Source organism: Eretmochelys imbricata, chromosome 3 (assembly GCF_965152235.1).
Source record: "Eretmochelys imbricata isolate rEreImb1 chromosome 3, rEreImb1.hap1, whole genome shotgun sequence".
NCBI classification, from domain to species: Eukaryota; Metazoa; Chordata; order Testudines; family Cheloniidae; genus Eretmochelys; species Eretmochelys imbricata.
Genome location: NC_135574.1, coordinates 148691455 through 148761370, shown reverse-complemented (window position 1 = coordinate 148761370; position 69916 = coordinate 148691455). Strand labels below are relative to the sequence as shown.

At 54.1% G+C, this 69916-nt stretch overlaps 2 protein-coding genes across 5 annotated transcripts in view; both read right to left on the bottom strand.

Annotated features, from left to right (window-relative positions):
* The window catches only part of HSP90AB1 (heat shock protein 90 alpha family class B member 1), a 9358-nt gene extending 7131 nt beyond the window's left edge, over positions 1–2227 (bottom strand). Inside the window, exons 1-4 of the mRNA XM_077813589.1 lie at positions 2114–2227; positions 1529–1675; positions 526–732; positions 1–159 (exon numbers count right to left, since the gene is read on the bottom strand). The exon at positions 1–159 is cut by the window's left edge and continues 1 nt beyond it. Coding sequence (XP_077669715.1) covers positions 1–159; positions 526–732; positions 1529–1675 — 513 coding nt within the window. The 5' untranslated portion in view covers positions 2114–2227. The remainder of the gene's footprint in view (positions 160–525; positions 733–1528; positions 1676–2113) is intronic.
* Positions 2228–10323: 8096 nt separating this feature from the next.
* Positions 10324–44740, bottom strand: SLC29A1 (solute carrier family 29 member 1 (Augustine blood group)). Of its 4 annotated transcripts, XM_077813584.1 has the most exons (14): positions 29807–30111; positions 28721–28800; positions 23414–23498; positions 20764–20845; positions 20445–20635; positions 20033–20172; positions 19549–19683; positions 19003–19100; positions 18624–18720; positions 18247–18338; positions 17992–18100; positions 17446–17531; positions 13408–13607; positions 10324–11542 (listed from the first exon to the last, which is right to left on the bottom strand). In XM_077813584.1, exons 3-14 carry the CDS (start codon positions 23440–23442, stop codon positions 11431–11433), a joined length of 1371 nt encoding a protein of 456 aa, XP_077669710.1. In that variant the 5' UTR covers positions 23443–23498; positions 28721–28800; positions 29807–30111; the 3' UTR covers positions 10324–11430. The 4 variants fall into 4 exon arrangements, with proteins under 4 accessions (XP_077669710.1, XP_077669713.1, XP_077669711.1 ...); XM_077813587.1 differs by lacking the exons at positions 28721–28800; positions 29807–30111 and adding an exon at positions 44648–44740; XM_077813585.1 differs by lacking the exon at positions 28721–28800 and having other exon boundaries at positions 29807–30112.
* Positions 44741–69916: the final 25176 nt, after the last annotated feature.

The window sequence follows — 69916 nt, the reverse complement described above, 5'->3', positions numbered from 1 at the left end:
ATGATCGGCTTTGACAGTGAAGGAGCCCCCAGCTGATGACTCCCAGGCATACTGCTCGTCATCATTGTGCTTGGAAATGACCACGACCTTCTCAGCCACCAGGTAGGCAGAGTAGAAGCCCACGCCAAACTGCCCAATCATGGAGATATCAGCACCCGCCTGCAAGGGGAAAGAGAATGGGTGAGAAAAGCAAGACACCAGAGACAGGTAATGTCTGAGACGCAACCAGGTGTGTCCCAATAGCAGGGAGCTGGGCCAACACACAGAGATAAAGCCACAAATACAGACAGGGATAGGGCAGGGCACAGTCACCTCCTCTCTGTGCAGGAGGGACCGGGGAACACATGAACAAGCCAAAAGCACTGCTGGCTGCTCCCTGGGAGGACACAGGCCCAGAAAGGGGTCATCTCTTAGCCAAGTACTGAGTGTTGAAGTTGCAAGGCTCTGCAGAGGACATGAGCCCGGTAGCTGGCCAGGCTCACAAGGGGTCCAAGCGCTCTAGAGCCCAGGCTGAAGGCCACTCACCTGCAGGGCTTCCATGAAGGCTTTGGTACCAGATTTGGCAATAGTGCCCAAGTTGTTGATGAGGTCGGCCTTTGTCATGCCGATACCTGTGTCCACCAAGGTAAGGGTGCGGTCCCGGGGGTTAGGGATGATGTCAATTTTTAGCTCCTTGCCACTGTCCAGCTTTGAGGGATCTGTCAGGCTCTCATAACGGATCTTGTCCAGGGCCTAGGGGAGGACAGAGACCGTTAGCAAGGCCCACCCACCATTCACCGGCTCCATGGATCCTGTACTCTCCCTGCTCTGGGCAGGAAGGCCCATGGACTCTCGAGATAGCATCACCAAGACACAGATCTGCCACAAAAGCTCTGGCTTCACTCAAACCCCTCCAGAGGGCAAAACAAGAGGCCCTTCTTAAGAGAGGCACCACGGCTACCCCATCAGAGCAGCATGCAGGACAAAGAGACAGGCTCATTCATCCACCACATGCACAGGAAGAGAGAATGCCTGGAAACAAACAGGAGACACCAAATGCCAACTCCATGCCAGCTCCTTGAAGAGCAGCAGAAATGAAACTAGGAGATAGGGGCCACTGCCGGCAGGGCTGCACCACCGAGTTCCGCTCGTGCCAGGACCTACGGGCATACTGAATTACTACTCCAGCGAGACCGGGGGGGTGGGAGGGAGAAGAGGGAGATTATTTAGGGCTCTCCAACCCTTTCCTAAGGGCAGGTGACCACCAGCCCATCTGGCATTAACCAGCCCCCTCGTTGGCCATCTTAGGACAAAGGCAGGGAAACAGACCCCCCCCCCAGGGATGGGTCCTCTAGGGCAGGGCCGAGGCACCTTACAAGGCCCTTCCATCACTAGCCAGGCTCCTTTAAGGGCCTCAGCAGATCAGAGAAAATCAATGGTTGCCCTAGTAACAGGGGCGGGCAGTGCCCGCTGTACCCAGCGGCAGCACTGCAGAGCCCCGCACTCCCGCTGGGGGCGGGCGGCCCCCCTCCCCGCCCCGCAAGCTCACATCGGAGGCGTTGGAGATGATCTCCCGCAGGAAGATCTCCTTGTTGGAGTAGAAGGTGTTGATGATCAGGGACATGAGCTGGGCGATCTCTGCCTGGAAGGCGAAAGTCTCCACTTCCTCCTCCCCATGCTGCACTCCTTCAGGCATCTGCAAAACAAGCCCCGGGCTCAGAGCACCTGCCTGGCGCCCCCCACCCCGCCCGCGCCCGCCTCCGCCTCCCGCGGGCCTGCTCCCCGCCGCGGGACGGGCACCCGCCGGGGCGGCACGGGAGAGGCGGGGCCGCCGCCCGCTGGGCGACCAGGGCCCCGCTCCCCACCCCAGGCCGGCGGGGCCGGGCCGCGTCCAAGGCCCAGCGGGGCCTCCAGCCCTAGAGGCGGGGGCCGGGCGCTCCCGCAGTCGAACCCGCCGGGCCCCCACCCCGAGGCGCCCCGCTCAACATGGCAGCGCCCAGCGGAGCCACGTGCGCCCCCCGCTCCCGCCCCGGCGCCCCCCGCCCGGAGCGCGGCGCCCCCCGCCCGGCCCGGGGCCGAGCCCCGCCGGCCCGCTCGCCCGCCCGCGCCGGGCCAGGCCCCCGGCCGCCCTTACCGCGATGGGTGGCGGGAGATCGGGCAGAAGCGGGCTCGGACCCTAGTGCGGGGACTGCGGCGCGGCCGGGAGAGAGAGAAACCGGGGCCGCCTCCGCCCGCCCTATATAGGGGCTGAGCCCGGCCCGGCCCCCGTCTCCCTCCGCCTTAAAAGGGCCGGGCTGGCTCGGCAAGACTGGGGATTATTACGGATTCTGGTATTTTGTCTCCGTGCAGCAGCCCTTTTCCAGCCAGACACATATGCCCCGGTTCCCCCTCTCACCCCAATACTCGGGAAGCTCCTTATATCCCCTACTCTGTCACCCCAGTACTTGTAAGTCTGCCTGGTCGTCCAACTCCTGACACCCCAATTCCCCACTCACCCCACTATCCAGGAATTCCTGTGCCCTATCCCCCTGATGCCTCAAATCTCTCAAGGGATTCTTCCTGGCACCCCGCCTCCCCTCTGTTCTTGGGGGCCAATTCCCTTGTAACTCAAAACCCTAGGAACCCCTTAACACATCAGCAACTCCACTCCAAGTACCATCCTCTGTGTTTCCCTGGCTTCCACCATCTCTTCTCATACCGCTGCATCCCCTCTTCTGCTTCTGCCCATGGTCCCAACCTCCCTGATCTGTAATTTTCAAGAAGACTAGAAAAAAGTTGACTGCCAACATTTAAGAAGGTTAAACTGAATGACGGGCATGTAGACAAGGCCTCAGTCCCACATGACATTTTGATTAAAAAAATGTAGCATTGTCACCCCAGTACTTGTCAAAAACCAAAGTGACCCATATTAAATGGATTAAAAAATGATTAACTAACGGATTGCAAAGAGTAATTGTAAATGGAGAAGGATGTTTACAAATTGGAAAGCGTTCAGCAGAAAGCAACAAGAACGACTCAAGGTCTTGAAAGCATGCCTGAAAGTGAGAGAACTTGCTCATGGTCTACATTCAAGTACCTACATGGGGAAGAGATTCCTGATAGTAGCTGCCTCTTGAATCTCGCAGGAAAAGTCATAACAAGATCCAGTGGTTGGAGCTGAAGCTCAATGAAGTCAAATTCAGACTAGCAATGAGGTGCAAATTTTGAACAGTGAGGGTAATTAACCATTGGGAGGAAAAAACTTACCTAGGAATGTGGAGGATTCTCCATCCCCTGCAGTTTTTACAGGCAGACTGTCTGTCTGTCTGTCTGTCTGTCTAGAAGGTATATTCTAGCTCAACCAGAAGTGAGGGACTTGCTGGAGGAATCAGTAGGTGAGGTTCTAATGCCTGTGTTACAAAGGAGGTCAGAGGAGATGACCACAGTGGTCCTTTCTGGCCTTAAAATCTATGAAGCTTTGGAGGCACCTACTGAGCTTGCTCCATGGACTCCCACCTGGCACCTGTGAAATCCTGGAGCACTTGTCCCAAAAGAGCTTGGATGGACCCCACTAGAAGAATGTCCCATGTTCTCTCCCTCCCCTGCCCTTTGCAGCTCTCAGGACGAGTTTCACTACATGATGAGTTCCATGGGGTAGAGAAAGGCACAGAGTTACACCACGGATCAAATTGCCCCATCATGTTTTGGGGTGGGAGCTGGCACACTCCCTGCTTGTGTTGAGGGGTAGTACATAGGCCTCTGCACAGTTTTTGCCTTGCGGTAATCGTATTGGCTTAGAAACCAACAGAGTTAAATCAGTGCAACCCTGCTAGTGTGGACACAGGTATAACAGTAGAAGCAGCATAAAAAGCCTTCTTGGGGTGCAAATGCCCTTGGCTGCTTCACTGAAGGGCCTTATGGTCAGGTGTGCAAGCTCACAGTTATGTGTGGAAAGCAGGTGGGTATTATCTTCTTGCTCCCCTGGTGAGAAGCAGTTCAATTATCCAGCAGGAGCTGGCGCAAGGTGGGGGGCAGATTTCAAATGGGGGAAGCCCTGGGAAATGCCTATTGCTCTCAGCACCTCAGTTCCTAGATGCTGCCTTGGGGACCGTCTACGCATAGGCTTTTGCACCGATATAAGTAACTACATCAATGTAGCTACATCAGGGCAAATCTCTCATGTAAATGCATTTAAACCACTGTAATTCATGCTCAAACTGGGGCCTGGTCTACACTAAAACGTTAGGTTGCCCCAGGTATGTTGCTTAGGAGGGTGAAAAATCCATCCCCCTGAGCGACTTAGTTAAGCCGACCTAACCCCCAGTGTAGACAGGGCCAGAATTCTTCCATCACCCTAGCTACCGCCTCTTGGGGATGTGGGTTTTCTATACCGATGGGAGAACCCCGCTGTAGCGTTTCAAGGATAGCTGAGCCCTGGTTCACTATAATCTGGTAATTTACCATGTCAAACAAAACTGGTTTAAATGCATCTACATTAGGGGTTTCTATTGTAGTGACTAAATCATTTTTAGTTGACCTGTGAGCTGATCTACTCTCTATTTTCACACCAATTTAACTAAATCAGCAGAAAGATCTTTATATCAGTAAATCGTTTATATTGGAATAAATAGTAATCTTCACAACAGTATTCATTTTTATAATGGTTTAATACTAGAGGGTTACAGCAATGATTATTAAACTAGTTACGTGACCCCCGAGCATGCCCAAATAAATGTGTTAGTCTCTTTGGTGCCACAAGGACTCCTCGTTGTTTTTACTGACACAGACTAACGCGGCGACCACTCTGAAACCTGACAGCAATTTAACTACACTGGATTTTCTTCTGGAGGTGTCAGCTCAGATAGATGTTCACGTGGTAGCTTTGACCCGTCTAATGCTCTAACAATAGAAACACAGTCTCGGCGGCACAGAGGGTGGGACAGGGTAGCTGCCCCAAGTAGAATCCTGTCCAGGACTCTTGGTACTTAACTCAGGGGGCTAACCCACCCCACTGCCCATGCCATGACAGCAGTTCTGTTTTTAGCCTGTTAGCTTCATCAAAGCTAGCGCACGTACGGCCCCCTGAGCTGGAAATTACACCCCCAGTTCAAAGTGTAGACGTACCCCTAGTTAAATTGGTATAGAAATGGAGTTTCAGTGGAGCCCTGGGACAAGTTTGCTAACATAGGCAAGCCCCTAGATTCACTCAGTAGGAGCGGATTACAGAAAGACCAACAGTTGAGGGTTAGTTTGTAAAACAGGAGCACCTGTCAAAGCCTCAGAAATCCCACAAGCATCTGCAGTTAGCTTGTGTGTTAATTTTATTTTAAACATACTTTTGGTTCTGGAGCCAGTGTTTGGACTTGACAGGATTAACTTTTTCTCGTTGGTGAACAATGATTTTCTGATGCTCTCTGTTTAATTCAACAGTTTGTAGAATAGCCTCTGCTATTCCGGCCCTGGGCTCCCCCCAGCTCTGCCAGTGCCCCTCATCCCTGACCTGCAGCCCCCCGCTCCCTGCTATCCCAGCCTGGGCCTCCCTACTCCCAATTCTGCCGATACCCCTCACTCCTGACTCTCAGCTGCCATGATGTTCCAGTTCTGGTCCTCCTAAAACAAGATTACTAGTTAAATTCAAAATCATGTGGGCCAAGGGAAAAGCAGGTATAAAACCACCACCAGGCTAGAATGGGAGCATTTTACACTCATTCTGAGAGTGCCGGAGTGTAAATGAGGAGGGTGATGGAGAGTTAGGCCCTTCGTTAGCATGATAAAGTATTTAGGGGCTGCTGAGGGGTAAACAAAGCACAGAAGCCTGAGGTGTTGGTCAGGGGTAAATACACCCACCAGGATGGGGCTGTACAATATGCTTGGCCTAAATACACCGTTGGGGCTAGGTGCTCGGAGCTGGATGCCCCCCGGGCCATTTGTCATTCCTGTCCCATGCCGGTGGCAAGATGCTTTGCAGCACAGCGCCACCTCTGCTACGTCCTGGCCTTCCTGCTGACTTCCGGGCGGGGACAGAGGCTCCCTGGGACTCCCAGCCTCCGCCCCTACTGCAGCCCGCAGTGTGGGGCCCACAAGGGTTTCCGACTTAATTCAAGAGGAAATGAGCAGGCGCAGGCGGTGAAGGATCTGCCCAGCCCGGGGCCTCCCCCTGGCGCTGCTCCCCAGAGGCGCGCGCGCGCCCGCGGGGGGGGCCGCCTGGAGGCGGCAGCCGGGGCCGAGGTCCCCGATCCGGATAGGGGCCGCCCAGCCTCCTCGGGCGGGGCCAGCTTCCCCATAAACGCCCTTCTGGCGGCTGCCGCGCCCCGGCCGGGGAGGGAGGCCGCAGCCGGCTGAGCAGGACACGGGGAAGCCGGTCCCCGCGCGAGCCCCTGGGGGCGCCTCGACCCCCCCCCCCCCGCCGCCCAGCGAGCTGCGGCGCACGTGGAAGCCGGGGGGAGGGGGCGCGCGCGGCGTGCTGCAGGCTGGGATTTGCACAGTCACCCCGGGGCGTGACACCCGGCGGGGGGGGGGAGCAGCCGCTCCGCGTGCCAGAGTGGAGGAGAGGGCGGGACTATTTCCTGAGCTGCTGTGAGAGGCGGCGGAGGGACACGGGTGGCTCGGCCGGGCTGTGCTGTAACTTTCTTCCAGTAGTTTCCATGCTAGGCCTCCCCCTCCCCCTGCAGCCCCCCCCCCGCCCCCTCTCCCTGGGGAATCCGCGGTGGCCGCAGCAGCCCAGTGCCTGCCACTGCAGCACCACAAGGGGGAGCCCTGGCGCAGGGGGAGCTTAGCGGGGGAGGGTCCCCCCCGGGCCCCCCCCTTGCTGCCCACTCCCCTTCCCAGTTACCCCCAAGCCTCCAAAGCTGCCCTGCAGCCAGATGTCCACAGGGGAGGGAGCTGTGGCTACCCTCTTGGCACCTATTGAGCCCCCCAACCTCCTGTGAGCTCGGGGGAGGGGATGGCTGCACAGAGGGGGGTGCTCAAGATGGGGTGGGGGAAAGGCCCCCCAGATTTACCCCACATCCTAGATAGGCTGACACTTTACAGACTCAGAATGAGATCAGCTCCCTGCTGCAGGGAGCCTGGCAGGCCCACATCTCAGAACGGAGAACAGTATGGTCTAGTGATTAGAGCCAAGGGACAGGACTCCTGGCTCTGCTGTGTGACCTGGGGGCACCTTCTCCCCACCCCTGGACCTCAGAGTCCCCATCTGTAAAATGCTCCTCTTTGTAAAGCACTGAAAGGCCTGGGCTGCACAGTTTGTGCACTGATTTAATTACCTCCATCTTGGTGCAACCCCCTGGAGTGGTCTTAAATTGGTTTAAGAGTGGAGCTGCCCTGATTTAATGACCTTGGTTTATCGGTGAAAAAAGAGAAATTGCTAGATAAGGACAAACGATTGGAATAGAACCCAGGAGTCCTGACTCCCAGGCACCCCTGCCCTAACCACTAGGCATCACTCAGTTTATCCAGGCATCACTTTATTTCCACACTTACCTGTCTCTTTCCCTCCCTTGTTTGCAAACATTCATGTTAAGCTCCTGTTTCCAAAACAAACAAAAGAAAGGAGGGGAAGAAGAGGAGGGTGATGTCTGTCAGCTACGTGAGCCAGTAACTGCTGTCCTCCTTGGTGAACCAGTTTGGGCCTCAAAATGGGGTGGGAGGGGTTGTCTCTGGGTCATAACTTCCTCCCCCCGGGCTGGCAGTGCAGGGATCTCCCTCAGACACAGGAGCTACCTGCCCTTTGGTAACACCTGAATAGTTTGTCATGTCAATTAAGTCTCAGTGGATGGAATTGCCTGCAGTTCTGGACCCCTCCCCATGGCACCACCTAGTGCCCAATCTCCAGTATGACAGGTATTTGCATTGCTGTGTTGCCAGCAGGGACCCAGCATATATGGACCAGTGGAAACAACCAGCGGCCCTGCAACAGGGAGGGACTGCAAACCCGGCGCCCAGGTAGTTGCCCTGGGGATCTCTGGGCCTCTCAACCCCTCTTCACAGTGTGAATTGAGTAAAGGGGTCTCCACTGTGACTGGAGCACATTCCTTCCTGGTGGGGCCTGGCCTCTGAGGATGGGGCAGGTGTAATCATAATCAACCCAGGCAGGGATTGATGCTGTGACCCAGTTTGGGTCCCATCCACACTGGCTGGGCCACATCAGGCGGGGAGCCACTTCAGTCACAATTCAGCCTTTACTTTAACAAACTTATTGCCCCCATGACTGGGCAGGGATTGCTCTGTGGCACCCCTCAAACACCTCGCTCAGCAGTGGGGACAGGACTTGGAGCCTTCTGCTCCATAAGGTCCAGCAACAAGGAGAATCTCTGTTGCCACCAGTATTGGACCTGTGACCCTTGGGAGCAATTCCAACACCATCCTATCTGGGGCAGCTCAGGGAAAGTTGGGACCAAGACTTCTAGGGAGGGAAGGAAGTGCTTCCCATTAGGGATGAGGGCACCCTGCAGATCTGTGATGAACTGCAGAGCCTCACCCCTGGATTGAGGCAAATGTCCCCTTTGCAGTGATGATAGTTTTTCCAGAAACCCAAAGGAGAGCTGAGAACAGGGCTTAGTTGGGGAGACCCCGTGCACCATACTTCCAGTCTCTCCCAATGGCCTTCTCCTGCTTTTCCTGCATGTTTTCGGTCTGCAGCTGGGCAGGTGCTGCTCTGGAGAGACCCTGCTTCCCGAACAGGCAACAGGTAGCAGGGTACTGGAGCGCCAGTCAGCTACATTTGGACCAAACCCTTTGGAATCAGACAGCAAATACCTATGAGGAGGCCAGAGTCCCCCACTGTTGGGGGGTCTCCCCAGCTGCCCCCCTCTATGAGCATGTCTAGGGGGAGCCCTAGGCTGGAAGTGACCTCTTTAGTCTGGGATGGACACCCCCTGGGGCCTAGGGAAGGAGCATGTGTCCTCTGGCCTCCTCCTCCTCACAGAGAGTGGAAATGATCTGAACCCTGCTGAGATGCCAGAACAACACTGCCATCTCCACCCCTGGGCACATCCTGCCCCGTGGGAGGTTCCTCTGCCAGCTCAGCTGTCCCATCTCCAGACTGAATGCATAGTTACAGTGTTGGTAACCCTGGGACAGGTGGGTGGGGAGAGGTAGGAATGAGATGCCAAAGCTGGAAGGGAAACACGGGAACGTCTGGTCCCTGAGGTTGGCTGTCTGGTGTGTGTCCCCCCAGTCCTGGCTCCTCTCACACACAGGGCCCTTGTTTTCTGGCCTTAGGGAGACAGCAGCTCTTCTAGGGCTCAGGGCCATGGGAAGAATGACTGGACAACGTGGCTGTTGTTACAAACCTGGCCAATGAGTTAATGATTCTGCTTGACTTTCCGGAGGCCATAAGCATGAGCTCTGTGCTGAGCCAGATGCACACTGGGGTATGCAGCTCGGGATGTGCCCCAGCCAGTTTGAATTTAGCGTGGCTAACAAGAGCCCGTAGCTGCAGCAGCATGGATTTCAGCACAGCCTGCCCAAGATCCTGGGATATATTCCCATTCAGAGCCTGCACCCGTGTGGCTGTGTCTTCTCTGCTATGTTTGGCTGTCCTAGCTCACATAAGTATGCCTCTGCGAGCTGCAATCACACCTTCAATGACTGTGTACACGTACTCCAGGGGAGAATCAAAGAGCAAACCCTGGGGATTTTGCACAGCTAGGTTTGGTGCCAGGGATGCAACTATCCTGGACATGGGACAGGTGGTAGATGGCGGGCATCAGTGGACTATGCTGGGGTGAAGCTGGCAGGTGTATGGGCAGGTAGTCCTGGTGTTCAGAGGAACCAGCGCTGTCCCTAGGAGCAGGAGACTGTTTCTGGGGAAACTGCTTCCAAGAGAGGCACAGGGGCTGGGACACTCTGACAGGACAGAATGCTACAGTTCACTATTGTGGTCACTAGGGGGCACAACAGCTCAGCCAATGCACCTGCCAGGGCAAGTTTTGCAGAATGGATTTGATTCTCAGAATAGCTCAGCACCCGCAGCCCCACCCCCCACCACCTCTCAGAGCATGAGACCCCAGCACCCCCAGCCTGCTGGTGCCAGCCCAGACCTCTGCTCCCACAGCCTGCCCGTACTGCCCTGGACCCCCAGCCTGCTCCTAGCACTCAAAGCACTGGCCATGTCTCCATGCGCTGGGGTTATGGTTGGGACCCCCTGCCCCCTCACTGTCCGTGGAGCCCCCCCCTGAAATGGGAAGCCAGAGTGGGAGTGAGCTGAGCAGGGGCTGAGGAGAGAGACACCAAGATGTCTCCACACCGGTCCCTTCAGCCCTGGGGGCCTGGCTCTGCTGGGGCCGACGCGGGTAGCTGAGGCCTGCATGGTGCTCGTGCTCCCCTCCCCCAGTGGCGGCGTGGGAGTCAGTGGCAGACATATGAGGAGACATGTTCACTCTTTGTATAGAAAAAGGCAACTGTACAGCTACATTTACAGAGACAAACGGGCCGGGCCCCCACTCGCGCCAAGGGGCACCCAGCCCGGCAAGGCCTCACGGAGCATGGGGTGGCTCGTGGCAGTGCTGTCCTGCACTGGTCTTCTCACTCTCTGTGCCCCGCCCCCAGCCAGCATCCCTGCTCCACTCCGCCAGTGCCTCCTGCTGGGGAAGATCAAAGTCTGGGGCAGTGCAAGCAGCTGGGGTCAGTGTCACCTGGAGGGAGGGCAGGAGCAGGGGAAAGGCCAGGGCAGGAGGAGAGGAAGGCAGTGCAGTAATTAAGGCATCTGACTGGCACTCAAGACACCTGGGCTCTATCTGCAGCCCTGCCCCAGTTCCCCATCTGGAGTATGGGGTCATGACCCTTCCCTAGCTCCCAGGGGGGAGGGGGAGGAATAAAGCCATGAATGTCTGAGAGGCTCAGCAGCCATAGAGATGGGGGGGCACACACGTATATAGGGCGGAGCGGGAGGGAGTGCAGTCTGCAGGACTCCCTTTCACTCAGCCAGGCATGGGGCGTTTCCCTTGCTAGGGGAGGGGGAGAGACACTGGACAAGGGTGAACGCTCCAGGGACCCCTTGAGAGGAGGGCGGGATGGGGAAAGCCAGTCACAAGCAGCCCCCAAGGGGGGCAGTGCCCCAGGCACTCTCTTTTCTTTTGAGCTAAGGACCCCAGACTTGGCGGGTGTGATATGAATTTGAGGCAGGATCCTGGCATCTGTGTGTGGGGAGGAAGTCACCCGACACGGGGCAGGGGGAGATCTGTGTGTGCAAGGGATCCAGGGGTCACACACAGTATGGTGGGCACACAGGTCCTAGAGCCATCACACAAGCTGGGGGTAGGGCAAAGTGGTCCAGCAATGGGAGCCCCAAGCCATCCTCAGGGCAGGTGGAGGTTGCTCCCCAGGTCAGAGGGCATAAGGTCTGTTAAAGCAGTGAGAGTTCATAGCAGTACACAGGAGACGTTCCCCACGGCACCGTAGCCTCTATGTGCTGGCTGGGGGATGAGAAGCTGAACCAAGCATGGCCTCAGTGTCCATGCTGCCGCCCCGCTAGATCACCGTCCGGAAGAGGAAGGAGAACACGGCTCCCAGCGCCAGGCCCAGTGAGAGGAAAAAGGCCATGATGGCTCCAGCTGTCTCGGCTTCATGGGCGAGCACCTTTCTGGAGGAGGAGAGAAGCGTCAACCCAGCAGCACTGTGCACCAGCCCCAACCCTTGGTGACTCCTGTCCTAAGCCCTCCTGTAGGAATCAGTGCCCTGCAGCTCCCCAACATCTCCCACTCCATTCTCAGGGCTGAAGGGAAAGGGAACGAGAACCTGGAATGAACTAGGAGTTGTCTTTGGGGAATAATCCTGCACCACCCCAAACAGAAGGGTTGGGAGGGACCTAAAGGGGCTTCTCAATGCACACTTCAGCAGAACATGTGGGAACTAGAGCAGGGGGGCTGCCCCCACCCTCGCTCGCAGCCGGCGCCCTTGCTCCTGCCCCGCCCCTCCTGCTCTTCCAGCTCTGGTCTCCCCATCTGTGTGGCACAGAGCAGTTAAAATATTTCTGCTGGACACCCCACCCCTTGTGGCAGAGTCGGGCTGAGAACCCAGGTCTCCTGACTCCCAGATCTGTGCTTCAACCCCTGCTTGTGGGTCAGAGCAAGGGACTGGGGGGATCCTGGGGCACACACAAGGTCTTCTCCCTGCCCTGTGGCCAGGGCCGCTTTAGAGACCAATTGTTCTACCGCCAGAAAGAAGCCTCAAGTGCCTGACAGAGAACAGTTTAGTCCAGTTTCCAAGGGCCCCCAGGATTGTGGTACTGACACTGTAGGGAAGGAGGGGACAGGATGGCATGTGAGGGGGAGCAGCCTGCAAAGGGCCCCCCATGTTGGAGGGCAGGAGGTTCCCTTCACGCCACTGCGAATGCACTTGGTGAGCAAGTTCATTGAACTGCCCGGCTGTTATGCACTGGAAAAACACTGGCGGAGTGTGTGTAGGCCCGACACGCCCGTCGGTGGTGCTCTCGTGCTGCCTCTGCTGACTGTGCTGGAACATGGCAGGCAGAGCACAAGTCTGCACTAAGGGTGGTGCCCAAACCAGAAACCTGCTCTTTTCAGGCTGTGGGAGGAATGCAGGGGCTGGGGCGGGGTGTCACGCACAGCCACACGGGACTGAAGCTGAGCCAGGGGTCGAGCTGGCACTGTATGTGGAGCAGGGGGTGGGGTTAGGAACCAGGCCGGCCAGCAGCAGGGAGAAGCGCTGGCATGGCTGCCACTTGATAATCACTCACGCTGGTGACGGGGAGAGGGAAAGGGGGGCCGGAAGGGCACCTGCTTCTGGAAGGGAAGGGGGCCGAGGAGGCAGTCGCAGCAAAGGGCAGGGAGGGTGCTGACTGTTTCCCGGCGGGGCTTCTCTGCAGCAGTAACCCCATCCCCACGTCCCCCTGGGAGGAGCGCCCAGCTCTGAGTTATGGGCTCGTAAAAAGACCACGGCTGCTAAGTGTCAGGCACAGCGCCATCCTGCAGCTCCCGGTGCCAGCATACCCCTCGCCTTGACAGACTGCAGGGCCCGGTCGACCCCAGCTCCCTGCGCTGGGGCCGAGGCTGTGTCCCTGGCCGAACGCTCTGCAGGGCCAGTCGCCTTTGGCTGCCTAGCTCTGGGGGCAGGTCCCCCCCCCAGCTATCGGCCCTGGCCCCTGTCGCTTTCACTCCTCTCTTAGGAGGCACAAGTCTGAGCTCAGCTCCTGGCTGGGGAGGAAGGAGAAGACTCGTGGCTGAAGCACAGGACTGGGAGCCAGGACACCTGGGTGGCCCGGGGCAAATCCTCCCCCCACCACCCGTTTCTCCCTCTGTAACATGGGGAGAGTGATCCTAACCCACTGCACCAAGGCAACTGGAAAAGCACCCGTTAGATAGGGGAACCCCCAGGCTGGGTCCCTGGGGCAAAATTGCCGTCAGCCAGTGCCCAGTGCAGCAGCATGGGCTGGTGTGTGGTAAGAGGTTGCTTGGCTCCCCTCCCCCAGCCACAGGTCACACTCACTTGGGCCCGAAGCACATGCAGAGGCTGGCCAGGTAGCCGTTGGAGATGGAGAAGAGGATGATGAAGCTGATGTACCAGGCGTCGTGGTGGAAGAAAACGGGCATGTGGCTGCGGGGCTGCACGTTGCATAGCATGAAGAGGGGGATGAAGACCATACGGGCAGCCACCATGATGGGCAGGAGCCGGCTGTCTTTCCCAGGCTGGGAGAGAGAGACACAGATCTATGAGTGGGTAGTGTGCCACAGGACACTGGGGAACTGGGCAGGTGAGGGGCATCTCCCCATGGCACCCTGCAGGGCACTAAGGTGCATCTGACGGCAAGAGGTGAGGGTAGAGGGGGATCCATACAGGTAAGGCATAGGAAGGAGGCTGCTGAAGGAGCTTCCCATTGTCCCACTCAACTCTAGGCCCCCCCTTCTAACCGAGGCAGCTCAGTGCTGTGCCTACCCACCTGAAGGGGGTGCTGCTGAGGGACGCAGGCTCCCTCTCTCTGCCCTGCAGTGCCCTTTGCACATCCTGCGCCCCCATCTGATGCGAATGTGGCTGGGGAGGACTGGACTTACTGAGCTCCTGCACTGCAGCTGCTGGCTTAGGCCCCAGGGAGAATAGCGGGGTCAGCAGGCAGGTCCCTGGGACGCAGTCCCTGGCTCCTGCAACCCCTTCAGGTCCATTCCCTGGGACTGGGCTGGGGCTTTTCCAGCCCGCTGACTCGTGCTGCTGGAGCGCTGGGTGGCAGCAGGAGCCAGAATGCTGAGCCAGGGTTCTGCAGAGCCAGTAACGAACGGATGGAAAACAACAGGCTGATGGCAGCTGTGAAAGCCCTGCACACACGCAGTCCCCCGCCCTCTCCCGAGGGGACGGCCGTTCATGGGAAATGCCCGTATTCCTGGCCGGCTTTCACCAGCTCCCTGAGCTCCCCTGCCCCACGCTCTCTGACCCTTGGCCCTGGCTTGGCAAGTTTCTGGTCAGTCTCCCTTCTCCTGCCTGCTGTGTCTGCAGGTGTGAGCCCTCCCCAGGGAGCACTTTGGTTCCGGCTGGAACCTGCCCTGTTCGGTCCCTTCCCTTCGGCAGGTCCAGCTTTGCTTAGAGCCGAGTGCGCAGAGTGGAAGCCCCCATCTTGGTCTTTCTCCACCTGGGTGTGAAAACGTGCCCCCTGGACCCGACGCCACTGGGACATCCCAGCCTCTCCTCTCAGTTCCACCTGGGCCTCTCCAGAGCGGTTGCAATGGGGCCACCATGAATGGATGCTACCGTCCTGGAGCCAGGATTGGCTGCCTACATCTGACATGAGCCTTTGTTGTCCCCTCAGCTTGAGACCCTGCAGGGCACATTGTGCTCACGACTGCCCCACCGCTGTGCCAGCCAAGCCCAAAGAGTTTGCTGCGGGATAGGGGCGGGCCAGTCCCAGTGTTTGTGGGTACAGCCAAAACCAGCATCCTGTTGACTGAGTGGCCCCGCCCCGGGAAAGGAGGGCCTCCGGCAGATCAGCCAGGCCAAACCACAGGCAGTCACATCCCCATTTCCATAAAGCTGTTTTGGAACCATCTCCAGCTGGGTCCTCCTGCCAGCAGGGATGTGGCCTGGCGAGGCAGCTCAGGGCCAAGGGCGAGGGCAGCCAGACAACGTGACCCCACTGCTGGGAGGGAGTTTTGGAGAGGCAGCTCCTGGCAGCAGGGGGTCCTAGCTCGGCCAGGCCGGCTGCCTCAGACCGGACAGGCTCCCCGTTGTCTCATGCTGTCAAGAGTTTATTCAAACAAACATCCTGAACAGTAATGGGGGAAGTGTTGTATGGGGCGCGGAAGAGGTAGGAAGAGCCAGAGACACCCCAGCCCCCTCCCCACCCACAGCAGCAGGCGCAAGGGATAGTAACTGCAGAGCAAAACTCTGGACCCACAACCTGACCCACTCTAGGCCACCTGGAATGTGAGAGAGAAAGAGTCCCCCAGCAGCCCTGTTAACTGTACAGGGCCCATGACACATACTCATGCAGATCGGTTTCCAAAACACCTCCCATTCCCTGGACATGGTAGCACCCTGAACGCTAGCTACAGGGGGCGGTGTTTAGCCTCGCTCCTGCATTCTCAGTTCCCTGCTGCTGGCCGTGCCTGGAGGATGGCAGGTGGCAATTCCAGGGCAGAGTGGGTACAGGGCTCAGACCAGCCGACACAGTCTCGGAGGCCCACACGAAAGGCCTCCGAGCCCTGTTATTGGGACAGGACCAGACCCCACAGCAAACACCATAGAACTCCAGAGCGTCAATGGCACCATATGGGGCAGGCCTGAGGGGGCAAGAGAAAGAGACAGAGGGGGGCCAGGGAAGGGGCAGCATTGGGCACTGCTGCCATGGAGGGGACTGTAGCCCATTTGGTGCCCTTTGTGAGCCCAGCCCTAGACTGCCTGCGAGCAGTGCAGCCCCCTGCTGCTCCTCCTCCGCCCTGACCAGCTGTTTGTGTAGCTGCAGCCTGGGTTTGTTTACAAGGAGGCTGCAATTGAGAAGATGATTGCCTCCAAGCCACACTGCCGGGAAAACAGCACCATGGGAATGTCTAACCGGAACTTCACAGGATCCCGCCCCCACGCCCATTCGCCACATCCCCTCTTGGACCTCCCCAACACCAGCTCCCTTCCAGGACCTCCAGCCTACCCATCTCTCTGACTTCACTTGGGCCCACGCCCTCCTTCCCAGCCGGAGTTTTCTCAGCGCCATCCTGTCCCCAGCGGTGAGCTGCTCTTCCCTCAGCCCTAGCTCCCAGACTCATAGACTTTAAGGCCAGAAAGGACCATTGTGATCATCCAGTCTGACCTCCTGCACGTCGCCAACCACAGAACCTCACCCACCCACTCCTGTGACAGACCCCTAACTGCTGGCTGAGTTACTGACATCCTCATTTAAAGATTTCAAGTTAAAGAGAACCCACCATTGACTCTAGATCAAACCCACAAGTGACCCAGGCCCCATGCTGCAGAGAAAGGAGAAACCCCGCTATGGTCTCTGTCAATCTGACCTGGGGGAAAATTCCTTCCCGACCCCAAATGATGATGATTTAGTTAGACCCTGAGCATGCAGGTGGGACCCACCAGCCAGACACTTGGGAAAAAATTCTCTGTAGTAACTTAGAGCCCCAGCTAGCATCCCATGTCCAGCAACTAGAGATATTTGCCAGCTGCCATCCCCACACCTCCTTCCCTGTCACACACATTCCCAGAGCAGCCCATCTGTTGTTGCTCCCTGGGCTCCTTTCTCCCAAGTAGCTGCTGCCCTCTGCACTCTTCACAAGGCAGCTGATGGCTTCCTGCCAGTACCACCTATGGGTCCCTTCTATGCCCTTGGCATCCTGCATCTTGCTTTTCTCTGGGCTCACCACTTCTCTCTCTGCTGTACTTTGCTGCCCGCAGCTGCTGGTGTCCCTCAGGGCACCATCCCCTTGCTTGCTAGTTCTCTCTGGAGTGCCTGTTACATCCACTTCCTGGGGAGTTAATTATAGACCCTTAAGCAAACGTGTCAGACTCAGCTGGGAAAACACCCCGAATTCACAGTGCCTTTAGCTTCTCCAGCCAAAAGAGGCAGGACAGGATTCCAGGGGGACGGGCTCCCTACAGCTCCATGATAGTCACCCCTTGCCCTTTCCTAGCATGTACACAAAATTGTACTTGAGCCCCAGCCCACTGGGAGGTAGGGGTCAGCAGCTGAGGGTCACCTACTGTACAGGTGGAGAAATTGAGGTAGGGCGCAGGGAAATGACTCACACACGGGCATGCAATGAGGCAATCAGAGCCAGGGACAGAAACTAGGAGTCCTGACTCCCAGCACCCTGCTCTAACCCAACAGTCCTTGCTCAGCTCCCAGAGCCAGGATCAGAATTCAATGCAGAGCCCCTTGTGCTAACTTGCCAGCACCCACTTCCTTGTGTCCTGCATGGGCAGCTGGGCTGTCAGGACACAGGGCAGCCCTGAGAGGTGAACTCTGATTGGCTGACTGTGCTCCTAAAGGGTCAGGGCCCAGCTGCCAGGCCCGTGCCCCCTCCGCCCCACACTTACCCACAAGCAGACAGCTGTGAGGCTCCGTCCCAGCCAGTCGAAGATATTAAACATCAGGAAACAGGAGACAGGGATGAAGTACATCTCTGGAGAGAGAGGAAGGGTCAGTGACAGGTGATAGGAAGGGGTGGGGTGTCCTGTCTTCTGCATGAGGTGCCCCCCACCGTGCAAGGGGACAGGGGGATCAGGCCCTACCCAACAACACAGACCCTCCCAGGGGTACAGGCTCGCACCCTCCCTCTCCCTCCAACACACCTCTCCCTGCAGCTCAGCAGCCAGGACAGGGTCTGGGCCCAGCCCACACCGTTGCCCATAGATCCTGCCCAAGCCTAGGAGAGAAACCTGGCGCCCAGTCTGTCAAAGGACACAGCAGGCCTATCCAGCTCTCAGGTTGCCATCAGATGTCACTGGGGCCTCTCCCCTGTAGCTCCTTCCCCACCTGAGCCCCACTTTCTTCCAGCTCTGCCCCTGGGGGCCACTCCCTTCTAGCCCGCCCTGTCCCTAGTCTCCCTAGCAATGAACGAAGGGAAGCCTGCTGTCACTCACCCCACTTGCTGCTTCCTGCGATCGTGGACTTCACCTCGGCGGTGACTGCCGGGAAGACCCCAATGGTGACAGTAAAGACAAAGCAGACAGACAGAGCCATGACCCAGATCTGAGGGGCGAAAACAGAGCCAGGACCCGTTACCCAAATATTTAGGGACAGACCAGCTCTGGGGGTCTCCCACTCCGGGTGAGAGACGTGGCCCAGGGACCCATAATCCAGGCATGAGGGGTTGGGGGTATCACCGACTCACATACCTTCTTAAAGATGCTGAAGACGGAGGGCTTCTGGCTGGAAACTTGAGGGGCTGTGTTGTTCGGGTACCTCTGTTCCACCCCATTGGGCTCGCCTGTAGGAAGAGACAGGAAGGGTGAGGGGAGGCCCTAAGGTGGTGGGTGACCCCAGGTGCAGCCAGTAGCTCCACGCTTGAGCCCAGTCCCAGAATCAGCACTGATCATGCCTGCGCCTTCCCCATCCCCTGGGATTCTGGGGTGGGCCACATGCAGAGGGGCTGCAGGCTTCCCCAGAACTAGAAGCCTCCCCAGGTCCAGCTCCAGTCCCCAGCTCTCCCTCCAGCCTACCTGTCAATATTCCCCTCTCCCCTGGTTCAGGCTACTCCCCCGGCATGCCCCACCTTTCTTGATCAGGTCGATTCTAGTCTCCAGCTCAGCATGCCCCTCATGGACCTGATACTTGGTCTTGTCCTTCATCAGGTGGTAACGGAAGAAGTCCTGCAGAGAGACCACCCAGAAAGTTTGTGTGTGGGAAGGGGGGTGGGGGTGTGGGGGGGAGTGGGGCGGGAGGAGAAACTCTCTGCCCCCAGGGATGGGGGCTGTCTGCGGCCAGGACTGGAGTGTCACGGGGGAAGCCTGCAGGCATGGGAATGAGGCTGGCTTCCCCTTGCACTACGGCTCCTCTAGAGCACAGCACCCCCATTCTCCTCTGCCGGATGGGTGGTCCCCTGCCGGGGTAGGTCCACACCCTTCGCCTCCCTGAGAAGGGCAAGTCCTTACCAGGCGGGGCAGCAGGATGTAGGAGCCGATGGCCAGCAGGATCACCACGCAGGCTGTGATGAAGTAGCCGAATGCGCTGTCTTCCAGCAATGAGCCGCCTGGGAGCACGGAGAGGAGAGAGGCCGGAGGTGAGGGAAGGGCAGAGGGGGTTGCTGGGGAAGGCAACAATAGGGGAAGAGACATGCCCTGCCTCTCCCCTCCGCGCCAGCTCTGCCAGAAGGACACCCCTCTCCTAGGACAGGATGTTCGCAGAAGCCTGTGGAGACCCCCCAAGCTGCCCCCTGCAGTGATCACCTACCCAATAATTGGATTTTAGTGCCCCTCCCAGAGTGACCCCCAAGTGTGCCCTTTCCTAGAGGTGCCCTGGCAGCTGGCTCTGAACTGTGTGTGTGTAGGGGGGGTGTCGAGGGGACGGGCAATCTGCACACCCTCTGCACCGATCAGGCCCTCCTGCAGCTCCTGGGCACAGGCTGTGTTTTGCAGCAGATCCCACTGAAAGGTGGGCGGCTGGAGGGCTGTAGACAGGGCTTCATGGGAGTTACTCACTGGCGATAGCGCAGATCATGGCCAGAGCTGCGAAGGTCCCTGCCATGCCCTGCCCGCTCATGATAGGGGCTGTGTAGCTGACAGGCAGCAGCCCTGCCAATCCAAAGAGGCTGCCCTGGAGGATGGCACCAAAGGCTGCAAGGACAAAGACAGGTAATAATGAGGATCGGCAAATAGGGGTGACACATAACAGTGCCCTTCTCCCACCGTTGCTGTGAGACAAACAGGGGATCTGCACTACATCGCGGTCAGTGCCCCTGCCCAGCTCCCTATGGCGCCTCCTGCTGGGGGAGGAGTAGCCATGCATTTCAGTGCCAGGAGATCAGACCCAGATGCGAGACCCTGTAGCAGCAGAGTGGGTTGGCACTGCCTGGGGTAACAGCGAAGGGAGCGGTTGAATAGGGCCAGTGCCTCTTTCCACCCCTCTGGGGCCAGCTTCCCCGACCCCAGTAGCATCAAGGATTGCCCAAGGCCCCCTACTCACAATTGATGAGGATGATCTTGACCATGGTGATGACGAAGAAGGGGAGGGGCTCCAGGGGGATCTTTACCAAGGCAGCTGTCATCATGAAGACCAGCAGGATGGCAACCAGGCTGCCCAGGATACGGACTTTCTGGGGGACCCTGCAGGGCGGCAAGAGAGCTCCACAGTGAGAAGAGCCCCCGCCAACAGGGCCATGGGGGGCTGCGAGAGGCACCCACCTTGGCAGGCCTGCCTTAAAGGGGAATTGGGTCACAAAAGCCAGGCGTTTGGTGGGTCTCGTGCCGGTGTCGAGTGGGGATTGGTCCAGCTGGGCTCTGGGAGGATGGAGGGGACCCGGAGGGAGGCTGAGTTCTCTGCTTGGCCAGAGGGGATGGAGATGAGGAACCGGGCCAGGGCAGGGGCCCAGACTTACCTCTGGTGGAGGAAGGAGTTGAGGCAGGTGAAGATGAGCAGGGGTAGCATGGCACAGAGCGTCATGAAATTGTTGAACCTGGCCTGCAGGTGGGTGGGGGGAGGCTCCTGGCCCTTGTCCGTGCTGTTCAGCCCAGCGAGGGGCTCCAGGGAGGAAATGTTCTGGGGTTCCCCAAGGCGGTTGGTGAAATACTGAAAGGGAGAGAGCGAAATGAACGCGCTTGCCTCCGACACACCCATGCCACACGCACGTCCCTCCTGGCGCATACCAGCTCCCAGACCAACACGAGCGTGGACCACACGCACCACACACTCCTTACCCTGGTGGCTGTCATGAAGAAATTCCATGGCAGCAGCGTCCCCAGGCCGAGTGTGAAGAATATCAGCCAGACAGCTTTATACCTATGCGAGAGATGGGCAGAGTCAGAGGGGTCTCTGAGCAGGCTGCTGCTGGGACAGGTCAGGCGGTAGGAGGATGTGTGGATATTGCCCCCATCTCCTGACCATCCCTGGCCCAGAAGAGGGGAGAGGGGAAGGAGGCACTGAATCATGGATTAGCTCAGGTTCAGTGTTCATAAAGGGAGGGCAGAGGAGAGATTTTCTTGGAGAAGGCAGGGGCCTGGGCTACCAGCCACTCCCACAGCTCTGCCAATGCCCCTCACCCCTGACCTGCAGCCCCCCTGCTATCCCAGCCCTGGGCTCCCCACACACAGCTCTGCCAGTGCCCCGCACCCCTGACCTGCAGCCCCTGGCTATCCCAGCCCTGGGCTCCCCACACACAGCTCTTCCCATCCCTATCACTCCTGACCTGCAGCCCCTGGCTGTTCCAACCCTAGGCTCCCTTAAGCAGACATTAATTACATTCCTCAGGACAGTGCAGGCTGGTGCTGCTCAAGCTCCCTCACACAACACAACACAGACAGACACTAGCCTTTGGGGCACCCCTGCTGAATTCTGCAGCACTCTTACAAGCACTAATGTCACCGGCCAGTTCCCAGATTCAGAGATTCTCAGGACAGAAGGACCATTGTGACCATCTAGCCTGACGCCCCGTATAATACGGGCCGGAGAATGGCCCCAGAATAATTCCCAGAGCATATCCTTTAGAAAAACATCCAGCCTTGGTTTAAACACTGCCATTGTTGGAGAATCCACCATGATCCTTGGTAAATTGTTCCAGTGGTTAATTACCCTCCCTGGTAAAACTCGGTCTTATTTCCAGTCTGAATTTGCCTTGCTTTGACTTCCAGCCATCGGATCGTGCTGTACCTTTCTCTGCTAGAATGAAGAGCTGACTAACAACTATTTGTTCCCCATATAGATACTTATAGACTGGAATCAAGTGACCCCGAACCTTCTTTTTGTTAAGCTAAATAGATTGAGCACCTTGAGTCTACCACTATAAGGCCTGTTTTCTAACTTTTTAAATCATTCTTGTGGTTCTTCTCTGAACCTCTCCCCAATTTATCAACCTCCTTCTTGAACCATCTGTGGACACCAGAAATGGACACAGAGTGTGCCAGCAGCAGTCATCCCAGTGCCAAATACAACCGTAAAATAACCTCTCCACTCCTACTTGCGATTCCCCTGTTTATACAGCCCAGGATCACTTTAGCCCTTTTGACCACAGTGTAGCACCGAGAGCTCATGGTCAGCTGATTAGCTGCCAGGACACCCAAGTCTTTGTCAGAGGGTTCTCCATTCAGTGGGGCACTGTGCCATTGTGCCTGTTTTTACAGAGGTGCTGAACACCCCGCAGCTCCCACTGGCTTCACCTGGACCAGCGAGTGCTCAGCCCCTCTGAGAATCAGGCCCTACATGTCCAACATGGGACACTCAAAGCCTATAGCTGCTTTTGTCCACCTAGGCCTTAATGCAGTCGAATGGGCACGCGGAGTCCTGACTGCCCCTTAGTGGCAGCTCTAATCATAGTGCTGCTTAGTACAGCACCCGCCTGTTGGACCCAGAATCCCCTAATGGGAAGTTGGATATGTTGGAGTTCGGAGAAATAAGGCCAGGGGGGTTGTTAGCTGCGAACACCAGGGGCTCCCACTTCCTTACCCGCTGTGTATGCCTTCCCAAAGAGAAGAGACTGGGTGCCCCCAACAAGGTGTAACCGGGGGGGAGCTATATCTGACACTCCATATGGCATTGATGCTAAGGCAGGAGAATGGATCCCACTTGTAGGAGAGGGGCAGCTCTCTGCGGAAGGGGCAGTGGGGAGAAGGGTGTTTGCTTGGCCCAGGACAGGTTGTGTGGAGCCCCTGCAAGTGCTGGGAGCAGCCCTGCCTCCCACTGACATTAAGTAAGAGTGCAAGGGTTCAGCTGCCCTGTGACCCAAAGGGGATTTCCAAGCTGTTATGAAAGAGGGAGGGAGCAAGCGAGGGTGTTGGCTGCTCACAGGCCCATGGCGGCCAGATATGTGCTGGCAGCTGGCAGATGTGGGAGGGGGCCAAGTCTCTTAGTATTTGTCTTCTCCTCACAGTGCGGAATGTTTGCAGCCCGTGAGTTATGGGAAAACTGACAAGAGGAGAGCTGCCAAGGGAGGAGAGCGCCACAGACCCGATCCTGTTGCTTTAGTCACGTCATGAGCTACAGACTGGGCTCCACCTAGAATTACATATAGCACAGCACTGGCTGCTGCTCCCCCAGCCCTCTGCTCCAGGGCCACGGCAGAAGGCAGGGGAGTAGGGTTTCTGGGTTTGGGGACAGCAATAGCTCCCCACCACCCCACCTCCAAGTTTCAGGGACACTGGATTTGTCAAGATCATGGCCCCTGTGGGCTCATCCCAGGGCCCTTGGGCTCTTATGGCAGTCCTGTCACTTGGTGAGCCTCCCAGGCTGCAGGGAGGGGGTCCCGGAAACATTGCTGCAGCTGTGGTTCTGTCAGGAGGGGCTGGTCAGGGGACCAGCGCGGAAGGCGATGTTTCCAGGGGACGTGTGTGCACGCATACTAAGGCCTGGCCATACCTGTCTGAGGGACCGCTGCTCGTCATCATGGTGCCTGGTGGCGGTCAGCGAGGTTTGGTAACACTCTCACTGTGCTGCTGGCGTCCTGCAAATCCAAACCAAACAGAGAGCTTAGTGGGGAGGTGGAATCCCGGGAGCAAGGGGCGCAGGGCTGGTTTTAGTGCTGGGGGCATCCTGGGTGAGCTCCCAAAGGGCTGGGATCAGCAACACTCTGAAAGGGAACAGTACCCGCACAGATCTGCCTCCCCTTTGCAGAGCTGCTGCTTGGAGCTCTTCGAAACGACTTGCTCAGGACAGGCTGGGATGCAGGGCAGTGGGGTCAGAGGCCTGAAGCCCCTTCCTCCTGCAGGGAAGCCCTGCCCTGACACTGCCCCTTTCTCCCCTGGGTGAGTTGAGCTGGCATTTTTCTCAGCTCCTCAGTCCCCTCTGCATCAGCCAGGCATATCTGTTCCCCTTCAGTTACATACCCAGCAGGTCCCACCCAGGAGGCCTGGCTCCTCCATTCTAGGCTATGTGGAGTCGCCAGTCCAGCAGTGACAAATACCCCATCTCCAGACAAGGGGAATGCCTGGCTCTGGCATGCTCTAGGTTCCTTTAAGCTGGTGCATATCTCCCACCTCCTTTTCTCTGCCATGTACACTGGAGCAAACCCTCCACAAGGGCTGAGGCCCCTCCCAACCCCTCTTTGGTACCAGGTGACAACGAACCTTTAGGCACCTGCTCCAGCCATGTCTGCTTTCTGCAGAGACCCGGCCCTGCTTTATCCCTATACACCAACGGCTCTTCAGCCCTGAGGATGGATCAAGGGCCAGCTGGAGGGTCTGAGCGTAGGCCAATCTCCTCCTCCCTTAGAGACTGCAGGATTTGCTGCCCCATCATCGGCAGCAGCCCTAGCCTGGCCCTTGCCAGTTTCAACTGTTACTACATTGGGCACTTCCTCTTCACACGCAGTGGGCATACTCTGGGGTCCCCGTCTAGCTCACTCCCCTCTGCAGATCACATGACCCCCTGGACAGGGCAGAAGTGTGATCCCTTTTGTCGCTTATGGGGCACGGCATAGTTACCTAGTACATCTCACCCACTTCCCCCTACCATGGCTACCCCCCAGGAGCTGCCTCCCAGAGAGCCAGCGCCCAGCCACAGCTGGGACTGCTCCTCAAGGCTCCAGCATCAGCCTAAGGGAGCCCAGAAATAACAGAGAGCAAACGGGAAAGCCACTGCATCTGGTGGGAGAAAGCCTATTCAAGGCAAGGAGTTCAGCTCAGGGGACACGTGAGTGCGGGAAGGAATTTGGGAAGACCACTATGAAGGTGGAAGGTGCTGCACCAGAAGAGACTAGTGGGCCCATATGCCCAGCATCCTCTGTCCTTGCTGAGCTGGATCAGATCAATGGGCCCATCTAATCTGATGCCCCCTTACGTCCCCTGCTGCACTGGCTGCTGGTCCCAGTACTTAATGGCACAAGGAACGTTTAAAAAAAATCCTCATCATGCACCTGGCCAGGTGTGCAACCCTCTCCCCAGCCAGCTGACACTGTGAAGCGTGACATCCAGTTGCCCGTAGGTCAGCGTGCAGAAAGCTGCAAGCGTTCCTGCTGCACATCCTGCTCCCTAGCCAGATTCATCCTGCCACTGCACAAGGGCCCAGGGCAACTGGATCCCTCCTGTTGGGAGAGTTCCAGTGGGGCTGACCAGAACCTGGATCCCAATATGCCGCCTGATAAACACCCTGACTGTGAGATACACCCCTGCTCCCCCACCACACCTGCATCATAGAAGGGCTGATGGAGAGGCCGAGCCCATGCACACAGCTGGGGATGACAGAGCCAACGGAGGCTCTGGCAGCCCCCCATGCCCATTGATCAGGAAGGCGTGTCTGAAGGCAGTGGAACTGTGTTTTGCCTCCCACGGGAGTGAGTGCCAAGCCCCTCCTGGTCATGGGGGCTGCGTTGGAGCAGATGAGTTGGTGTCAGCTGGCGTCAGGTCACATCACACAGAGCCAAGGGAAGGGAAGTGAGGAAATGGAGGATTTCGCGGAGGGGATAGCGTGTGAGCAGTACTACAGGCTGCCAGCTTCAGGATCCCAGAGGAACGATGGAGCAGGGCAGCAAGGCCCAGGAGCTGGGGAGTTTGCCGGCGTGGGGATGGCTCTCCCTGCCAGCAGTGCAGCTGCAGTGGGCCAGCTTGCAGCAGCCTCTGAAAGCCCATCTGTCACAGGGCCCTGTCACACCTGGTTTAGTTCTGCTGCTCTGAGCTGGTGGGTCCCCACACACTCCTCTCCCAGGCCCCTCTCTCTGCCCCGAGGGGGCCACTCACTCCTGTTTCCCTACTGACTGTGAGCCCATGTCACTCTGGGAAGGGTGAGCGGGCTTCCTAAAGGAAGGTGCCATAGCTGCTTAACCCCATGCTCTCATTTTGCTAAGTGCCTCCATTTCTTTCCAGAGTGCTGGCTTATTGCAAGCACACACAGACCAGCACTCATTACTCCCAAATACCTGTAATGCAGCCAGCTCAACACAAGCAAATCAGTGTGAGTGACCCAGCCTGTGCCGCCTTGGGCAACCCAATAACAGTGCCCTACAACCAACCAGCGTATGCAGCCCAGCCTTCACTAGCAATCCTGCGATAATGCCCAGCTCAGCTGGGCTAAGAAAGCCTGCGAGACAGCTGCTGGGTCTACACTCTTCCTCTCAGAGGATACATGAGCCTTCATGGATCATGAAATCTTCCGCACATCAGGGAGAGGAAATACTTTTTTCAAGGTCATGGCATAACAGCTTCGTGACAGTTCTGCAGAGCTTAGAAATGAAATCTCCCTGCAGGGGAGGGACGTGGGAGCCCTTGTAATAAGCCAGGCTGCTGCTCCCTCTTGTGAATCTGTTACAGGGCTACCTCTGACAAACTGCCTGGCCCTTTCAGGGCTTCAGGCCACATGGGATGCCATGAGCTTTCCATGGTCAGTACTTTCACCCCTGGTATGCGCCAAAAATGGCTGTCAAGGACATTGTTCCCATAAAACGATCAGGACAGGACAGGTCCAGATGCCTTTCCTGCCCTTATCTATAGATATTCTTCAGAGAGTCAAAAGTCTTTCCAGATGTCCCAGTGCAGCGGCTGACTTGAAGGAACTCCCATCTGAGTTCACGCTGTCCTTAGGGGAGTGCCCATGGATGCTTTTGATATGGATAGAGTGTATATTTGGCAATTGTATATTGAACGCAAAAATCTCACTGATGCTGCACTATAGTATATCTCAGATTTCACACTCCCACCTGGCTCCCATATGGACCCTAACCTGGCTGCTATTTAAACTAAAGGGCAATTGGGCACAACAACATATGGGCATCAACTGACTACGGACACCTTTAGGATGGTAATTAGAAGGTTTCTAACCCTCAGACAGATGAGGATCTGGACCTCCCAATAGGAGTTGTAGGGGCAAACCATGATCTAGTTTTAAGAGTGAGCTGGACAAATGTATGCGTGCGATTGTATGATGGGGTTGCTTGTGATCGAAAGGTCAGGACTCAGCAGCCTTGGGGCTCCCTTCCAGTTTGCCTTATGTTCCTAAAAGGTCTTGTTTCAGGGTTCCAGCCGGCCACCCTGCAGGGGTCGGGAAGGGATTCCCCCCTCTCTGCCAACATATTCTGGGAGGTTTTTTTTTTTTTTTTTTTAAAATCTCCTTCCTCTGAAGCATCAGGGATGGCCATGGCCAGAGATGGTTCATTGCACGGGGAGGGTTGGAGCTCTGAGATGGCACCAAGCACTCTCTCTCAGCTACTTGCCCCACATGCTCGTGGTCTAACCGATCGCCATATTAGGAAGGAATTTCCCCCCCAGGTCAGATTCGGGGAAACCCTTGGGGTTTGGGTTTTTTTTGCCTTCTTCTGCAGCATGTGGGTCACTTGCAGGATTATCTGGGTATATCACACTTAATCATTTCCCTGTCATTGCAGGGGAACTTGGTCCCTCCTATCCTCTGCCTGTGGCACATGACAGTCTAGTCTCCTGAGGGCTGTAATACTTTGGTCTCATTGCGGTCGTTGGGTTTCGTGTGCGGGTGCTGGGAGGTGCTGTTGGTCTGAGATATACAGGAGGTCAGACTATTATGAACTGGTGGTCCCAGTTTGGCCTTCAACTCTATGACTAATGAGGCTGTGGACCCACTAATTTGGAGCTGTCTGGCCTGGTGAGGGTCAGGTCCCTGGTAAACGCAGGTTTTTACAGTTAGCCTCTTGTATTTCTACACCCCAGGCAGAGGCTGTGTGCACAGAGAGCTGTATTTGTGCACGTGTGCATCCAGGAGACGGTGTGTCTCATACTGTTCCCAGAATGATGACAAACCCTTTGATTCAACAGTCACCATCAAAGAGCTGATGAGGAAACAGCCACAGTTTCCAGTCATCCTCTCTCTTCCTTCCTGGGTCCTGTTTTCAGACATCCTCTTTCACTGCTCGCCTGAGCCAGAAACCTGGGAACCCCACAGCCACTTCCCACAGGCTTCCAAACCGGAGGCTCTGCCCCTCCTTGGGAAGAGGCAGCGGGATCATGGCAGTCTCTGAAGGGCCAGTGCCTAGAGTCTCTGCTCCATTTTTACAGGGCTCTGTATGCTGGGGCCACTGAGAGAGAGAGAGAGAGAGAGAGAGAGACTAAGCTCTTCAGAGGCAGTTGGACATCAGGCTCCCCCATCCTGCTCGGGTGTCTCTAACGGGGGCAGTAATGCCTGCTCTCTCATCCCGGCAAAGCTGCTGACAGCCCTAAGACTCTCATTCCAGAACTCACCCCCTTCCTCCAAGTCAGGGACCCTGCATCAGCTCCTAGCATTGTCCACAGCCATGACTCTGTCCTGTCCTGCTCCATTTTCACTCCCCCATTTCTTTGGCAGGGAGTGTGAAATCAGCCAGCCCTGAAGAGGAGTCATAATCCCAGCACTCTGGGAGTGAAAGGGTGACCCGAGCCCAGCCCCTCTCAGCCACCTCATCTGCAGAGCCTCAGGTGGGAACTCTGCAGCCCGTGGGAACTCCCTGGGGAAATATAAAACCAAGGTGTTTTATCTTTCCTAGCACCCGGCTCCTTCTTATCACAGCTGCCCAGAAGTCTGGGGGGAGTGGCACAGCAGTGTTTCAGGGCTGGGATATGCCTTGAGTTACAGGCTACAGACCACTGTACCAGCCACTTCCAAAGCTAATGAGCACAGCTCCTGACACTGTGCGGGACCTGAGCTAACGTACCCGGTCAGCACACTCCACGCTACTTGAGGAGCCAAATATAGCCAGCTCCCCAGGCATTCTGACCCAGTTTGACTCACCCAGCCTGGACCTCACTGGAATCCCTCCTGAGTTACACTGGCATGAGAGGAGAAACAGACCTTCCAGGGAGAATCCAGGGCTGCAATAACAGTGGTTAGTTACCGATGGGGTGTAAACGATCACAAACAGCTGCAAGTGGGTGCCTGGAGTAAAGTTGTGCTACTGACCCTGATCTGGCACCAGGTGAGTGTGGAGAAAGAGTGTAACACACATGCTGAGGGGCTCGGTTGGTTGCAGCAGCTAATAGGTGGGCACAAAGTAAACTGAAGAGCTGCTTTATCTTACACCCACCTGTTAGTTACTTCTCCCACCACACACTCCCCGCTTAGTGCATAAGACAACTCCTTTCAAACCCCCCCATCCAATGCCAGATCCGTGCCAGTCACACAGCTTTCCCAGATCATTCACTCCCACCTGCTTCCCGACCATTCCACACAGTTCTGCTAGAAGTGGCCCTCAGGCTCGGAGTCTGATCAGAGTTGTACAGTGTAAAGCCAGTACTACTGCCTGGAGTGACTTCACATGTACCCTGCTGTAACTGACAGCACAATCAGACTCTGGGTGTTTACATCAGACTAAAGAGTTTTCCGTGAAAAAGAGAGAGAGCTGGCCCATTGAGTTTGGGGTAAAGTTTCCCTGCAGATTGAACTTCTAGGATCCCTGCCTACTACCCCTTACCAAATGCCCCCATCCTACCAGCCAGGTGCTCTCGATAGCTCCTTCATGCTCTCTGTGCCCTGGGCATGCTCCCAGCTCCCCCAGAATTACGCATATTTTGGAACAGTTCTTAAGAGACTAGCATATAAAGTAGATCATTAGAGAAACTCCCACAAACACAGCCGCTTAAATAACAGCGCAAACAATGCTGTGTTCTCACAACAGGAGGAGGACTCAGCCCCCATGCTCCTGGCTCCCTTCAGCTGCAGCAATCTCCCAACCCCCCTGCTTCCGCAACATGTGACAGAATGGAAACCGACCTGTTGTCTAAACCCAGCTGCAGACCCTTAAATCCTGCAGCTGGGAACAACTGGCTGGTTTGGGGTGAGGATCCCCCTTGCCCCAGTGGACAACAAAGAGAGATTTACCAAGAGGGCAGGTGGGTCTCCTTCAGTCAGGTCGCTCCAGACCCTTCAGGCTGCCCTGCGGCTGGTATCTGAGCAGTCCCACAAGCTGAGGCCAGCACTCTGGATGTGGGAGGGGAAAAGCAGATACAAGAACTGACCCGGGCCTCTTTCTGAGAAAACACAAAGAACTCTCCCCTGACAACCTGCTATGTCAGAGGAGTGGAGATAAGCTACTCTCAGTGTGGATACCAAGCACGTGGGACAGGGCCTGTCTCCCCGATGAGATGTCACACAGGGATCCTGGTTACTTATGCCCACTAGAGATTCCCAAGCACTTCTGGTGATGCAGGGTGTTACGTCCTGTGCCCTGGCCTCATCTCAACTTGAGCAAGTCCATTCAGCCACCCTCACTCTCCTTGCCGTTTCAAACAGATACTGAATTCCTGCCTTGCTTCATGGCTTAAAAAATTGTGCCATGTCACTGTGCACTGATAAAAGGCTGCCACGCTCCACCCAAACAGTGGCTGCACTGGAGCAACCGGAGAAACACTGTGTGTATGTGAAGGAGAGTGTTTAACAGAGGTGAAGCCAGTGAACAGGGGGTGGGGGTGGGCACTGTTTCTATACAGGCAGTAAATCTGTGTGCATTCCCACTTGAGTGTAACGCAGTACGGATACAGACAGGTTGGAGGGAGGGACCTGTGCCCCAGGGCCAGAGCAGAACTCTGGCTATCTATCTCCACAGAGTTAGCCACACACAGGCTGTCTCTGCTCTGCCCCAGACTCAGTCAGGGAGTCTAAGGGCTGGGGTGTGCAAACTGCTAGCCTGCTGAAGGAAAGATCTATACACATTTGAACTGATTTGCTGCCAGGGCCAGTTTTCTCCCCTAGAACTTACTGTGATGGTTCTCAGGGTACCCAGAACTTGGCACCTGCTGCCTCCAGAGCAAGAGAGCTTGCCTGTGGTAGCTAGGCATTATCTCCCTGATACCACCAGCCTTCCTAACTAGTACAGTAGGTTTTCCCCTAAAGTTCAGTCTGTTGCAAAGTTGGCTGACTTCAGACGAACCAGGATCCAATCTTTTATGAAACACGCTCGCTCAACAAGACGTCTTCTCGGTGAAGGGATGCAGAGGATCATTCTCCATGCTGTGATAGAATGAATTAGAATTTTGTTTTCATTCACAGACAGGGTGACCCCATCTGTTGTATCCTTCCTTTTACCTCCAAGTGGTTTCAATGTTTATAGTTTGTCTTTGATGGTTTTCTATTCACTGTTCTCAGTTGCTGCAATTGTAGAAAATTGAGCAATATGTAACATAATCAGTTAGCCGGGGGGGAAGAAATGTTCGCTTCCACTTGAATGGGCCATCACCAAGATGACTTAATGCTTCCCTGTGCCCTGTGGACTCATTTTTACTCCAAGACCATAAGGTACAGCTTTCAATATAGTTACATTATTCCTTAAACATTACCCATACACACAATGGTTATAATAAGTATTAATAAGTTACAAGCACTCAGTAAAGACATCATATGCTACCCTTCATGGATAAACACCCAGAAAATGGTGTATGAGGTGGAGTGAGTTTGTCAGGTCTGAGACAGGAGTTGTTTGTAAGGAACAGTGAGCCCTTTGCCCAATGGTACCAATTGGCCTCTGTGTCACAAAGACCCATTCCTACCCAAATCCTAAGTTCACCAGAACTAGGACCCTGGTAGGTCAAAGCAGGCTTCGGAGAAATTAAAAGTGGTTACCACAGCAATAACAAGGAAGAGCCAAGAGCAGCTGACTGTAAAATACCCAGGAAGGGAGGGAAGGAGGTTGGCCTTGCTCAGAGAAGCAGATGCCACTGAAGTATCCTAGGAGATGCAAGCCAGGTCATTGAGGGTTTACAGAAGGAGGCTCTGCCATAGAGTTAATATTGGTCTATTAAATATCCAGTGCCCACCCAGCATCCAAAATTGTACCCAATGCTTCAGTGTTTAGCCCCGTGTCCCATGGTGCCACTTCCAAGCCAGCACCATGGTAGGCAGCAGTCAGTCCCAGGCCTTACTTGGCATTCTCCAGAGTCCTAACCAACCTCCTCCTGCTGAGCTGTCACAGGCTGACACTGCCCCTTTAGGGCAGAGCAGAACCAGTGCATCCTGAGCCTCATCAGCTCACTCCAATTCAAAGGGTGGGGCGGCACTGGGTGCTACCAAAGATCCGGAAGAGGACCCCCCCCAAGAGAAATATCTGGTGACTCAGGGCTGCCTGGCAGCACTGACTAGAGGAACAAGGAAAGAGGCAAGTTAGCACTACCAGAGTCTGTATGTTTGGAACCTGGGAGAGGGCTGAAGGTGGGAGAGCAGCAAGAGAAGGTTGCTGGCTGACATCCCCCAGCCAAAGAGCCAGAACTGGAGGCAGGAGGAGAAGCAGCAGCAGCGGGAGCTGCCTGTTGGCTCTAGCTGGAGATGGGGACAAAGGAGGGTGGAAGGCAGAGGAGCAAAGGAGGGGCCTACCCATTGCCACCTCCAGGGCTTGAAAGCTGGTACCAGAGGAACTGTGAGAGGGCTGGGGAGAGTGAGGGATGCTTCCCTGGCAAGGATGCTGCGAGCAGAGAGGCTGGGGAGTTCCTGCTGGGAAGAACAGGGGTTGCACGCCAGGAGGAAGGTCTGGTCTGGGCTGGCTGTCCCAGCAGAGGGACAGGAGGAGTGACAGAGTCTGGGTGTGGCGGGTGATGCCAGAATGTGGTATGTATTATGCCCATGGCCAAGAGGATGTGTGATTTTCAGGACAGCTTGCACTGGGGTGATAAATGGACTATGGTTTGGGACTTTTGGTAATAAACTCACCCCAAGGAAGGGCATTATTGTAGCAAGAGAGCCTGCACTGGGCTCCGGAGTTACCGGAGAGAGGGACACTAAGGGCAGGCCACACGTCATACCATGGCTTGCCACCTGAGGTGCTGCAGACAGGGCTGTCTTCTGATACCGGCCATCGTTGGGAAAGGGAAAGGTGGTACAGCAGAACCTCAGAGTTGCAAACATCAGAGTTATGAACTGACCGGTCAGCCACGCACCTTATTTGGATCAGGCAGCAGCAGTGACCAACCCCCCCTCCCCGCCCCCACACACACACAAATACTGTACAGCACAGTACTACATTCAACATAAACTACTAAAAAAATAAAGGGAAAGTTAAGAAAAGAATTCCTTGACAAGGCAAGGAAGCTGTGCTTGTTTCATTTAAATTAAGACCGCTAAAAGCAGCATTTTTCTTCTGCATGGTAAAGTTTCAAAGCTGTATGAAGTCAGTGTTCAGTTGTACACATTTGAAAGAACAGCCAGAACATTTTGTTCAGAGTTACAAACAAACTCCACCCCAAGCGTTGGTAACTCGGAGGTTCTACTGTAAGTGCTGAATGGGGTAGTTGGAAAAGCTCTTGTTCAGTGGTAGTGCTGGGAAAGCCTTCATCCAGCATAGTGGTGGCAGTGGGGGATCCCACACTGATTCCTGCTTCCCTAATGCACCCTGATCTTCACCCCTTCACAGATCTTCTCCCTTTTTCCCCAGGTCCCAAGGATACCTGAGCGCACACACAGTCCTTGCTCTCCCCACCAATCCCTGCCCCAGAGCCTAACTCTTTGCGGCCTGTGTGTTTGAAACTAGCATTGAAACCCCCATTTTCACATCCCTCTGCAAAGAGTCCTGCAGTTGCTCACTATCCCCCAGTTCACCAGTCTGTGCAGCAACAGGAGAGAGGAGCAAAGTTCCCTTTGTGGGGCAGTGTGCATAGGAGGCAGGAGGTCCCTGGGGGTGCTGGAAGGGAGTGGGAATGAGGGGGGTGGATTCCAACCTTGTTGCTTCACTCTTGGCACCAGGGTCTAGAGTCAGGACGGAGTCAAATAAGAGAAAGAAAGAAACTAGGGGCAGATGAGAAGCTAGCATGAATTGGCAGAGCAACCGAGAGGGTTCCTGGGGAGATTATAACCTCCTGCTCCTTGGGTACTGGGCCTGTTCTGCACAGCTACTAGTCAGTGGGTTAGGCCCCAGCCTCTGCTGACGCTCAGAGCAGCCTGGGCCTTGTTTGTTTTCAAAGGGCAAGGGTGGCTGGTTCCAACATGACAACAGCTAATGCTAGCTTTCCTCAGATGGCCCATCTCCTCTGTGTTTCTGTGGCCGGTACTGCAGCTCAGGGGACAGTGATTGCTCTGGGGATTTCAGAAGGGTGGGCCCCCAATGTTAAAGGTGCCGATATTCCCCCCAGGGGAAGTGCCTGGGAGCTCTCAGAGCCAAACACACCCTGGCAAGGGATCTTCCCCCTCCCTTGCGAATAAGTCACATTTCTCTGGCTCCTTTCATAGCTACAGGAATCACTTGCCCATCACTGAGACATACTCCTCCAAAGGTGGCTGTGTTTATGTTTTTGTTCCCTCTCCGTTAGAGTGGCCATGTTTGCTGGGCCCACTCCTCCCTGACCACCGTCTCCAGGTGGAACTACACAGTGCCAGGAGCAGCCCGGTGGTGTTGGAACAGCCGGGAACAGCTGTGCTGAGCTGGCTGTAGGCTGGGAATTGCATTCCCCCCCACAGGGGGTTAAGCTGCTAAGAGCTGCCCTGAGCTGGTCTTGGGCTAGCAGCTGCCATTCTGTGGCTCTTAAGAGAGCATTCAGAAGCCTAGGGCAGCCAGCAGCCTCTCCCAGGTGCTCACCCTCTGTGCTCCCCAACTCTGGCCTGTTGCTGGTTTAGCCCTGTAATTCACCCCCAAGCCTTAGCTGCCCACAGCAGGTTAGACCCCGACTCCCTGGGGAAATACAGAGTGAGGGTTGCCCTGACCCTGAGGGCAAGGGGCCGCTTGCAGAGCTTGGGGCTGCTGCACTTATGCAGCTCCTCTCCCACTGCTTGGTGAAGGTGTAGCTTCCACTCAGCTATTTCTACTATTCAGCTGCTCCTGCTTAGCTATTTTTAGGAGGCTGCTAGGCTGGGGAGCCCAAATGAGACTTGCAGCTGGTTCCAATTTAGAGGTGGAGGGGGAAATGCAGCCAAAACCGAACAAAATGTTCCGTGGGCTGACCATTACCATTTCCCCAAGTTGCAAAGATTTATGGGGGGGGGGGCCTGTGGGGCTCTTCCTTAGGATTGGCAGCCTCACTAGGAGCTAGGCTTGCTGCTCAGCTCAACCAGCTGCCTGCTGTTCCCAGCGGGATGTCCGGTGGCAACGAGGCTGGGATTTTCTGCCCTCTCCATCAGTCATGGCCAGTTCTTAGTATGGGCATGACAGAAATGCAGTAACTATTTTGGGTCCCAGCCCCCAGAGGGCAACTGGCCCCTCCCTCTCTACCAGACAGAGGCAGAGCAGGGCCAGAGCCGGTGCTCTGAGAGGGAAAGGGACATGCCTGTGTTATCCCCACCATGGGAAGTGGGGCAGGGAGAGAGGCAGAGGCAGGAGAACCGTGGGCCTGGGGAAATGCTTGGCCCTGCTCAGGGACGCTGAAGTGGTGCAGCTTTAGTACCAATCCCTAACGCTCTCCAGCAGCAGATCTGCTAGCACTTTCCAAAGGGGGTCAAAGTATTCTCTCCCTTTTACAGCTGGGAGACGGATGCAGGAAAGCGACGTGACTTGCTCAAGGGCTCTGCAGGTCAGTGGAGGGAGAACTCAGGTGCCCTGAGTCCCAGGCTCCATGCCCTGGCGGTCGGCTGCATTTGAAAGAGGCTACCCGGGATTGGTTGCTAGCTCGGCCTCATCAGGTGGGCAGGGGCATGAGGCTTCAGTGCCAGGGAAGGGATGGGCAGGTGCTACATGGGGTGGCCCTCTAGCTCGGCTGCTGCCCCTCAGATCGGAGCTGCTCTCTCCCACCGTCCTACTTTCACTCACACTCTCCAGGCAGACTATTGATTATATCAGCTGGGCTAGTGAGAAGGGTGGGTGGATGGGGGAAGGATAGGCTGAGCTCTGCAAACTCATCTCACTTGTGACCTGAGTCAGACTGGGAACCCAGCTCTGCAGAGATGGAAGGCCAGTGCACTGCACTAACCCTCTCCCGTCAGCTCTCCACTTTGCACCCTGAGTTACATCCCCCAAACTCTGCTACAGGCTAAACAGGAGTTTCTCTGCACTGGACCTTGGGGTAACAGCCTGATGCTAAGGGGCCATTCGCTCCCCATTCTCCACGACCAGAGAGGTGTCTGTCACATGGCTGGAGCAGGGGTGTCCCTGGCACAGGCATGGCTCCAAGGAGCAAATGGAGAGTGGGAGTGATGCTGTGGCCAGGTCTCCTCACCCCAGCCACATAGCTGGAATTAGGTTGGGGAGGCTTTCCCACTAACATGCCCTCCCCAAAATGGCCCCGACATTCCCCCACCGGCTGAGGGGGATCCCTGGCCTTGCAGGCCACATCCTCCCATGCTGCAGGCAACTCACAATGATGGGGCAGAGCCCTGCCCCCCCCCCCCCCCCCCAAGGATCGGGTAGCCCCAGGAGATGCTGATCTTCAAACCCCATGGCTGAGAGAGCTCACGTGCAATGCAGCCAAGTACCAATGCCATGGGCACTACCCACAGCAAGGGGGCTGGCTGGAATGCTAGCTCCACCCCTTCAACACAATCACACCCATGAGCAACTCCCAGGAAGTCTCCCCCCACCCCTAGGCACACAGGGCAAGATGGGACAAGCACAAGGACCAGCAGGGTCACTGTGAGCAGTCGAGAGGCGGTAGGGCGTGTCCCTGTGTTTAGCGCAATGAGACCCTGACCTTGAGTGGGGCCGTAGATAGCTCTGCAATACAAATGATGAGATGCCTGTTGCTTGGCCAGGGCAGAGCGGGTAACCTGTCCCCCTGCAACTAGACACCCTCATGCAGACCTCCACTACTGGCTGTCAGTCAAGGACCAGCTGGGGCAGCACATGTCCCTAAGTTCTGGGTTCCCAACCTGGGACAGCTGGGGATGGATTGGCCGGGGTGCACCCACAGCTCCCATGTACTTTAACTGGAGCTGCGGGTGCTCACTCCTCTGAAGTCAGGCCCTGGCCCTTGACTCAGCAGGCACACCCACAGCTCAGTGAGAGCAGCTGAACACCATGGCACTATTTGCTAAAAAGCTCTTTAAGGTGGGGACTCTGTCTCCACCAACATCGCCCACAGGAGGGAGGCATTACTAGCCAGAGGCACAGCTGCAAGGCCATGAGCCCCTCCGTTCTGAGGAGGGGGCCTGAGCAGGCCAGCCCCTCCCTGGGTGCAGGCTGACCCACCTAGAGATGGCTCAGAGTCTCACTAGAGCCTGTCCCAGAGTCTTTAGTGTCTATACGTGTTGGAATGTTTGTGGCCTGGGATGACTGATAAAGGGCCCATTGGCAGAACCCTGCCTAATTAATAGCTTTCTGGCACATGCGCCTGTGCGAGCCACCAGGAGGTTATTGTCTTTGTTTAGACAGCAAAGTGATGTAGTAGGGCTGGAGTTTATCTCTATTGAAAGTTCCTTTCAGACCCAGACATAGGGTTTACAGCGGAGAGTAACTGACAGGAAGGGATGGGGCCCAGTATCCCCCCCAAGCAATGGGAGAATCAGAAATGGCTCAGCTCGCTCCCCACTTCAGGTCTGGCCTTTGCCCAAAGATCATGACTGCTCCAAAGCCAGTGCGGAATCCTGCTATCTACTGCATCATGGCAGCCCCACTGGTGTGACAGGGGGTGCCGGGAAGAACAGAGAAGAAGGGGCCAGCCACACCAATGAGATCATCACGCTTTTCAGTTGGCTGGTCCTGGAAGAGCACCAAGAACTGATCCCCCTCCAGCATGCACCAAAGTCATGTTAGGGTGGACTACCCTTTCTACAAAGACCCCACGGGGGCTTTGACTCCAGCCTAGAAAGGAAACTGGCTCACACGGCGATTGGCCAGTGTCTGTCTAGACAGGGCTGGGATGAGGAGATGCCTCAGTCGAAAGGTCTGGATTGTACTTTATGGGAGAAGAGGAGAAACAAAGACTGTACTAGAGCCACAAAGGGAGAAGGTGCCAGAGCCAGGCTAAAGAATCAGCAGTTCCTGGATCCATTTCCTGTGCTCTGCCCCCCAGACCAGGCTGCTCTCTCACTGTCTCAAGAGTACTCCAGTTATCTGGAAGTCAGTTCCTGGAGGATGTACCCAATACAGGGAGTTGAAGGTTTGGCTGGTGTCAGCAGCTACTGGCAGAAGCTACATTCTGCACCAGGCTGCAGCTACATCAGCATCAGAGGGGCCCATCAAATGGAATTGATAGTGAGGCCCTAGCACTGGGGCTGGCCATCCCCTCACTCCCCAGACAGAGCCCCTCTCTGGGCTCACAACTCTAAAAGGAGAAATCTCTCTCTGCCCTTCAGACCCAGCATCCACCGCAGAGAGGAGAGGGAAGGTTGGAAGGGAAGAGGAGAGTCTGCATGAGCTGAGGCTGAGCAAGCCCCGATGTAGAGCCTGGTGAAAGAGCAGGGAGGAGCAATCTGTGCCTGCAACCTCCCCTCCCTCTGCCCAGGAAGAGACACCAGCCCAACTAGCCACCACCCTGAGCAGGCTTCAGAGAGGCACCGCTCCCTCTACCCAGCTGGGGTAACAGTAGCATCCATTCCCAACAAGCTTTACCAGCGGTGCACCCAGCAACCACCTCCTTTCCTGCCACCACTGGGGATAGGGGGATCGGCAGTGTTTAAGAACACACAGCACAACAGGCAATGAAGGAGAGTCCCATTTACAACCAGCACTGGAAGAGACATTTTCGAGAGACCAAGCTGAATTGCCTGAATTTCAGTGTGGGCAAAACAGCAAGGTTAATAATGCTCCTCTTCTTGCCAGAAGTGCCTTGAGATCTTTAATAAGCACAAACAGTCAGGCCCCTTGGCAGCATGGCATGCCCTAACATACACTAGGATATGGAGTTCCATACTTTGAGAAAGCCTGCCCCATACAGAGTCATGCCCATGAGTCCTCCTCCGCCTTCAGCGAGCACTCCTTAGCTTCTGAGAGCTGATGGGGTTGTGACTGTGAGAGAGAGCTGCAGACTTCTTGCAGGCACACCAAATAGGGGATGGGAGATCCTATAGCACTAGGCTGTCCAAAAAGAATAAAATCCCTGCGTAATTCACAGAGCAATACCATGGGAGTACCACAGCAGCTGGCTTCACCAGAAATGGCATCGAACCCACAACTGGATTCTGATGTAAGACATTCTAGGAAGAGACAAAGGCGTTTCCTTCAACCTGGTGCCAGAACCAGACACGGCTGGTTGAAAACCAGAACTGGCAGCTCTCCTGTGCTCCCAGCTCAGCACAGACCAGGGAGAGGGGGCCAGGATGTGTCTCTACGGTCTAGACATGGAAAAATCCCCCTGGAGAAGAGTTATAAGTGTCTCACAGGATGGAGTGTCCGTTGCTTCCCTAGGGAATCTCTACCACAGGCTGGTGTGGGGAGATAGAGACATGCTGCAGCAAATCCAGAGGCCCCTGGGAGAATCTCCAACTCCTCTGGATGGGGATCTCAGGGTGAGCTGTTTTGGAAGACAGGCCCGTGGAACAGAAAGCTTCTGTTCCATCCAATGGTAGGGACTAGACCAGGGGTAGGCAACCTATGGCATGCGTGGCACTCACACTGCCTGGGTCCTGGCCACCGGTCCGGGGGGTTCTGCATTTTAATTTAATTTTAAATGAAGCTTAAACATTTTAAAAAGAAAAGGAGTACTTGTGGCACCTTAGAGATTAACCAATTGAAGTGAGCTGTAGCTCACGAAAGCTTATGCTCAAATAATCGGATGCATACTGTGGAAAGTATAGAAGATCTTTTTATACACACAAACCATGAAAAAATGGGTGTTTACCACTACAAAAGGTTTTCTCTCCGCCCACCCCACTGTCCTGCTGGTAATAGCTTATCTAAAGTGATCACTCTCCTTACAATGTGTATAATAATCAAGGTGGGCCATTTCCAGCACAAATCCAGGGTTTAACAAGAATGTCGGGGGGGGGAGAGGGGAGGAAAAAACAAGGGGAAATAGGTTACCTTGCATAATGACTTAGCCACTCCCAGTCTCTATTCAAGCCTAAAGTTAATTGTATCCAATTTGCAAATGAATTCCAATTCAACAGTCTCTCGCTGGAGTCTGGTTTTGAAGTTTTCCTGTTGTAATATTGCAACTTTCATGTCTGTAATCGCGTGACCAGAGAGATTGAAGTGTTCTCCAACTGGTTTATGAATGTTATAATTCTTGACATCTGATTTGTGTCCATTTATTCTTTTATGTAGAGACTGTCCAGTTTGGCCAATGTACATGGCAGAGGGGCGTTGCTGGCACATGATGGCATATATCACATTGGTGGATGTGCAAGTGAACGAGCCTCTGACAGTGTGGCTGATGTTATTAGGTGTCCCCTGAAAAGATATGTGGGCACAGTTGGCAACCGGCTTTGTTGCAAGGATAGGTTCCTGGGTTAGTGGTTCTGTTGTGTGGTGTGTGGTTGCTAGTGAGTATTTGCTTCAAGTTGGGGGGCCGTCTGTAGGCAAGGACTGGCCTGTCTCCCAAGATTTGTGAGAGTGTTGTGTCATCCTTCATCCATTTCCAGCACAAATCCAGGTTCCCCCCCACCAACCCACTCTCCTGGATTTGTGCTGGAAATGGCCCACCTTGATTATCATACACATTGTAAGGAGAGTGATCACTTTAGATAAGCTATTACCAGCAGGAGAGTGGGGTGGGGGGAGAGAAAACCTTTTGTAGTGGTAAACATCCATTTTTTCATGCTTTGTGTGTATAAAAAGATCTTCTATACTTTCCACAGTATGCATCCGATGAAGTGAGCTGTAGCTCACGAAAGCTTATGCTCAAATAAATTGGTTAGTCTCTAAGGTGCCACAAGTACTCCTTTTCTTTTTGAGAATACAGACTAACACGGCTGTTACTCTGAAACCTGTCATTAAACATTTTAAAAACCTTATTTACTTTATATACAACAATAGTTTAGTTATATATTATAGACTTATAGAAAGAGACCGTTTAAAAATGTTAATATGTATTACTGGCACGCGAAACCTTAAATTAGAGTGAATCAATGAAGACTCGGCACACCACTTCTGAAAGGTTGCCGACCCCTGGACTAGACCGTCCTGCAGCATCACTGTGTTATCTGGCTTCCAGGGTGGATGGAAACAGCTGGGCTCTGCCTGTTGTTGTTAAACAGGGTGTGGCATTGGCGCACACCTCCAGCTGGAGCAGTGCAAGCGGCTGGAGAAGCCAGACAAGGTGGTGCAGTTCAGATTCTGAGCCGGCCTGCAAGGTCTATGGCAAAGGTGTTAACTCACTGCGGAGAAGGCTGAACTCCATTTTAATTCTGGGCTGGTGTATGAGGTTATGACAGTGTTCTCCCAGGGATGGGTTGCACAAAGATCAACGGGAGCACAGGCCCTTATGTACTAAGCAAGCTGTGTGATGATCAGTTCTTTGCACAGCATCACTCAGTGGGAGAACACGTTCCCCTTTAGAGCCATGACTATCTCGGATTCATTTCTCTTTCTTTCCCCCACCCTCCTTTGTTTCTCTCCCTCTTTCCTGCCTTTGTGTTCTCCTCTCTTCCCTCTGCACATCCCAGTTTCCTCACCTTGTGAACTTCACTCCCAACTAGAGCTGGTCAGAAATTATCCATGGGACTGGCTTTCTGTCACAGAATGCTTATTTGTCTAAATCTAAGCTTTCTGGGGAGATGGTTCCATTTCACTGAGGGTGCCACAGAAAGCAGGCGGGGTTCTGGTTTGCTGATCCCTTGCCCATCTGGCTCCTGGCTCTTGGGGCTTTCAGGTTCCCATCAGCCACCCAAACTCCTTGGTAGCCCAGGGTCTGTAGCCCCGAAGGCTCCCCTTTCTGTCACAGCCAGTAGCTTCCTCCTCCTTGGACAACCTAGGATGTGGGGCTAACTGCAGAAGGTGGAAGACTCTGGACTGCACGTAGGAGGCCCTGCTCCGTGTGCTCTGGCTTCCAGGCAATCACAGTGAGGAGGAAGGTCAGGCTAGGCCAAGTCCTCAAGTGACTGAACAATAATACTAACCCGCCAGCACTAGCCAATTGATTAACATCCTCCACCCAGGAGATAATGAGGTACTAGCATTAATTCCTCATGGTAGGATTCTTCCTCTCATTAAGTAGCTTGGTAAGGGGAGGAGGCGCAGGGACACCCTGCAAGACCCAAGCTCCTCACTTCCTGTGCCTGGGATCCCAGCCCTGCTGTGTGGGTTGAAGCAGATTCCTTCTCACCCAACTCCTCACCCTCCCATTTCTGAAGGTTTGTCTTCCCTGCAGAGCTAACTCGTGTGATCTATGCTCAAGTTACTCCTCTCAAGTTGGCCTAGCTTGAGTGACAGCAGCCACACTATGACATAACATGCCAGCTGCTGTGTCTTCACTGGCTCTGCACTCACTCGCATGTAGCACTAAGGGTACATCTACATTAGAAACCCTACAACAGCACAACTGCAGTCAGACCGCTGTAATGTAGACACTACTGCAGTGATGGGAAGCGTTCTTCCATCACTGCAGTAAATCCACCCCTCTGAGAGGCGGTAGCTAGATGTACAGAAGAATTCTTCCGTCGACTTAGCAGTGTCTACACGAGGGCTTAGGTCAACTTCAATACGTCTCGTAGGGGAGTGAATTTTTCAAACCCCTGAGTGACTTAGCTAGGTCGACCTAACTTTGCAGTGCAGACTAGCCCTGTGATTGCTGGAGCTGTTTCCCATGGCTCCTTGTGCTGCAGTAAACTAAGCCGCTCTTTGAATTCTTTCCCAGTGAATCGTGGGAAGGCACTGGAGGACTAGCAGCACCTGGGTGGAGCTAGCTTGCGTCCGCATTACAGAGTGGTCACGTTAGCGACTGGTGAGTTTTGCTCACTCAAGCTTTAACTTATACCCCTGAAGGGCCACACTCCAGTCAGGGTTGTGGGTGTGTGGACAGGACTCAAGTTAACCGAGTGAAGACAAGCTCTGAGAAACTCAAAGCTATTTAGGGCAGGAGCTGGCTGCTGCCACAGAGACAAGAGGATTACATGTTCTGGGATTTCACAAGAGGGACTGGGGATTTCATGTTTTGGCATAGACCCTGGACAATAAGGGAGCTGTCTGCTCCAGCTAGCTCAAGGGACAGGCCTAGGGAGGCAGCTTGCTGCTCAGGATGAAAAGGGAAGCATATCCCAGCTGTGACATTTGGATGACTTGCATGCCTCTAACCCAAGGGAACCTGCCAGGTGGGGGATTGGGGGTCGACACTCATTTACCCAGGACCTCAATGATGAGTCTCAGGGCCGACCCCAGAGCCTGGTCACCATCACCCCCAACTCATAGCTGGAAGGTGCCCCACTCAGAGAGTGGGCAATGGCTGGTACAACTGAGATCTTAGTCAGCTAAACTGGCACTAGTGCCCAGCAAGGTTGGGATACCCCCATCTGGCTTCTATAAAGTCTACTAAGGAGGGGTGGGAGCAGGGTCCAGTGTGTGGCGGTCTCTGGTCCTGCTCCTATCAGATTCACTATTAATACAGTTGTCACTCTCAGGAAAAGAAAGAGATGCTCACTAAAATTTCCGGGGTGTCTGGTCACCCCATTCAGAGCAATTCCTACCTTGGTCATCCCCTACAGCCACTAACCAGGGGGAGTGCAGGAGACGAGACAGCAGGGCCAGATACAGGAAGCTACCCCAGACCACCCTCCAGCTCCTCTTACACAAGAGCCTTCCAAACTGAATCCATGTGACACAAAGGGGTTACAAAGAGAGCGCTCTAGCTCCCCACAGCCATCAGAACACAGTAGCTTCCCTAGTCCCACACACCAAACCTCCTTCGGAGCTTCCTTCTTCCACCTCCCCTTCCAGCACTGCTCTCCTCTCCAGCACTGCCTACACCCTTATTGGGCTGGATCTGCCCACGGCAGACTGTATATTCCTCGGGGCTGGGATCTTGCCTTAATCCCGCATGTTTGTAAAGCGCCCCACACACAATGGTGGGTACTACTGACCTAAGAGCAACAACATGAGCAGCCCCAAACAGCCGCTCCCATCGTGGGCACTGAAGACATCCACCCCTGCCCAGTGCCACGGCGGTACACGGTAAAGTCCAGCACCTGGGCCAGGCTGCATGGCACAGTTGGGACACCACCACCATCTCCCACCCGCTGCCCCAGCAGTAATCATTACAGGGACATTCAGCCCCACCTCGGACAGGGAGCAGTGCCGCAAGGATTAACGACCATTGCCTGGCTTTGGGGAAAAACACGCTCCTAACACATTCCACTTACCTGCCCTACTCCAAGGAACTGACAACTGGCACCTCCCTACCCACGCCCAGTCCACTGGGTGCTGCTAGATTCCTGTGCCCGAGACGTTCAGGCGATGACACTGTTGGTGAACTGGGACACACGCCCACACCCGGAACAGTGCCTGCTTCTGTTACCCCACAAGCTCCTGGGGTGACTAGCAGCAATGGGGCAGGCTGTGCCCCAGGCATCTGCGTACAGCAGCAGGAAGCAGATTTACACGTGGCTGGCAGGAGAGAGACGGGGGAGCGGGTTGTGGGAAGGAGAGGGGAGGGGGCACCGACCCGCAACCCCCGCTGCTCGGTCGCTAGTGCCGGGGACCTATGTGCTGGGCAAGGAGCAGCTCGGCCTCCCCTACCCACGAGCCAGGCAAGCGGGTCAGACCCCCCTCCCCCCACCGGGATCGGGCCCCTTCCTCTCCTACTAGGGGATGAGCGGGGCGGGGGGGTGGACTCTGCTTCCCCGGAGCGCGCAGTCCGCCCCCCCGCCGCCAGCGGCTGATGTCCCGCCTGTCCCAGTGCGGCGGCGGCGGCGCAGGAAGGGGGTCGGTGGCCCAGCCTCACCCACCTGCTCCGGGACGGCTCCGCGTGGCCACACTCCGACGGGCTCTCAGTCCGCTCCCGCGCTGCTGCTGCGGCTGCTGGTTGCCTGGGTGGTGGAGGGAGCCACATGTAGCCAGCGAGCTGCTCCGGCTCCGCCCATACCCTCCTTCCTCTCCTCCCCCAGGCTCAGCCCTCCCTGTTCCCTCGGCCCCAGGCCGGTGCCCTCACTGACCCCGCAGCACCTTCCCCTCCACCCTCTCCTTCCCCAGATACCCTCCCTCTGCCCCAGGCTGGCACCTTCCTCTGTCCCTCTCCGCTTCGTGGCTGGTACCCGCACCCTCCCTAGCTGTTCAATCCCCTTGCTCCTCCTCCCAACCGGCAGTCCTTCCACTCTGGCAGGCACCACCCCCTCGCTTGTTCTCTGATGCCCACCCACTAAAGCATTCCTTGCTCTTCCCCTCTGCAGGGCACCAGGTGCAGCCTCCTCCACTCAGGAACCAGCCCAGGGCCCAAAGTGGGTCATGGATATTTCCAAAGCTAGGGGCTGGGGATGAATCTTAACAAGGCTCTTGAGTTGTCTGCCAGGCACCACAGCCCTTGGCAGAGAGCCCTTCTCCTCTTCAATAAACCCCACTCTGTCCTGGGTGCCTATTAAACAGGCAGCAGGAGCCAGGAGATGCCAGGGTTTATTTATCATTCCAGAAACTCGTGAGCCACCGGCGCCTCCTAGAAATTCTGCTGGGAGTCAAGCTGGCTTCCTCTTCTCCATTCATTGTGTGCTGCACAGGGGATTTGGCACGAAAACAGGCTCTTTGCCCCCTCATCTGCTACTCCTGGGCTTATTCCCCAGCTGAGCTCAGGATCCTGAGGGTCACAGCACTGCCACCCCCACTGCAGCCCCATGCGGAGGAGCAAGAAGCCTCCAAAGGGGCAAAGAGCTTATTTTCTCGTTGTAGTCCCCAGCACGCAGCAGTCAGGGAGAGGAATGCACAGGACCAGGAGCAGAACTGTTTCTAACTGGCCTACTTCTCAGAATCCCTGCTACTCTGAACAGCTGTTCTAGCATCACTCGATAATGATTGCCCATTTTTGGCCCCTTCCATGTGAGGATCCCAAAGTACTTTACAGACATCAGTGAATTCAGCTTTTCAGGCCCACTGCACGGTTTAGGATCCTGCTCCTCAGCTTGTAGATGGGGAAACTATAGCACACAGGAGGGACAATGACTTGCGTAAAGTCACACGGTGAGTCGGGGCAGAGGATTCCTGGCTCCCAAGCCAGTGTTTGAACAAATAAGCCATCCTTCCTCTGCTTCAGAACACCGTTCTTCAAAACCAAGTGGCATGGACTGAAGGAGCTCAACTCCCTACACACAACCTCCCCGGTGCGAGTCTCTGCCTACCTCATCAGACCAGTTCCGCTTCTGGCTGATGTCCCACGTTGGCTGTCCCCAGGCTGGGTGCATGTTGCAATACATTTCCCAAAGCACCGGAACACGTATGCTGACTCAGACCTTCTCTAGACTAGGAGTAAAGGTGTGACGTTAGCACACGTTGGAGGGCGGAGAGACTAAAGCTTTACCTAACTTTACCTATATTGGTACAGTCAGTGCAGTGCAACCTCCTAGTGTGACACAGTTAGATGTGTACAAATGTGCTTCAGACCGGGATAGGTATTCCCCTTCCTTATGGGAATAAGCTATACTGGTAAAAGGCACCTTTACACCAACATAACTACATCCACAGGAGGGGTTGCACCAGTGTAACTATATTAGTAAAACAAAACACAGCCCCCACCCAAATATGTGTAGGTCAGACTTCAGCAAGTGAACATCACATCATAAACCTAGTCTAGGCAAGGCCGTTCTGCTGAGGCTTGCCCCGTAGGGTACGTCTAAACTAGAAAAAAAGGTATATTCCTAAACTGAGTTAGCCATCCCCATTAGAAATACCACTACTTAGTACCTAATCTAAATGCATTATAGAATCATAGACGTGTAGGGGAAGGGAGCTCAAGAGATCATCCAGTCCACCCCCTGTGTTGAGGCAGGACCAAGTATACCCAGACCCTCCCCGACAGGTGTTTGTCTAACCTGTTATTAAAAAACCTCCAGTAATGGGGATTCCACAGCCTCACTTGGATACCTAATACAGAGTTTAACTACCCTTATAGTTAGAAAGCTTTTTCCTATTATCCAGCCTAAATCTCCCTTGCTGCAGATTAAGTCAAGCACTTCTTGTCCTACCTTCAGGTAGGTCAAGGAGATAAAGAGGACAGGTGCTCTTGTTAACAGCCCTTAACATATTTGAAGACTGTTACCAGGTCCCCCCTCAATCTTCTTTTATCAAGACTAAACATGCCCAAGTTTTTTAACTTTCCACATAAGTCAGGTTTTCCAAACCTTTGACCAATTTTTTTTCCCCCTCTCCTCTGGGCTCTTTCCAATTTGTCCACCTCTTTCTTTGCCATTGTAGGGATTGACCCTACAGGATGCACAAGAGAGAGATACTTGTATTCAATCATCATTAGGGTTAACCCCATATCCATAGGGCAGTCATTACTCCTAAAGAGCTAGGAGCCAATCTAATCTATAAGTTTGTTTCAAGTCACCTGTCTGCAGACTTAGGGCTTGTCTACACTACCGAGTGGGGTCGACCTAAGATACGCAACTTCAACTACGTGAATAGCGTAGCTGAAGTCGACGTACTTAGATCTACTTACGGCAGTGTCTTCACTGTGGTAAGTCGACAGCTGATGCTTTCCCGTCGACTCCGCTTGCACTTCTCATTCTGGTGGAGTACCGGAGTCAACTGGAGGGTGCTCAGTGATTGATTTATCGCGTCTATACTGCTGATCCAGCAGGTAGTGTAGACAAGCCCTAAGATGGCCTGCCACTGGGGTCACCTTCGCAACCGTGAGATCTAGATTTTTTTTTAAAAAAATCAAATCTTATAGGGGACGCATCAGAGAAGTCAGTTACTTTGTCTCACCACAAACCAGTCCAAGCCAACCATTGATCAGAGCAAACACAATCAGTCATATTTCCAGCTGACATACAGTGATTAAACTGATTAGATTGGCTCTAAACACACCGTTGTACTAAAAGCAACCTCTGCTTGTGCCCTGGAAATTAGCACACAAATGTAATCATATGCTCTCAGTACACAGCACCCCTTCCTATGTGTAACTCAACTAGACAATGAGGTCACAAGCAACGTTCCCTCTAATTTTTGACAGGCCATGTGCGCAAAAAAATTTCTTCTGTGCAAATTTTTGCGCTTCTGTGAAAATTTTTGTGTGCGCGGTGTTTCACTGTGTGTGGGGGGGTTAGGATCTGTGTGCGTGCACACATGCACACAGCTTAGAGGGAACAGTGGTCACAAGAACCCAGAACCAACAGCAATGGCAGGAAACGGAAACTGCAACTGCTTACCCAAAATCCCTCCTATTGCAGCCATCTTATGTTATTAAGACACACACAAAAAACCCATCTGACTTTTCGTCAGCTTCAGATGGTGACAGAAATTAAAGATGGAAAAACCTCCAGTAGATCCCAGCCTCTCCATATCCCAGGGCAAGATTACTCTCTGTAGTCAGACTTCTGCAGCTGTGGAATATGTTCCAGAATCCAACCCTGGTTGAAGAATCATGCTCCAGCATTGCACTTTAATTTAAAAAAAGAAAATGTTTGTAGCCCTTACAGTTGCAAAAAAGCCTTGAAAATATGATCCAAATGTAACCAAAGCAGTGACGCCTGAGTCTGCAAACGGCCGGAAACAATAGCTCGGAGAGGAATGAACCACCCCATTCACCTCAACGAGGCACTGACTCTGAGACTGAATATCAACATAAACAACACAGGGGCTGCTGATCTGAGGGTATTATTCATTTCAAATCAAAGTCATTCAAAGCCTTCTTCTGTCATGTAAATGAAGCTCTTAACGAATCTCCCATCTGCTACATCAGAATGTTGCAGAATCAAGGGGTCACACTGCAGAATTCAGGCCCATCTTGCCAGAAGTGTATGGAGCCTGTCCTATAGCCTACTTCTCAGAGCTTTCTCCCCTCTAAATTGACATGTCTTGAGTGATGGGAACTCTGTCAGGGAAAAATCTTACTGTAGGAGTAAAGACAGACAGAACCTAAAATAAGACTCAGAAACCACCAGAAACAAACAAGATCAGACAGAGACTTGCCCCTGCGCTTCAGCAAACCTAAGAGTTAATGATCTCTAACTTAATATGCCTTCTGTTTCAAGCGCAATGGGTCTGAGACGCACCAGAAGGTCTCACTGAAGTCTATGGGTGCTCAGCCCCTCTGAAGATCAGGCCCCGCATGTCCTCTTGAGACCTGTGCACTCAGGGCTCAGAACCGTAAACTGAAGCAAAAATCCAAGGTAACAATCTGCTGTAGATTCCACAAACTCTCTGAGCAAGTCATCCACAAAGCTGTTATTTGTGCCCCTGTAATTTCAGGAAGCGAGTGCTCTCAGGGATGTGGACAGTCAGAATGCAAGGGGAAGGGAGACACCACCTCCATCTGGGAGGATGTCATAGGAAGTTTCTACTTCAGGACCGGACGTTTATATACCACTGTGTTCCCCAAAGAGTTCACAATCAACATAGTATTTAGTGCTTTCAAGCTTCAAAGTACTCGACAGACATCATCTAATTCATTCACAGACCTCTGCAAGAGACGCCGGAGCTTCCAAGCACAGGAATAAATTTCCCTTCAGTAGAGTCTCTAAGCTTAAAATCCATTAGTGCCAAATCGCACAGCAGCCATCAGTGGCCACCAGAAGACACAAGCCCAGCAGAATGTAGGAAATGACAGAAGGATATAGCAGTTTTTATTTTCAAAGTACTGTATGCACAGAGAGGCCCTGATCCTGCAACTGGATCTGTTCAGGCAAACCCTTGGCCCCTGTGGATCCAATTGCAGGAGCAGGGCCTTGGGTGAGGTAATATCTTCCACTGGACTAACTTCTGTTGGAGAGAGAGACAAGCTTTCGAGCTTACACCTGAAGTAGAGCTCTGTGTGGCTCAAAAGCTTGTCTCTCTCACCAACAGAAGTTGGTCCAATAAAAGATATTACCTCACCCAACTTGTCTCTCTGATATCCTGGACTCGACACAGCTACAACAGCACTGCAAGGCAAGTAGGCAAGTCAATGTTGTTATGAGAACTTACCCAAGAATGGAAATCCAAATGGTTGGGCTACTTCTTTAAACTCCACCTAGCAAACAACAACTTCTGGCAACTGCCAAAGGCAGAACTGAAGCAGGCTTCACTCAATTAGGTGAATTGAAAGTCATTTCAGGGCAGCATCCACTCAATGATATTTACGAACACGTCTGCCTTTGTTGTGTAACTCACATCACAGTGCGAGACAGGAGTGCGTTTGAAGGTGACGCTAATTCTGTTAAGTAGCCCTGGATCTGAAGTGTAATTAGTGACTTGCAGTTCATGTGGAAGGGTTTTCATTACAAGGCAGATGAATCACCCTGTATCCTGTGACTCCACCTAATCCACATGCAGCTAGGAGCCCCCACTTGAGCAGCTACAGTCTTGCCAAATATCTTTCCAATAATATCTCAGTCACTGACCAAAAAAAAAAAAAAAAAAAGAAAGATTCACGCGCCATCACAGCACTGCGTCTAAGCTATTTGGCAGGAACAAACACCCACAGTAACCTAAGATACCTTTGCTCAATCCTGGAGAAAACCAGGGCTTTGTGCAGAAATCAGCACTGAGAACTTTACAAATTATAGCTACCGCACACTGAGCTAAACTGTGTTCTGGATTACAATTGCTGCCCTGGAGTCTAAGGGGAAGTAAGAGCCCCCCTTATATCCCTGCATAGCCTCCCTAGGGAAGATACACAGGCATAACTGGGGGCTGTGTGCCCACTACTCCTTCCTGACCTGATGGATGGGGCAGGGCAGTGCATTGGCTCCAGCCCCTGTAATGTTCTCATTAACACAGCTGAACCCTCATGGTGTCATCACAATTTGCTTCTGCTACAGGCCAGCAACAATTCTGGAGCAAGGGGGAAGCAAAGAGGACGCTGTTCCTCTCTAAGACCTCCCCCTGCACTGTTTCTAGGGTGGCACAGCTACAAGCCAACCCCGCTTGCACCAGAACCATGATGCAGCCCACTGGAGCTTCTGAAACTTTCCAAAGTGTGGAGCGATGGACAGAAAACTCCTCACAAATGGGCCATTTGTATCCTTCCCCTTCAGTTATTTCTTTTAAAATCCATAAAAAATGTGCTACATGATCTCCTTTTACACATCCCATTTCCTGCAAAAAGTTTAACAAAAGCTTCATTTGTTTTCAGCCATTCAGTGTCTTCTACTTAAGTAACAAAACCCAAAGGGAGAAAAACAAACACCTGTCTTCGAGGGCAGCAGCAGAAAATGGGATTTGCCCTAGGCATTGGGCAATACACCAGATAATCTCAGGGTCTATATTTTTCCCCTTGGCCAATATTTGATTTCTAGGGCCCTAGAGCTGGTCAATATTTGTATGATCTCAGTCTGTTTAGAATCCTTTACACTTTGCACCCATACAGAACCTTTTGTCTGGAGATCTGAAATACTTTACAATCATTCATTAACTAACCCTCACAACCCTTCCACAACATGTAGAGTACGAGCACTATCCTGGGGTTACAGATGGAGAAACTGAAGTGCAGAGAGATTAAAACGTCTTGCCCAATCTCACACAAATGAGTCAGTGGCAGAACTGGAAACATAGCCCAGGAGTTCTAAAGTATCAGTCTCCTGCTCTAATAACATGACAATATTCCCTTACTGAGCCTGGAAAAGCATCTGGACTTCCAAACGGCTTTAGCTACTAGACTTTGCTTGCTAGTGAAGTACTGTTTGCTCCCTAATGCACAGGCAAAATCTAGTATTGCTGTTGTAACACAGTCTGGGGCTGCCTAGCACCCCTTCCCTGTATAGACAAGAGCAGCAGAGACAAGGATCTATAGACACCTACAAATGAGGAATCACAAGCCTGTAGCTCTTATGCGTTCCCATGCCCTTTGCCAGTTGGCACCAAGAGGTCCTGGGGTCACCCCTCCATCATTTTGTTCCAAAACAGAGCTCAGTTTAGAAGGTACTGGAGAGCATAGGAGTCTGGGGGCAAGGAGCCTTTATCCTCTAGGCTACTGCTGATTCCAGTTACAGCTCCAGTCAGCAGTGACTGAGTTGTCCTCTTCTGACAGATGTTCGAGGGCCCACGTGTGAACTATGTGAGTTGGTGGATTCTCAGCCCAGTTCCTGCGGGACGTGTGTCCATGACACAAAAACCACCATCACTTTTGGCACTTATTGGCCCACTTGCTGGCAGTCTCAGCAGAGGCCAAGGAACCACTAAGATGGAGCTCCTGTCTAGAGAGGGTCCCTGCACAGCAGGGCTGAGGACCACTACACTGGCCTGGGCAAGTCCCTGGCTCTGTGTGTAGAGGCCACCCGTCTGCAGAGACCAACCTGGCACCTGTTGTCACCAAATCCACTCAGGGTTTTCTCCAAATGGATTTCCTGTTCTAAGCTCCCCGGGCCTGGCAGCTATGGGCAGGATGCCAAGAGGTCACCCTGCTGCAAAGGGCTCTATAGGAGCAAAGGCAGAAGCACAGGACTTGTGTCATTAGTGTCTCATTAACACAAAAACAAGACCATAAAACTAGCCATGCAAGTCACTCTGCCATGGTCTGCATCCTTGGGACTGGGGAAACCCTCGCTGGCCCGCAGGCCCTCTTAGCACACCTGGAGCCAGCTTGCTGAGCTAATCCCTCACTACCAGTCATGAGACCCAGAATCTAGTCTCCCAAGCACACCTGGTCTTAACCAACCATCAGTTGTGCACTGCAGAGCAGGCCATGCTGCAGTAGGGAGGACAGTAGCGGGGACAGAGCTGCTGGATGGGCTAGAGTGCTCACTTACCACATCCAGTGTAGGGCAGCTGCCTCCTTGAAGCCCTGCACAGCTTTGGAGCCTTGTAGTGGATCACACACTAGTTTGCAGCAGTGGCCCCTGCCCTGATCCTGAAACTGGAACATGCTAGCCTTGCCCTGGCTCTGGGAGAAATGGGTTGAGTGGTGTAACAGATGTTTCCCATCTCAAAGCTGGAAGCAGCCCCTTAAATCACCAGCTATGAATAGTGCTGAGAATCAGGAGCTGCTGAGAAACCGACAGAGAGTTTATTAAAAACAGAGAGGGGTGGCGGGTGGCAAGGAGTGGGGCTGAGGGCACAGCCATGATGAAAGGGTGCATCTGGAGCAGAATCCCACTCTGCATGTCCCTACAGATGCAGGAAATGACTGCCTTTTCACTGCTGTTCTTATCAAAAAGGGGAAGGGGGCATGTGTGTTTTAATCAGCTGTCCCAAGTGGCGCTGGAACTATTTCAATTGCCAGCCAGTTACTGACAATGGGAAATAAACCCACAAGCTGGGGCCTAGCAATTAGGTTAAAAATGTGACTTTAACATCTGCTGATGATTCATTTGTAGACAAAAATAAACAATATGAGTGTCTCTATTAAAAAACACCAACCGAAGAAACAACAGCAGCCGCCTGGTGTGTCCTTAGGTTCTGGGGATGGGGTGCAGAGCAGGGGTGATGCATTATTTTATTTTTACCTCCTCACTTTGCCAGGCTGGGTCAGAGATCTATGGGCATGGCAAATCCACCATCACATCTATTACGTGAAAGCTTAGAGGTTTCGTGGGAAAGAGCCAGGGGGAACTGGCTGGCTGACTGAATAGCCCCTTGACAGAGGATGACAGCTCAAAGCAGAGGTTGGCCCTTGTGTGTTTGAACAGAAAGTGAGGAAGAGGTGGCAGGACAGCTGGGAAACTAACTTGGTTTCTTTTTGCGGGCTGGTTTGTATTCCAGGGAAGAGTATGTCATAGTCCTCTCCCAAGCTCTGCCCACAGCTTGAGTTCTACTCACTGGCATCATCACTCATAGTGGACTGTGCAGATCTTCAGTGTGATCTTCCCTCTCCTTTCTTGCATGATTCAACCTGAAGTGAAATAGTTAACAAGGCTGACATTTACACGCTCCTCACCTTGATCATAATTAACACCTCACAGAGAAGAATGGGGGCAGTTCACATGTCCTAGAGCACCTGTATCAGGCTCTCTGCAGACTTAGGCATTGCTGACATTTGTGTCATGATTTGAAGTTTTTCCTTCACAATCTCAAGGGCTACAGATTTATTTTAGCTGAATGCTGAGAAGCCGCAGCACAAGCTGCTGATAGCAGGTGAGAATTCTGGCTGCCCAGCTGCCATAAGCCAGTCCAGTTCCACTCCAATTGTCTCTCCAATAAGCTTTTGCTAGAAGCAGCTGCCTAGAGCAGGCTGTGGATAAAAGTGAGGCTTCAAATCAGCAGAGAAGTCAGAGATGGGAGATGCCTTAGTAGATTCCACCTAATCCCTCCCAAGGAGGGCAAGGCAGGATTAGACCCTACAGCACATCCCCCAGGGCTCTGTCCAGCCTAGGGCCTCCTTCTCTGGGGAGGTAATTCACAGCTAAGTGCCGGGAAGGTCCTCTAGACACAGCCCGCATGTTTCCCTTTCATACTTTTATCACTGGTTCCCCCATCACTGCACAGCTCCTAGCTAAGAGCCAGGCAGGGTCAGGTCCATGCTGTATTGTGGGGGCCTAGACCCAGCCCTGGCTCCAGTAGAAGGGGTCAGAACTAATAACTATTTTCACAGGGCTCAGTGGCCATGCCAATGCATGTGATGACTGCCCTCTGCTGGGGAATGACAGAACGCACCTGTACGTATGATTCCCTTCCTAAAAGCAGAGCAACTGTTTTGACGCCCTCCCTCCCGCATGCGGATAGGGCTGCTCACCGCGTCCCAGATACCCTCTGGGGGCTGATAGCACTTTCTGTGCCCCCCAGGAGCATAGACAAGGCAGCCTGCTTGTGCCTCTAAGCCCCTGATGATGCATATGGAGACGCAATGGGTCACAGTGGCTGTTGTGCCCAGAAGGCCACCCCAGGCAGTAAGCCCAGTGACGGGGCGCTCAGACAGACTAACCGATACCAACCCCGTGCTTGCCATGCTGGCCTGAGCTCCTAGTCCCTTCCCTCTGGCACGGACACTCTCCTCTGGGTGAGGCCTTGTGGGACTCTAGCCATCTCTGCTATCCTGGGAGGGGCAGCGGGGGTGTGGGCTCTGCCTTTCCGGCTCAGCAGGCACAAACAAACCCACACTGTCTGTGAGTCAGGCAGCAGCCCTGCGAGGAGCCCCTTGGGCAGCTCAGCCCACCTGCCTCCCCACAGCAGGGCCAGGCTCAGGGGTGTCTAGTGCCCCGTGGACTGGGGGAGGGGGCTGGGTCTGTGGGACTAGCATGACATGAGGCTAAATCCAAACTGCAGCTCCAGGGAGCTGCTGGTCACTGTATAATCACCAGGGCAGTCTGGCACAGCTGGGAAGGAGGGGGAGTTAAAGGCTTTGGGAGGCAGGGCCCCTAAATGCTGACACTGTTGGGATCACACAGTCCTTGCTCCTGGCCAGACCCCTCCTCCCACACTCATTTAGACCGAAGGACACCCCTATATGTATGTGAGGGGAAGGCCACTCACTCTCTTAGGAAGCAGGGCACAGGCTGATGGCTTCCCCCCCTCACAGCCTGTAGGGGGCTTTCCACTCCACCCAGTTCACAGGACCATGGGGGAGCATCTGCCCCCCTGCCAAGAGTGCTGTCTATGGTGCCGTCTCCTGGACAGGCCAGCTTTGTAAGTGATCTTTTCCCACCTCCTTCTCCCATGCCAGCAGCCTCTCCTGTAGCTCCCTCCCCAGTCGCCCTTCCCCACTTCCCTTCCCCACGCCAGCAGCCTCTCCTGTACCTCCTTCCCAGCCCCCATTCCCTACTTCCCTCCCCCACGCCAGCAGCCTCTCCTGTAGCTCCCTCCACAACCCCCTTTCCTTCCCCCATGCCAGCAGCCTCTCCTGTACCTCCCTCCCCCAAGCCAGCAGCCTCTCCTGTAGCTCCTTCTTCAGTCCCCCTTCCCCACTTCCCTTCCCCATGCCAGCAGCCTCTCCTGTACCTCCCTCCCCAACCCCCTTTCCCTCCCCCACACCAGCAGCCTCTCCTGTACCTCCCTCCCCCATGCCAGCAGCCTCTCCTGTAGCTCCTTCTTCAGTCCCCCTTCCCCACTTCCCTTCCCCATGCCAGCAGCCTCTCCTGTACCTCCCTCCCCAGCCCCTCTCTTTCCTGCAATCCCCCTACCCCTAACACCTCCTTCTTTAGTCCCCCCCAGCACCCTTCACTCCCTTTGCCACTCCTCCACTTCTAACATTCCCTTCTTCCCAGCTCCTGTCCCCTCCAGTGCAGGCCACACCTTCACTCCCTCCTACTGTAATAATTAACCACCTAATGGCTCCAAGAAAAGGAGTACTTGTGGCACCTTAGAGACTAACCAATTTATTCGAGCATAAGCTTTCATGAGCTACAGCTCACTTCATCGGATGCATACTTATGCTCAAATAAATTGGTTAGTCTCTAAGGTGCCACAAGTACTCCTTTTCTTTTTGCGAATACAGACTAACACGGCTGTTACTCTGAAACCTAATGGCTCCACTTCACCAAGCGGGGGAGGCTGGACAGCTCTGCTGCTGTGGTGCTGAGAGCAGAGTGTGCCCAGTGCCCACATGGCTGACTCCTCAGGCATTACACGCTCACAGCAGGGTGCAGGGGAAAGGAGATCCCGTATACATCACCTGGGAGGGACCGAGTGAGACCCCAGCAAACTCCTTACGTATAACGTGGGCTTGTGTTCGTAGAGCGGTTCCAGGAGTGACCCCTGTTCACATGGGGCCCATGGGGTTTTCCAGCTTCCTGCTGCTCTGGGGTAGGTGCGGAGGGAATGAACCGCTGGAGGCTGCCCACCTCCCATTCATCACCCTTACCCCGTTACCCAGGCCCTGCCCCCTCAGCCACAGGGAAGCCCTTTTCGCCTTGCCTGTCAGGCCCCAAGTGAATTCCAGTGGTCACGTCACTGCCCCCCGCCCAGGGCACTGGCAGAGCACGGACTTGACAGACCACCTCAGCGAGTGCACGTGAATGCCATCTCCTTGGCTGCTGGAGCCAGAGCGCTGAGAAGGAGCAGAGCTCTCTGCTGAGAGTGGCTGCTGGAGGCCAGCCAGGCTCATCAAATACAATGAGGGAGAGATGGACAGCTGGGAAGGATCAAGTCCTCCGCAGGGGGAGGGAGCTGTCACAGAGGCCCCCTCACTCTGAGACTGCATGGTAGCTCCCCTTGCAGGACAGCTCCCTGCACCTCCATTCCTGCCCGCCAAGGCAGCTCTCCCCAGCTCAGGACTCCATGCCCGCTCCCATTGACCCACAGGACGGCATGTACAACCCTATTTTATGGCACCTGCAGCTGTGCCATCTGCGCCCTCCAGCACCCATGTGCAGGTGGTGCCGCTGTAGCTGGCATGGCAGTACTGTCTCCCTGCCTATGAGCTCCCCAGAAATGGGGGCTTCTTACAGATTTCAAAGAATGTGCCCATCACCTCGGCTTCTGGGCACACTTACAGAGCTTTAAAAATCGGAATGAGCCATTCCCACTGAGCGCTGCTCCTTCAAAATCCAGCGCCACACTCCTGTGTAGCTACTCCCTGCACCTTGCACTCCAGGGCCTGCCAAGCCGGCACATGGCCCCAGTGTAGCAGGGTGCCAGAGGAACCCAGACTGCCCCTGGGAGGATGCACTATACCACTGTGTTTTCATCACCTGCTTGTCCCAGCTGCTGAATGCCAGCCCTGACAGCCAAAGGATGAGAAAGGGACTGGGAGACGACCCTCCCCGGCTGCAATCAGATGTCCCGTTCCTTGGCAGCACTAGAACAAAATCAGTGTCTGGGTTCAGGGCTGGCATGACCTTAGCTCATCCCAGACCCAGCTTTGCCACCAGGAATGCCAGGCTGTAACACTGACAGCATACCTAAGTTCTGGGCTTCCCATCCAATCATGTCACTGAGCCACCTGTGTTTGGGGATGGGCAGGGATTTGGAGCTACTGACACTGACATCCCAGCTACCAGCCCTGCAGGTGCTTGGTCTGGCTAACATGCTTCCCTGCCAGGGATACCTGGTCCTCTCCAGCATCACACACACAGTGGATTCAAAAAGGCCTGCAGTAGTAAACAGTGTTCCCACACCTTCTCCCCTTCGCTGCTAATGCACATAGCTCTACCTGCCCCAGCAACAGAGAAAGCTGTACCCACACTACCTGTAGATGCTGCAGCTATGGAGCTATCCCTCCCCACAGACTCAAGCTCCAGCCTCTTACTCTTCATTTTAAAGAGATACAGTCTCTAGCTGCCATGGTTATGCACAAAATCTTTCAATGCAGCCCCAGTCGCCTGCCTGAGTCTGCACACAGCCTGAAACAAGAGCTCCAAAAGGTTAAGTGATCTCCTGAGTATCCCTGACAACAGGATTGTCTGGCTATGCAGACTCTCTCCTCAGACCCTATGCTACCAGCACTCCTAACTATCTTCGAGACACTAATGACTTCCTGAGGAAACTACAATCCATTGTTGATCTTCCAGAAAACACCATCCTGGCCACTATGGATGTAGAAGCCCTCTACACCAACATTCCACATAAAGATGGACTACAAGCCGTCAGGAACAGCATCCCCGATGATGTCACAGCAAACCTGGTGGCTGGACTTTGTCCTCACCCACAACTATTTCACATTTGGGTTCAATATATACCTTCAAGTCAGTGGCACTTCTATGGGTACCCGCATGGCCCCACAGTATGTCAACATTTTTATGGCTGACTTAGAACGACGCCTCCTCAGCTCTTGTCCCCTAATGCCCCTACTCTACTTGCACTACACTGATGACATCTTCATCATCTGGACCCATGGAAAAGAAGCCTTTGGAGAATTCCACCATGATTTCAACAATTTCCATCCCACTATCAACCTCAGCCTGGACCAGTCCACACAAGAGATCCACTTCCTGGACACTACCGCGCTAATAAACGATGGTCACATAAACACCACCCTATACCGGAAACCTACTGACCGCTATATTTACCTACATGCCTCCAGCTTTCATCCAGACCACACCACACGATCCATTGTCTACAGCCAAGCTCTACAATACAACGCCATTTGCTCCAACCTCTCAGACAGAGACAAACACCTTCCAGAACTCTATCAAGTGTTCTTACAACTACAATACCCACCTGCTGAAGTGAAGAAACAGATTGACAGAGCCAGAAGAGTACCCAGAAGTCACCTACTACAGGACAGGCCCAACAAAGAAAGTAACAGAATGCCACTATCCGTCACCTTCAGCCCCCGACTAAAACCTCTCCAGTGCATCATCAAGGATCTACAACCTATCCTGAAGGATGATCCCTCATTCTCACAGATCTTGGGAGACAGGCCAGTCCTCGCTTACAGACAGCCCCCGAACCTGAAGCAAATACTCACCAGCAACCACACACCACACAACAAAAACACTAACCCAGGAACCTATCTTTGCAACAAAGTCCATTGCCAACTCTGTCCACATATCTATTCAAGGGACACCATCATAGGACCTAATCACATCAGCCACACTATCAGAGGCTCCTTCACCTGCACATCCACCAATGTGATATATGCCATCATGTGCCCCTCTGCCATGTACATTGGCCAAACTGGACAGTCTCTACGCAAAAGAATAAATGGACACAAATCAGATGTCAAGAATTATAACATTCAAAAACCAGTCGGAGAACACTTCAACCTCCCTGGACACTCAATTACAGACCTAAAAGTCGCAATTATTCAACAAAAAAACTTCAAAAACAGACTCCAACGAGAAACTGCAGAACTGGAATTTGCAAACTGGACACCATTAAATTAGGCTTGAATAAAGACTGGGAGTGGATGAGTCACTGCACAAACTAAAAACTATTTCCCCGTGCTAATTTTCCCCCTACTGTTTCTCACACCTTCTTGTCAACTGTTTGAAATGGGCCATCCTGATTATCACTACAAAAGTTTTTTTTTTCTCCTGCTGATAATAGCCCACCTTAATCAATTACTCTTGTTAGAGTTGGTATTGCAACACCCATTTTTTCATGTTCTCTGTATATATATCTATATCTTCCTACTGTATTTTCCACTGCATGCATCTGATGAAATGGGCTTTAGCCCACGAAAGCTTATGCTCAAATAAATTTGTTAGTCTCTAAGGTGCCACAAGTCCTCGTTCTTTCTCCAGTATTTATCTTCTGTCTAAGCTAACAGAGGAAACAGATGCTTAATCCATGTTTTGGGAAGGCAGATTTTACACGTGATACTTCAGAAAATGTTTTCTCTTTAGATCTAAGCAGTTGCTGAGCTATTGTTAAACATTCCCCAAATGGCTGGAGCGCTCCCCAGCCTTAGCAGCTTCTGACATTTTTACCATCATCTCAGTCATGTTAGCATGCTCCCAAGCAAGAACACTGCATGGAGGCCAATATGTACAGTGCCATGACACCATATCACAAACAGGGAGGAATTAATCTGCAACATCCAATCGTAACTGATCAAATCTTACCGCAAAGGAGAAATGAGGGAAAGCACCCAGCCCTCCCCATACAGCACTCTGAGCAATTTCCCCCTCCTCCAAAAGTCCCCCTCCAAAGAAGACCCTTGCAGTGTAGCCTGAGGTCAGCAGACCTGGCCTATTTTGGCCCTGGCGGGGGGAAGAGAGTTCCAAAGCCAAGGGGCCCATACAGAGAATACCTTGCCCCCTGCCCTCTGTTTCATACCGAACAGTGCCACTACCTCAATTGCAGCAATATGGCACGGGGAAGAGGCAGTCTCTCAAATAGGCAGTTCCTGGGCCATCTGGGGCTTTCCTGGTCTTAAACTCCATCTAGACATCCACAGCATGCATCCTGGAGCACTGATGGCACGTGTTCCCGGCAAGATACACCACTGAGTGGGCAACGTGAGCTTCTTCCGGGATTTAAGATGCAGTGTGATGCAACAATCCAATCCTGAGGTGGCAAAGGCATGAACCAAAGTAGCAAAGTCCCCACGGACAAGCAAAGAACGTGTCCTGTCTCCTCCTAGCCGGATACAAATAAGCTGATTAAACAGTAACTGGCAATCTACCCAGGTTGGGACTGCAGTAACACATGGCAGGCAAACATCCTCACTGTATCTTTTTGTTGCTATCCCCGACCCACCAACGATCTCTGCACTGGGCTGAGCTAGCTGGCACTCAACCATGCTGCAGTCCAGCAAAGCACTGCAAAAGGGACTTGCCTGCACCAGCTGAGTGGGAAGAGATAAGAACTGTTATAATTATTGGGCTTAAAAATTTACTTTATTTGTAAGCTTAAATGTAAAAAGTATGTAAAAGTTTATAAGATGTTACAACAATTTGTAACTCTGTTTGCTTGCTTGGGAATTAACTACGGAAAATAGGTCAAGTAGTTTTTAATGCTAAGTGTTATGAACTAATGCAAGAAAACCAGACAGACAAACTCAATTAGTCTAAACAGAAAAAGCTGACTAATATGATTTAAGGACTGTTAAAAATAAATTAAATAAACAACAAAAAGACATGACTCCTGAAATCAACGGACTAAAATTAGTGCAGCAAATATGAGGCCTAATTGGTGGACAAAATAGTGAGAGATAAACTACACCACCCGCTTTTTTCCTTTTGGGTTTTTTTAAAAAGAGACTTAAAAAGACCCAAACATCTTGTCTCCCCACCACATTTTAGCTTCTTTTGTTTTGTTTTATTTTATTTTATTTTATTTTTCCCAGCCCTCAAGACAGAAGAAGCAGATCAGGATGAAAGCTTTTTTCTTGCGCTTGTTTAAGGAACTTGTTTTTTATTTGAGAGTTAACGTTCAAACAGTTCAAAGGATAATCAACACTTTTATCTCTTGTCGCCCTTAAAATCAATACAACAGACCACAGGCCCGGAAACAGGGAATGGCTTAAGGCCATGCCTAACTTTAAGCACATTGACTTTAATGGATCTACTCACAAAGTTAGACATGGCCACGAAGCTGGTCTGAAGACACTGCAGCCTGGCTCTGCAGGTTGTTATGAAAGCCTGCCAAGCCCTGGACAGAAGGGTCTGTCAGAGGAACAATCCTCCCCCTCCACGCCCCAGGAGAGTGCATGGCCTCGTACACGGGACAAAGGAAGATGGCTCCCTATCCCATCAGTGCGGGGAGTACTGGGCCCTGGTGGATTGATCCCACAGGGCTTGCTGGGGGAGAGAGTAAAGTCCTGGAGTGTTGTGTGCTGGGCACAGTTCACAGCAAAGGCTGCAGCAGCGAGGAGACACAGTCTTAAGGCCCTGCTAGCAGCTCCTTCCATCCCGGGTTGGGAACAGCCTTATCTCAATCCCTCAGATAAAGAACAGCTCTGTGCTAAAGACTATCACAGGTGGCTTTCTGGACTGTGCGGAGGGGCCAGCAAGAGGCCCATAGGGAGGGGACAGGATTCTCTCTCCCTAGCATTTCACTCATTCACTCTCTGGTTGCCAGTCCCTGGCTTGCTGACTTAAAGAACATAAGAATGTCCGTTCTGGGTCAGACCAATGGTCCGTCTAGTCCAGTATCTTTCCTGTCTGCAACAGTGGCTGGTGCCAGATGCTTCAGAGGGAATGAACAGAACAGGGCAATTTCAAGTGATCCATCCCCTGTTGTCCAGTCCTAGCATTTAGAGGCTAAGGACACCCACAGAATGGGGTTGCACCCCTGACCATCCTGGCTAATAGGTCCATCCATTGATGGACCTATCCTCTATGAGCTTATCCAATTATTTTGAACCCAGTTATAGTTTTGGCCTTCACAACATCCCTTAGCAACGAGTCCCACAGGCTGTGCATTGTGTGAAGAAATACTTCGCTTTGTTTGTTTTAAACCTGATGCCTATTAATTTCACCTCATGAAACTTTGCAGATCATGAAATGTGCTCATGACTCAGGAAGGCCCAGTCTCACAGCAACCACCCAGCAAATGGTGACAGCTCCGCCCAGTCAGAGAGAAATGCCCCAGCTAGTGCCACTGGGCTGCACTGTCCCTTTCACTCGGCCCATCCCCTGCCTGGGACCCCCATATTGGAGGGGGTCCTCCAGAATAGGGCCAGAGCACATTGTCCAGAGGAGTGGGGGTATGTGTGTATATCCCTGTCCACAGAGGTCTGCAGCTCCAGACCAGGAAATCCTGCATATTTCACCACCACCAAATTCACCACAGCAGCAAACAAGCCAGCTGACAGCAGCAGGACCAGGCACACCCCAGCTCCTCCTGGTGAGTGGGTAGATACTTCTCATGAACTGCCACATGAACTCTCTGAGCCCCACTGGGCTCTCTAGGGAGCAGCCACTTCTGGGCTAAAGCACCTGATGGGTGACAAAGTGTTAAAAGTGAACTGGCCGGGGAAATCAAGCTCCCTTCCGTGAGGATCCTAGGTGGCAGCACTAACCTGACTCATCCCAGCCATTGTTGAGCAAACAGGAGGCATTTATGGCCCAATATCTGAACACTTACACTGGCACCAAAACTAGAGGAAGAAAAGGTCTGTTGGTCTCCTGAGTGTCTGAGACAGGCCTTGTGTGCAACAGCTTTGATCTATCATCCTCGGGATTAGGGCCTAGGATGCTCCTGCAGGGCCATTCAGCTTCCTTTTGAGCTGGCCCACCAGTATTGAACAGGGGGCACCAGGACAGCCTGGTCCCTGCTGTGGGACTTTAGCTGGTGTTACAATTTCAGGCGTCTGTATAAGATGCTGGTTTGGTGTGCGTGATTGTGTTGCTGCCCCCAGAGGCCAGATTGAGGGATTATAACAGCCTGCTATTTAGTGCCAGCTAATAGAGTTACTCCCTTTGTTCTTGTGCTTTTGGAGCTCCAGGTATTGGTTTCAATTCCCTATTTCAGCCATGGAGCCCTACCCGTTGTCCCTATGGCAAAGCCAGAGAGGATGGGCAATTATTCAGGTGTGACTGACTACCTGGTCTGGGCTGCCTGAGAACTGAGGGAAAGCACAGAGAGGCAGATGGACTGTAAGAAGACTGGCAGGTAGGCAAGAGCTTTTAGAACACAGTGATGAGTTAGCTAGCAAACCACTGCCCTCTGCTGGTTGGAATCCAAACAACTGAGCTGAGTGCCATAAGCCCTGTACTGCTATGGCAACTCTCCCCCAGCTCCTGTGGCTGGGCCTGTGTCGGTGGAGCATGAGGATCTGAATGCTATCCCCACTGCTGCTGTGAAGTTCTGAGAGGCCACAATGGGCACAGCAGATTGTGGGCACAATGGGCACAGCAGAGACAATGGTGAAATCCCAGGTGGCCAAGGATTTGCTCCAACATCATATCTTTCCCTGCTGTTTTAAAGTCAACTCCAACTCTGATCCACTCAGACAGCACGAGGGAGCAGCCTCCCTGCTAACCCAGCAATACACCTGGATGGCTCAGCCAAAGGCTCCCTCGGGATGTGGGAAATCAAGCGACACAGGGCTCCATATACAGCTCACCTTCAGCCACAACAACAGGCAATGGATTTCCCCTTTAAGAAAGCTAGGGAGGGAAAGCTTGCAACCCCATATGCCATGCAGAGAGCAGGAGTTGTCCTGCACTGTTCCCTGACAGGGATCAGGGTAGCACATGAGGCACACGGGAAATGGATTAGGTGGTTTATAGACTTAAATTCCCCTGTGGCTTGATGTACGTAGGTAAGAGGACAAGAAAGTTAAACAGGAGTGTGAATGAGCAGAGTGCTAATCACCCATGATATCAGGGGATGGAGGGAGATGGCGAGCAGCATCAGGGAAGGAAGCTGCCCCTTTTGGCCTCTGCTTCACACCTTGGGCGAGTAGAGAAGGAAAATGAACTGGACAAGATCTCCGCAGCACAAAACTACTCACAGCAAGTGAAGTGCTCCAGAGGTCTTGCCCACTTTGCTTTGCTGTTCCACTCACTCGCGCAGCGGAGTATTGGGGAAAGGGGGCAGTACTGGAAATGGTGCATGTGGGGAATTCGGGGGTTGTGGGTGTAGCTGATGAGGTTTAGGAGTAGCAGATCGGGCTCTATCTCCCTTGGCAGGAGGCAGTTTCAAGATGCAGGGAACTGGTATAAGTTTTGAGGTCCAGCTGCGTGGGGCCTGCACTACACCGGGGAGGTGGCAGGGAGCTTTCTTAACAGTTGCTCCCCAACAGGAAAGCTGGGCCTGTAGCGAAAGCCCAGAACTGGGAGTCAGGACACTTGGGTTCTATTGCCAGGTCTGGAAGGAAGTGTTGTCTTAAACTGTAGTGGTTAGAGCACATTACTGGGAGTCAGGCAGGACTCCTGGGTTCTATTCCCAGGCTGCGTCACCTCGAGTGAGCCACCTGACATGTAGTTCTAGTCTGAAAAGTGACTCTCCGCCCATTGCCTCTCTCCACTGCACTCACAGAACCAGCCTGCGGAGCCATCTGAGATAGACAGCCCCAGAGAAAGGACTGGGGCTCCAGCAGCCATCCTGAGATGGCTGACTCACTCCTTCAGTTCTCAGCTGATTGTAATGCAGAGGTTGTCCCCAGGGCAGCATCACTTGAGCACACAGCAACCCACTGAGCAACAGACTGCCCCTCTGGGCTGCCTGTCTGGGAAACCAGGAGAAGTTTAAAGCATCACACAAGGATGCATGTAGCTAAGTGTTGAGCATCAGGCCCATCCGGTTCCTTGGAGAGGTTGCTTCAGACGGGGCTCAAGGCATACTCCTGTGCCCAGAACAGGAGTTGGCATCCTCACTGGGGAAGACAGCTCGCTGTTCTGGTTCCAGAGCAGTCCCTTGGCAGGATTTGTATTCGACTGGGTAGAAGGACAAGGACTGTGCCCACTGGCAGGGGTTGGATGGGCTTGCATTGGAACTGAGCCAGCAGAAGGGGGTTACTTGCTGTCTGATACCGAACAATGTCCCTAGAACCCTGGTTTATTCCACACTGAGAGCCCCACCCTCACAATCCATTGCGACTGGGAAGCAGCTCAGGGTCCCTCCAACAACCCATGCTGACAGCTGCCCTGGAAGACGAATTGCTTCACGATGCAGAGGGCTGGTGCCCCAGCATTAATATTAGCACTACAGGTTTCAGAGTAGCAGCCGTGTTAGTCTGTATCCATAAAAAGAAAAGGAGGACTTGTGGCACCTTAGAGACGAACAAATTTATTTGAGCATAAGCATAACATGCATCCGATGAAGTGAGTTGTAGCTCACAAAAGCTTATGCTCTAATAAATTTGTTAGCCTCTAAGGTGCCACAAGTACTTCTTTTCTTTTTTTTTTTTATTAGCACTACAGTAAATCCTGGCCCTGCATTTTGTTCCTGTCAGTCACTTGGGTGAGGTTTGCTGCCATCCACCTGTGTGCAGTGCTAGGCTACAGACCTGCTTGCTTTGATCACTACCTCCCCTCTCCCTCCCTCCTGTTTGTTACGCCCACTTGTTATAGCAGGGATCAGTTCTCCTGAATATCTGTGCAGCACAACAGAGCACACACTACAAAGGGGATGTGGCAATAATAATGCATTGCTTCCTACAGTACCTTCTGGATGAGGGTGTCAGCAAGCTTTACAAACAATGAATTCAGCCTCACAATCCACCCTGCTGGAGGACCCCAGGAATCTCATTTTGCAGAGGGGGAAACCGAGGCACAGACATAGGTAGTGACTTACTCACAGTCACACAGCAAGTCTGGGACAGAACCCAGGAGTCCTGGTTCCCAGCCCCTGCTCTAACCACACTGACAAAACACATTCTTGTACTCCTGAAGGCAAACTCTTCACTGCTGGACAAATGCCCAGCTCACCCTCTCTCCCTCCCAGTTAGCTCCCTACTCCAGCTTCTCAGACTGCCCTCACACCTTGCTTTGCTGCCTCTCTTTCCCCGAAGAATGCCTAACTCCTGGCACCACCCCATCCCTGAATTCAACCTATCACAGACTGTGGACATGCTGCTCCCTCCTGGTCTGGAGGCAGCTCTGGGCAGTAGGATGGGAGGGAGAGGGGACTGTAATGGAACTGGACACCGCACTGAAGGGACAGCTGCTGCATGAGCTGCCAGCAAGCTGTGCGGCCCTTTAACGGGATTGCAGACTAAAGCTGTGACCTTGAGAGCCCAGAGCATGGTGCGCACAGGCAGTACCTGCACCTTCTTCCTGCCCCTGACACACACACGGGCACCCTGCAGAGGGCCAGACTCAGCCATTCAGAGCTGAGCCTAGCTACAGGCTCAGGATTTGCTGCCTAAGCCCGACCCTGCCCAGGAGTTCAGAGCAACAGAGAAAGTCCAGTGGTGGAGGGGCACCCCTCCCGAGCAGTTACAAAGATGTTGATGTATAAGCTAAAAGAAAAGGAGTACTTGTGACACCTTAGAGACTAACCAATTTATCTGAGCATAAGCTTTCGTGGGCTAAAACCGACTTCATCATGGTGCATCCGATGACGTGAGCTGTAGCTCACAAAAGCTTACGCTCAAATAAATTGGTTAGTCTCTAAGGTGCCACAAGTACTCCTTTTCTTTTTGCGAATACAGACTAACACGGCTGTTACTCTGGAACGATGTATAAGCTGAATCTGAGCACGTGTGGGACGTCAAAGGAAAAGCGAGCCATTAGGTAGGGTCTGAAGGGGGGCTGGCACGGGGAGGTCAGTCCATGCATAGCTGGGGTCATGCACAAAGGTGGGAGAGAGAGGAGAAGGGGCAAGGACATAAAGAATGAACTCGAGATGCAGGCGAGGGCAGAGCCGCATAAGGTGGCAGGGCAGCAGGGATGGTGCAGTCTGAAGGCTGGTCCACAAACAGATTTTGTACTGCTATAGGGGCATAGCTAACTCAGTGCAATGCCTTAGTATGGATGCAGTTATAGCCGCATAAAGGTGCTTATCGCAGTATTGTTCCTCTGTCTGTCATCAGGCCCTTGACAGGGTGGAACCGTGTCCTGGCGAGGGGGCTGCACAGCTCGGACGATATGTTTCTAAACCAACAGTCATCACAGGATACACCCGGTGTGTAGATAAGCCACGCGGGGGGGGGGGGAGCAGGGTGGTGATTGGGAATGAACCGCGGGGGGCTACACAGGAATCTGGGGGGCGGGGGTGGGCAGAGCAGAGGGAGCTGTGGCGCCTGACAGGGCAGGAGGCCGGGCAGGGAACCTAGCCGAGCCGCCAAGCCCGGGGGGCCCGGAGCAGCTCCAGCCCAGGGAGGGACTCGGAATGCCACGCGACGGGCTGGGAGCACACTCGGCGCGCGCAGGGCTACACAGGGCAACTTCCCACACGTGGGCAGAGCCCGCGACCTGTCCCCGCAGCAGGGAGGCGGGAAGCCGGGGCACGCCCGGGCGGGCGAGCGCGGAACTCCGCTCTTGAACCTGCAACCTGTAGCTCCCCCTCCCCCCCCCCGGCGCCTGGGACTCCGCCCAGCGAGAGCCGGGCCGCGCCAGCCCCGCGGCACAGTGGCGGCGGGTGCTTACATGTCTCCCGGGGCCGCAGCGGTGGCTGGTTCCTTCTCCCGCCGCCTCTCGCTGACAACTCTCGGGGGAGGCTTAGCGGTCCCTGGCTCGCGGCTTCCCCGGCTGCGGAGCGCTCCCCGGGTCCTAGCGCTCATCTTCTCCCAAAGGCTGAGTGCGAGGGGGTGCTGGGGCACCCTCCAAACAGGCCACTCCCCCTCACCCCTGACCTGCAGCCCCCCCCCGCTATCCCAGCCCTGGGCTCCCCACACACAGCTCTGCCCGGACCCCTCACCCCTGACCTGCAGCCCCCCCCCCCATCCCAGCCCTGGGCTCCCCACACACAGCTCTGCCCGTGCCCCATACCCCTGACCTGCAGGCCCCCCCCCCCGCTATCCCAGCCCTGGGCTCCCCACACACAGCTCTGCCCGTGCCCCATACCCCTGACCTGCAGCCCCCCCCCCCGCTATCCCAGCCCTGGGCTCCCCACACACAGCTCTGCCCGGACCCCTCACCCCTGACCTGCAGCCCCCCCCCCCCCGCTATCCCAGCCCTGGGCTCCCCACACACAGCTCTGCCCGTGCCCCATACCCCTGACCTGCAGCCCCCCCCCCACTATCCCAGCCCTGGGCTCCCCACACACAGCTCTGCCCGTGCCCCATACCCCTGACCTGCAGCCCCCCTGCTATCCCAGCCCTGAGCTCCCCACACACAGCTCTGCCAGTGCCCCTTGCTCCTGACCCGCAGCAGAACAGTGGTTCTGGCCCTTGGTGTGTTGGAGGGATGAGGGGCCTGAGAACTGTTTCCCCCTTTGTCTGGCCCTTCCCCCAGTCTTGATAGCTACCTGACTGAACCCAGCCTTGAGTCCTCAGCAAGAGTGTCTGCCCCTAGTTCTCTCCCTCTGCAGCCCCTCATCCAGGAGAAGAGGACTAAGGCATCCCACACACCAACGCTCCCTGACCATGAGGGGACACCCCAGCCGCTCAGATCCCTTCCACATTTGCCACCATTTCCTTGGTTCCCAAGGCCAGGGTGCCTAGGGCTGGACTCATATCCTTCTCCAGGCAATGCTGTGAACCTCCCTCTGCAGGATCTCCCTCCTGGCAGGAACCGACTGAGGTGCTGCTTCTGAGAGCTTCCTGGGGCACAGCAAGCCAGCCCTGTGAGTGACAGACAGAGGCTCCCTACCCCAGAGTAGGGAGCAGTAGTGGGCATCCCTGTGGGGCAGTAGTTTGCCCTGAGAGACAGGGGACACCCTGGTACAGGGACCAGAACAGCAGCTCCATGTAACCAGTTCTGCTTCTGCCTCCTCCCCAGGGGCCCTTTCACTTCCTCATGTGGTGTAGGCCAGCCCAGCATATTAGCCTTTCTACAGACATTGGGGCAGGAGGGTTCAGAGCTTTGCTCAGCTCCAGGTCCTGGCTCAGTGGGGGAAGGCGCAGACCCAGAGGGGACAGGCCAGCCTTGTGGAGCTTACAGCAAGGTCCCTGAGCTGGTGCCTCTGTCTCCAGGATCACCCCACACCAGAACAGCCAAGTTACCGTTATGAAAGCACAATCTGCGTTCCCAGAGCTGGGCTCCCAGGACCCCTCATCCCCCCACATTCCAGTGCTCCAGCCCTGCAGGGTCAGGGCTCCCCTATCACCCTCATTCCTCACCCCACGGCCTTGTGCATCTGGGTCCCACACGCTCTCCAGCCCGTTACCTCAAGGATCCAGCTGTCTCTGGGGTTTACACTGCCATCTCTTCTCTGCCGCTCTTGGCCGAGTAGTCCCAGTGCATGTCTAGCACCCACAGGAACGAAGCGCTTCTTAA

What these genes read in the sequence shown, in the direction of transcription:
- SLC29A1 (XM_077813587.1), bottom strand. Translation starts at nt 23,442, where the DNA reads ATGATGACGAGCAGCGGTCCCTCAGACAG. An exon ending in ACATCCTGCTGCCCCGCCTG is followed by an intron (nt 18,721 to 19,002) that starts GTAAGGACTTGC and finishes GTCTCTCTGCAG; the next exon opens with GACTTCTTCCGTTACCACCT. An exon ending in AATCGACCTGATCAAGAAAG is followed by an intron (nt 18,339 to 18,623) that starts GTGGGGCATGCC and finishes CTCTTCCTACAG; the next exon opens with GCGAGCCCAATGGGGTGGAA.